We start from the raw sequence: 72,089 nt of genomic DNA, 5'->3' as shown, positions 1-72,089 counted from the left end.
AAAGCAATGAAGAAGTAACGAACTATAAAACCAAAATGACATTTCAGGCAAATGTGGTGGCATATGCTTTTAATCACAGCACTTCAGAACTCTTAAGTTTGCATCAGCCTGAGCTACATACAGAGTTCCAGGCCAGCCAGGGTAGCATTATAAGACACTGTCTCAAACAAAGAAACAGAAAAACAAACAACTAAAAAATTTTAAACTTAAAAACCTCTTCTGAGGTCTGTCCCGTTTACCTTTCTGACTGAAGATTGAGCATCTTACCCAGGGTCCTCCTTCTTGATTAGCTTCCTTAGGTGTACAGATTTTAGTATGATTATCCTATATTATATTTCTAAGTGAGTATATACTTACTTATATATATATAATATTATATATATACTATATTATATTTATAAGTGAGTATATACCGTGTGTATCTTTCTGCTTCTGGGATACCTCACTCAGGATGATCTTTTCTAGATCCCACCATTTGCCTAAAAATTTCATGATTTCCTTGTTTTTAATTGCTGAGTAGTATTCCATTGTGTAAATGTACCACAATTTCTGTATCCATTCCTCAACTGAGGGACATCTAGGTTGTTTTCAGATTCTGGCTATTACAAATAAAGCTGTTACAAACATGGTTGAGCAAATGTCCTTGTTGTATACTTGAGCATCTTTTGAATATATGCCTAGGAGTGGTGTAGATGGACATCGGGAGAGGGAGAAAACAGGGAACAGCACAGGAACCTATCATAGAGGGCCTCTGAAAGACTCTACCTAGCAGGGTATCAAAACTTATGCTGAGACTCATAGCCAAATTTTGGGCAGAGTGCAGGGAATCTTATGAAAGAAGGGGGAGATAGAAAGACCTGGAGGGGACAGGAGCTCCACAAGGAGAGCAACAAAACCAAAAAATCTGGGCCCAGAGGTCTTTTCTGAGACATACTCCAAACAAGGACCATACATGGAGATAACCTAGAACCCCTGCCCATATGTAGCCCATGGCAGCTCAGTGTCCAACAGGGTTCCCCAGTAATAGGAACAAGGACTGTCTCTGACATGAAACTCAGGGGCTGGCTCTTTGACCACCTCCACCTGAGGAGGGAGCAGCCTTACCAGTCCACAGAGGAAGACAGTGCAGCCAGTCCTGATGAGACCTGATAGACTAGAGTCAGAGGGAAGGGGAGGAGGACCTTCCCTATCATTGGACTGGGGGAGGGGCACAGGTGAAGAAGAAGGAGGGAGGGTAGTATTGGAAGGGGAGGGAGAAGGGAGCTACAGCTGGGATACAAAGTGAACAAACTTTAATTAATAAAAATAAAAAATAAGGCACAAAAAATAAAAGAAGTTAGTTTAATCAAAAAAAAGAAAAAACTTAAAAAAAACCTAGGCACTTTTGAAGGATACCTAATATCATTAAGAGTCTGGATTGTTGAACCTTGAAGAAAATAGAATTTATGGACAGAAAACTAAAGACACAATGGAAAGTATTAAAAACAAAAAAGTTAGTTGGGCAGCGGTACCGTGTACCTTTAATCCCAGAACTCTGGAGGCAACGGCATGCAGTCCTCTATGAGTTTGAGGCCACCCTGATGTACAGAGGGAGTTCCAGGACAGCTGGGGCTACACAGTGAAACCCTACTAAAAGAAACAACAACAACAAAACTTTTATAGATGAAGTTAGCAACATAAAAAGCAAATTGCTTAACTAAAGAAGGTAACTCTGAAAAAGGACAAATCCCAGTGAAATAAAGAATCAAAGTACAATAGCCATTTTAAGATTTGTAGGATACAATGAGAACATTCAAGAAGAGTCAGATGAGAAATTGAAAAAAGAGAATGGAAGAACTGGAAGAAATACTGCAGAAGAGAAAAATACTTCAGTGTGAAGAAGCATAAAGAAGGTAGGACCAATAAACAATAAAAGTCAAACCAGCCACATATGGGAATCACGCTTTATGACAAAGTTAACACTGTGAGGGTCAATGAAAAGAATATCAATAGATGTTCAGTTTAAATGACTACAAAGTTCTTAGCGGCAGTCTATAAACAATGGCACACTGGAAGAAACAGCTTTGGAATCTTGAGTTTTCCAGTGCTTGTGACTACCATGTAGTAGTTCCAGCAAAAGCCAGAGGGCCCACCTCTGGTTTAGGAACCCACAGGAAGGCAGGCAACAAGCCATGCTGATAGAGCTGTTTGAGAGACAATGCTCTTCTCTGATCCTTAGGGGAATACCGAGAAAGTGGGCTTCCTACATGAAAGCGGAGGATTGGCTAGCGTGCCCCAGAGCAGGCATTTTCTGGAAATACAGTGTGGACGCAACCATATTTCATGAATTTACAACAAAATACTTAAATGCTTTATGCACTCATGCTTGCTTATGTGTATTCACAAGCTTTTTCAACTATCAGTGTGGAATGTTCTTAATCATGCACAATTAACTGCCTTAAGATTCAAATGCTCGAACAGCAGTTAAAGCCAGGCTTATTAGAGCCACACCCATGTTCAGTTGCCACATGTGCTCGAGACCCTCCGTTGAAGAATTTGGGCTCTAGATGGCATCAGGATCAGCTGCTACCATGGACTCCAAGGCTGGGACAGAGAAAAATAAGGGGTGGCTAAAAGAAGAAAGGTGGCTTGGAGAAGCCAACTTTCCCCTCCACAAAGGGAAAATAAATCTCATTTTATGAGCTCAGCTTCAAGGCAGCCCCTGGATATTGAGCAAGCTTACATAACAAAATGATGACTATGAAGAAAAGTGCATTTTAAGAGCTAAAACTGAAGCTGGGCTGAAGGAGTGCAGTGGGGGAGGGAGGCCAGCAATCTAAGTTATTTTTGGAAACATTGCTAATTCCAAAGAGGGTGAAATAACTCATATCTAATACTACATTTTTGGATAGACAGTGCAGCTTTCTTTAACAATTTTTTGAAAGTCAAATATTATATGTTAGCATATTTTTCCATATCCAAATCTTTCATTTAGGAAGATTCTTGATATGATTATCTGGTAAGTCAATGTTAGCATAAGCAACACACTGATGGTAAGAAAAAAAAAAAACAAAAAAACCCTTACCTGTGAACTTGACTTCATCCAGATACTATGCAGCAAATGCCTCCTCTACGCTACAGATAGGCTGAGAAAATGAAAGTCTGTCCTCAAGCAAGTAACAGTGTTCTTTGAAGTCACTTGACATCAGATGAGGCTGTATTAGAAGTTTCCCTCGGAACAGACCCAATGTGTGCAAAAAGATAAATGGGTCTCTTTTAGATTTTTTCTTTTTTTATTATTTTGGTTTATTTACTTTATTTCCCAAGGGTAGCCCCTCCCTCCTCTCCTCCCTGTTTCTCCACCTTCCTTCTCTTCCCCCTTCTTCTCTCCCTTTCCCCCAGAAAAGAGAGGCCCCTTCCACCCCTTCCATATCAACCCTCCCCAGTACATCAAGTTACATCAGGGCTGAGCATATCTTCATTCCCTGAGGCCAAGCAAGGCAGCTTTGCTAGGGGAAGTGATCCAGAAGCAGGCAATACAGTTCATGTTAGAAATAAACCTCTCTCCATGTGCCAGGCTCCCCATATGAAGAGCAAGTACCCATCGGCCACAAATGTGCAGGGGGCCTAGAACCAGACCATGCATGTTCCTTAGTTGATGTTTCAGTCTCTGTAAGCCCCGTGGGACTGGGTTAGTTGTCTCTTTTTGTTTTCTTTTGAGGTTCCTGTCCCCTCCAGGTCCTCCATCTTTGCCCCAACACTTCCAAAGGACCCCCAGAGCTCAGTCCCATGCTTGGCTGCAAGTCCTAGCATCTGTCTTAATGCCCTGGTAGGTGGAGCCTCCCAGAGGATAGTCAAATTATACTCCTGTCTGCAAGTATAGCATCACTGATAGTGTCATGGGCTGGCTCTCTACCGTGGGGTGGGTCTCAGGTTGGGCCAGTTACTGTTTGGACTTTCCCTGAATCATTGTTCCCTCTTTATTCTTGCACTATCCGTAGGCAGGGTAATTTTTAGATCAAAGGTTTTGTCGGTTGGTTGTTGTTCCCTCCTTCTACTAGTCCTGCCTGGCTAGGAGGTGGTCACTTCAGTCTTCATGTCCCCCTCCCTCATTAGAAGTCACAGCTCGAGCCACACCCATATATTTCCAGGAGCTCACCCTGTTGCAGGCCTCAAGCTTGACAAAGAGATGCTGCTCCTCAGTTTCCCTTCTTGTTCCCGACCCTCTCGCCTCCTACCGCCTTTCTTTCCACATCTGATTCTCACACTTGTTTCTCTCTCCATTCCATCACATACACAGTTCCACCTCTGCCGTCTCTTCTGTTTCCCCTTCTGAGTGACATTCTGGCATCCTGGGCTCTCCGTGTTGCTTAGCTTCTTTGGTCTGTGGATTGAATAATTGTCCTGTACTGTAAGTCTAATATCCGCTTATAAGTGAGTACATACCATGTGCGTATTTTGGGGTCTGGGTTGCCTCACTTAGGATAATCTTTTCTAGTTCCATCTATTTGCCTGTAAATTTCATAACTTCTTTGTTTTTAATGGCTGAGTAGTATCTCATTGTGTAAATGCACCACAATTTCTGTATCCATTCTTCAGTTACAGATAGGTTGTTTCCAGTTTCTGGCTATTAGGAATAAAGCCTCTATGAACATACAACAATTGTCTTTGATGTAATGCAGAGATCTTTTGGGTATATGCCCAGGAGTGGTATAGATGGGTCTTGAGGTAGAACTATAACCAGTTTTCTGAGAAAGCAACAGATTGATTTCCAGAGAGGTTGTACAAGTTTGTACTCCCACCAACAATGGAAAAGTGTTCCCCTTTCTTCACATTCTTACCAGCAAGTATTTTTAATCTTAGCCATTCTAACTGGTGTAAGATGGAATCTTAGAGTCATTTTCATTTGCATTTCTCTGATGGCTAAGCACATTGAGCATTTCTATTAACTTATTACAATTTATTCACTTCATATCCTTGCTGTAGCCCCCTCCATCTCCTCCCAGTCCCAACCACCCTCTCTCTTCTCCCCCTGTGCCCCTTCCCTAGTCTACTGGTATGAGAGACCTCCTCCCCTTCTATCTAACCCTAGCCTATCAAGTCTCATCAGGGCTGGCTGCATCATCTTCCTCTGTGGCCTGGTGCCGGAGTCCGCCAGCAGAGTTGAATAGTACCTGAGTTGGGAGTGAGGACAAATCACACTTCACACAGGATCGGCTTGAGAGGCTGTCAGTCTGACTGAAGCAGTAGCAGCAGGTTTATTCCAGGGCTCATTATTTATAAGCAAAGCAAAAACAAGTCACATCAATACAAAAAGAAAAAGGTGTGGAAACACCTAACTTCTTTTCAGAAACTTCTTCCCCAGGTGAAAACCTAACAAAGCAGCTTAACAAGCAGCTCTCCACCCCACAGTGTGAGTCCTGGTGATCCAGCTCAGCTGTCAAGCTTGGCCACAGGTGTGTTGCTTTAGGAAGAGGCCATTTGCGTCCAGGTGCAGGAGGCTTCTGGGTTACCTGGGGCATCCGGACTGTCTCTCAGGCTGGCTTTGCCTGAGCTGCGTCCCACGGTTCTGCACAGCCTGGTAAGGCTGCATACCCTGTGGGGAACTGATCAAAGAGGCAGCCACTGAGTTCATGTCAGAGACAGCCCCTGTACTCCTTACTAGGCAACCCACTTGGATACTGAGCAGGGGGTATGGATCCTCTCCATACATGGGTCTTGTTTGTTTTTTGCTTTGTTGGTCTCTTTGTGGAGTTCCTGTCCCCTCCATGTCTTTCTATCTCCTTCTTCTTGCATAAGTTCTGCCCAAAGTTTGGTTATGAGTCTCATTATCTCCTTCCATACCCTGATGGGTAGTCTTTCAGAGGCCCCCTGTGGAAGGCTTCTGTCTGTTCCTTGTCTTCTCCTATTTCCGATGTCTTATCCTGTTGGCCTTTCTGAGTGAGGTTTCAGCCTCTTCCTAGGGTCCTCCTTGTTGTTTAGCTTCTTTAGGACTATAGATTTTAGATTTTAGTATGCTTATCCTATATTATATGGCTAATATCCACTTATAAGTGAGTATATACCATATGTGTCTTTCTGCTTCTGGGTTACCTCACTCAGGATTATCTTTTCTAGTTCATTAAGCTTCTCAGCCATTTGAGATTCAGCTGTTATGAATTTGTGGTTTAACTCTGTACCTTATTTTTAATTAGATTGTTTTGTAGATGTTTAATTTCTTAAATTCTTTGTATATTTTGGATATCAGCACTCTTTCTGATGTAGGGTTAATGAAGATCTTTTCCCAATCGGTAGACTGCCATTTTGTTCTGTTGTCAGTGTCCTTTGAATTATAGTAGCCTCTCAGTTCATCCGATCCCATTTATTAATTGTTGATCTCAGAGTCTGTGTTGTTGATGTTCTGTTGTCTCCTATGCCAATGAATTCCATGCTTTTCCCCACTTGGTCTTCTAATAGGTTTAGAGGCTCTGGTTTTATGTCAAGGTCTTTGATCCACTTGGACTTGAGTTTTGTGTGGGGTGATAAATACAGGTCTATTTACATTTTCCTATATACAGACATCCAGTTAAAGCAGTACCATTTGTTAAAGATGCTTTCTTTTTCCATTGTATGCTTTTAGCTTTTTTGTTGAAAATCAAGTACCCAGAGAGAGGAGTGTGAGTTTATTTCTGGGTCTTCAATTCGGTTTCATTGACCAACCTGTCTCTTTCTATGCCAACACCATGCAATTTTTATTACTATTGCTCTGTAGTATGGCTTGAAATCAGGGATGTTGATACTGCTAGTTCTTTTATTATACAGAATTGTTTTGACTATCCTGAGTCTTTAATTTTTCCATTTAAAGTTAACTGTTTCTCTTTCCAGGTCTGTAAAGAATTATGTTGGGATTTTGATGGGAATTGCATTGAATCTGTAAATAGCTTTTTGGAAGGATGGCCACTTTTACTATATTAATATATTTACTATATTATATTATATTATATTATATTATATTATATTATATTATATTATATTAATGATTTTAGAAGATGGAAAGATCTCCTATGCTAGTATGAGAGATCTTTCCATCTTCTAAAATCTTCTTCAATTTCTTTTTTCAGAGACTTGAAGTTCTTGTCATACAGGTCTTTCACTTGCTTGGTTAGTGTTATACCAAGATATTTTATATTATTTGTGTCTATTGTGAAGGTTGTTGATTTTTTTCCCCTCAGGCTCTTTGTACAAAGGAAGGATACTGACTTTTTTGAGTTAATTTTGTATCCAGACACTTTGCTGAAGGTGTTTATCAACTCTAGGAGTTCCCTGGTAGAATCTTGGAGTCACTTATGTATAGTACTGTGTCAACTGCAAATAGCATCTAATGAAATGATTTTTTTTCTTTCAGTTTGTTAATATGGTGGATTACATTGATAGATTTTCATATGTTGAACCATCCCTCCATTCCTGGGATAAAGCCTACTTCATCATGGTAGATGATATTTCTTATGAGTTTCTGGATTTCATTTGCAAGTATTTATTGAGTATTTTTGCATCAATATTCATAAGGGAAATTGGTCTAAAATTCTCTTTTTTGTTGGGTCTTTATGTTGTTTAGTATCAGGGTGACTGTGGCCTCATAGAATGAGTTTGGCAATGCTCCTTCTGTGTCTATTTTGTGGAATAGAACTGGTATTAGTTCCTCTTTGAAAATCTTGTGCTAAATTTTGTGCTAAAACTATATCTGGCCCAGGGCTCTTTTTGGTTGATAGGCCTCTATTTCCCTGGGAGTTATAGGTTTATTTAAATTGTTAACCTGATCTTTATTTAACTTTGGTAAGAAGTATCTATCAAGAAAACTATCCATTTCATTTAGATTTTTCAATTTTGTGGTGTACAAGTTTTTGAAATATGATCTAATGATTCTTTGGATTTCCTTGGTGTCTGTTGTTATATCCCCCTTTTCATTTCTGATTTTATTAATTTTGATACTCTCCCTCTGTCTTTTAGTTAGTTTAGCTAAGGGTTTGTCTATCTTGTTGATTTTCTCAAAAAACTGGCTCTTTGTTTTGCTGATTCTCTGTATCATTCTCTTTGTTTCTATGGTATTGATTACAGCCCTGAGTTCGATTATTTCCTGCCATTGACTCCTCTTAGTTGTGTTTGCTTCCTTTCTTTGAAGAGCTTTCAGGTGAGCTGTTAAGTTGCTGGTATGAGCCCTCTCCACTTTGTTTATGAAGGCACTTGATGCTGTGAACTTTCCTCTTGGCACTGCTTTCCTGTGTCCCATAAGTTTGGGTATGTTGTACTTTCATTTTCATTGAGTTCTCGAAAGTCTTCATTTTATTTCTTTATTTCCTCCATGACCCAGTGGTCATTAAGTAGAGAGTTGTTCAGTTTCCATGAGTTTGTAGTCATTTTATTGTTTCTGTTGTTGTTGAAGTCTGTCTTTAATCCATGGTGGTCTGATAGAATACAAGGTATTATTTCAATTTGCTTGTATTTGTTGAGGATTACTTTGTGTCAGATTATGTGGTCAATTTTGGAGAAGGTTTCATGAAGTGCTGAGATGAAGGTATATTCTTTTATGTTTGGATGAAATGTTCTGTAGATTCCTGCTAGGTCCAAATGACTAATAGTGACAGTTAATTTCATTATTTCTCTGTTTAGTTTCTGTCTCAATGGTCTGTCTGTTGGTGAGAGGTGTGTTGAAATCTCCTACTATGAACATGTAGGGATTGATGTGTGATTTAAGTTTTAGTAATGTCCTTACATTTAGGGCATATATATTCAAAAATGAGATGTCATCTTGGTCTGTTTTTTCTTCTCTCTTTTGATTAATTTTGGTTGAAAGTCTATTTTATTAGATGTTAGAATATCTACTCTAACTTGTTTCTTGTGTCTGATTACTTGGAAAAGCTTTTTCTAGACCTTTATTCTGAGGTAATATCGTTATTACTGAAATGTGTTTCTTGTGTGCAACAGAATGATGAGGCCTGTTTATGCATTCATTCTGTTAGCCTGTGTCTTTTTATTGGGGAGCTGAGGCCATTGATGTTGAGAAATATTAATGACTAGCACTTGTTAATTTCTGTTATTTTGATGTTGGTGGTGGTAGAGCGTGTGTGTGTGGGTGTGTGTGTGTGTGTGCTTCCTTTCTGTTCGTGTTGAGGCTGTGGGTTATTTGTTTTTGTCCTTTCCTAGATCTAATTAGCCTCCTTGGGTTGGAGTTTTCTTTCTAGTTTCTTCTGTAGGTCTGGGTTTGTGACTACATACTGTTTAAACTTGGTTTTGTCATGGAATATCTTGTTTTCTCCATCTGAGTATAGTAGTCTGGTTTGACATCATACTCCCTTAGTGTCTGTATGACATCTGTCCAGGCCCTTCTAGCTTTCAGTCTCTGTTGAGAAGTCAGGTGTAATTCTGATAGGTTTGCCTATATGGACTTGGCCTTTTTCCTGTGATGCTTTTAATATTCTTTTTCTTCTGTACATTTAGTATTTTGATAATTATGTGGTGGGAGGAATGGCAGATTTTTTTTTCTGGTCCAATCTATTTGTTCTGTAGGCTTCTAGTATGTTTACAGGCATTTCTTTCTTTATGTTGGGGACATTTTATTTTATTATTTTGTTAAAAATATTTTATGAGCCTTGCAGTTTGGAGTCTTATTTTTCTATTCCTATATTATTGTTAGGTTTGGACTTTTCATATTGTCCCAGATTTCTTAGATGTTTTATGTGAGGAACTTTTTAGATTTAACATTTTCTTTGACTGATGTATCGATTTATTCAATTGTATCTTCTACCCCTGAGATACTCTCTTCCATCTCTTGTATTGTTATTAATGTTTGTGTCTGAAGTTCCTGTTCTCTTCCCTAGGTTTTCCATCTCTAAGATTGCCTCGGATTGTTTTCTTTATTGCTTCTATTTCCATTTTTAGGTCCTGGACAGTTTTATTCATTTCCTTTTCCCGTTTGCTTGTATTTTCTTGTATATCTTTAAAGGATTCACTCAGCTTCTCACCTGTTTGTATTTTCCTGTGTTTCTTTAAGGGATTTATTCAATTCCTTCACCTGTTTGTATTTTCCTACAGTTCTTTAAGGGATTTATTTTCTTCTTTTAAGGTCTCTATCATTCTTATAACCTCAGATATAAGATTGTTTTCTTGTGCTTCTGGTGTGATAGACTGCGCAGGACTTGCTGAGGTATGATTTCTAGGTTTTGATGGTGTCACACAGCCCTGGGTTTTGTTGCTGGTGTTCTTTCTCTGCCCTCTAGCTATTTGGTTGACTCCGTCATTAGCACACCTGGTGATCTCTGATGGTAACAGGTCTCTGATGTTGTAGGTAGACTATGCTCATAGTCCCAGGTGGTCTCAGTCCTTCGGTTTCATGTTGCTTCCTGATCTGTGCTTGTCTTGGGGCTGCAGCTCCGGGTGGGTCCTGGGAAATGAGACAGGCCTGGGAACAGCTGCTATCTGATCCTTATTGGTCCGGGGCCTGCAGATTGGTGTGAGTCCTGGAAGATGGCCTTAAACATTCCGGGGGTGTGGAAAATTTTTAATATAGTGTTTTACCCTCCCCCAAGCTTTTCCACTCTCCATATCTGCCCCATCCATGCATTGTGTCTATGAGTCGGGTACTACTTCCCAAGCTGTGTTCCAACTGTCTCCAGAAATTCCTTCCGGACATATATGGAAATAGGACTCAATTGCTCAATGTGTCTCAAAACACAGTGAAAACAAAGTTTTATGGTCACAGGAGATATTATGGGAAAGAAGGTCCTATTGTAATTAACAGATTTGGGTACTTGAGGTTTAAGCAAATGACAGGATTTCTTTATGTTTAGAAAAAAGAAAATTAGATTAAAATTAGCAAGGAAACATGGGGAGGTATTTTCTCCACATTCTACATGGTTATGCCTCTGTATGACCAACCTAAATTCCATCCTAATGTAAACCACTGCACTAAGCCAGTCTTATTATCAGATATGAATAGCTTTTTGATAAAAATGTAAGTTATGTACACAGTATGGTTATACTATCACAACACAATGGCTTTAGGAGAAGCTTGGCTTGCCAAAGCACAGTTTTCATGGAGGAACTTATTTATAGACACTCATGGATTCACACTACTGTGCTCCTTTGGAAAACAACCAAAAAAAAAAAAAAAAAAAACACCTCTCCAGCTTCAGTCTTTCAACCTTTGGCAGAGCCATAATTCAATTTCCACATGTACAGAGGCTTAACAAGTAGTTTATTTGAACAGCTCTGGTGAGCTACAATGAATAAATTAATTTGCTTTTCTGATGATCATAAGATTTTCTTTCTCCTTTAGCAGTTGATTCAGAGAATATTAGTTTTCCAGATGTACTAGCTATTGGATCACTTCAGGGAAGAGTTTGAACAAAACAGACTTTGTGAAACTTGCTCTTTATTGCTAAAAAATGGAACATCCAAAGATTGGATATTTTACCTGCTATTGGCCTCAAATGGAAGCAAATGTAATCAGAGCACTGTCCTCATCTGCATGTCCCAGAGCTGTTGTGAAATGAGGAACACAACCTCCAGGTCAGAATACCAAGCCAAGAAAATGCCTTGGTCCTCTTCTTACCAATGCTCTTTGTTCCTTTTAATGCTGACTTTGAGGTTGTTTCCCAAAATACACAAACATGGGCTTCAACATATTGGCAGGTGGGAAAGAGGATGGATTCATGGGGTGTACCGGCCAGTGTCTGGAGCCCATTCTTCCTGACTTGCTGTGTGACACACACCTGCACTTTCTGAGGCTTCGTCTATAGATTTAAAAACTAAACTCCGTGCCCCGGCAGTTCCAGAGTAAAGGCAGGCTGCCAGGAAAGCAGTCTCTACTCCCTGCCACACAAGCAGTTTCTATCTGCAGCAGCATTTGAATGCGCTGGGCTTTCTGTGCATTTTGTGGTTAATATTCTACACCCATAAATGTTATACTCAGCCTCTAGGATCCAGATAATGACGGTCTGTTTCAGCACGTGTGTGTTTGTTTGTTTGTTTGTTTGTTTGTATTGGGGTGGGGTCTCACATAGCAGAGGCTACCCTTGGATTCATTGTACAGCTGATTGACCTTGAACTTCTGATCCTCCTGACTCTACCTCCCAAAGATTTGAACTGCCACATGAAATTTTTACAGTCCTAGAGTTCAAACTTTGTGCTTGTCAGGCAAACACACTATGACTGAGCTATTTTTCTAGCCTCACAAGTTATAGAAAAATGCTAAGAAATGAGGAATGCTGGATTTTATTCTGGAGTGTTGGAGTTGGCAGCACCCATGATCATCCTGTGATAAACTTAAGTATAACATCAGAAGGGATTTCTAAACAGTAAAAAGAGACTTATAGTATCCCCGTATACAAGTGGTAAAAACATCCAGCAGCCTGTCTGTTATGCAAAGTCTGTACCAAAACTTTGACCCACACGTTTAGGGTTGGATGCAGTGGGAGAGACATTAACTAAAAGTTTTAGCAGTCCTTCCATCACCCAACAGGGCCTGCATAACTAATCCAAAAAAAACAAGTGGCTCTCATAAGCCAGCAAACCTGCCAGCTTTCTCCTTCTACCCAAGGCTGCCATTTGCTCTAATTAGTGGGCAGATGTGATGAGGTAAATGGCAAGAAATGCACTAGGCCTTGCACTTGGAAACATTTGGAAAATCATGTGCTCAATGTAATGTTAACTTTCCTTTATTCTGTTAAGATAAATAAGCCAAATAGCCCTGAGAGGAATAAACCTTTCCTTTAAAAAGTATAGTTCGATGATCTACTGCAGGGTAGAACTGCAGTTTTCTTGCTTGACCCACTTGAGGACTTTGGGAAAGGGCCTGAGCATCCGCTGGAGCCTAGCCTTAGAAGACAGGCTCCTTTCATGATGCTGAGATATTAGCCTAGAATTGCTCTGATTCTCAGGCAGAGTGTACACTCTGCACAGTCATCTCACCTGGAGGACCTTTCAGTAGCATCACTCTGAGACAGTGGCTTAATGTTCTTTGGAAAGAAGAGCACAAGGAACTCAGAAGCATCTACTGTTACAGGGGTTTTGGGGCACAGGGTGGTTGGCTAGATGCATGCAGAGTTTGTGAGTGTGACAAAGAATTGTACATTGTGGAAAGAAGACCAATGTGGAGAAAAGGAGAGCCACAGACTGTTCTGTCCAATTCACGAACCCCAAAAGACCAGGAATAAACAGACTTCGCTGTAAATACATGAGGTTTTTTTTTATTATTATAAATTACACGTGGCAGCTTGGGCCCACACCCCTCTCTGCCAAAGCATTGAGAGCGGAGCTCCGTGCTCAGGTTGGTTGGGTGATTTAAAGATTCTGGTCCCTCCCAGCATGCCCAAGGCAGGGGCGATTCCTGCCTGGCAAGCATCTATTGGTCAAAATGCTGCATTTTGAATTGACCGGCTATAGGAAGGTCCCCAGACCATTAATGACCTGGTGTCCCTCCCTAAGGAGATGGGCCAGTTTCCTAGCAACTGTAGCTCTAGTGGCTGGGGCAAGAATGCAGTAAGGCGGGTTCTTCCCCTCAGGGCATTCCTGGACCTCTCCACCCAGCTAGTTCAGGCTTTAAATATTAATAATAGCTGAGTTTTAATCTTTTGGTCTCTCAAGACTCAGAAGTGCAAAGGGAACTCAACACTGGGATAACGAGCAGGAGACACAAAGCCACAGCTGCAAGAGAAAGCAGCAGCTTCAGACTGGGAGAGTTCGGAAAGTGAAACAGCCTGATCTGGAGCACACAGTGGAGCTCCGGCTGGGTGGGAGTGGCTTTGCCCCTCCTTTCTCGGTTTTCCCTCCCTTCCCCTACAGAGGTCTCACCAAATACCACCAAACTCCCACAGAGCCGTTTCTACCAGCAGCCCTTAACGCTCTTTGTAACAGTTGCAAAAGTTCCAAGAAAGGATTTTGAGAATGGGAAGACAGAAGAGCTATAAGTGAGCAGGAAGCAATCCGGGAGAAATTGCCTCTCTTCCAGAGTACTGCTCTCCTAATCTACCTGTGGAGAGCCGCTGGTTTGTCAGGCTGCTTTGTTAACTAGCTCTCCTTGGAAAACCATGTTTTCACCCTGGCCTTCACCTGGAGTCAGGGATAAGCAGGATGTTTTGCTTCCTTTTGTTTGTGTGAGGATCACACAGACAGGTGGTTAAGGTAAACAAGTTTGACTTCTCCATGAACCCATTCTTTGTACTGAGGGACTTTGCTCTGACTATGAAAAGGGATTATTGGAGTAAACCCGTGTGACAGTTTCTACTGGAACCCTCTAGAACAGATTCCATGTGTAGTGCATTAGTTTATTAGTTTTCTTTCAATCCTCACTCCCCACTCAAGAACTGTTCGACTCTGCTGGTGGACCCTGACATCTACCTAAGTTCCAGGGCCCACCTCCACTTAGACAACTACTACTGCAACAATTCAGTTCTTGTAGGGCCAGCATTTCCCGTCCCGCAGCTTTCACCTCAGCAATGATGGATCTGCTCCAGAGTGCTCTACAACTTCCCTGACTTGGCTGTCCTTCCCAGGGGTTCAGTGGCTTGCTTCCTCCCAGAGTAAAGCTTGAGACTTTCATCCTGTCTTTCCCTCTACAACAGACATATTGCAAGCATGTTCCAGATCCTGCCTTGACCAACTGTGGTCCTGGGGCAAATAACACCCATAGGAGATGCCCTTTGTCTCAAGTATTGGCTCTCATGCTCTCCACAGCTCACAGGCTCCTAACAACTTGGCAACCCAAGGATCAAAGGTTTCAGGCTGCACCTGAACTTGAAACATTCCAAAGTTGAGTTTCATGTGTTGTTGCTTCCAATGATAGTGGCAAAAGAGGGACCAGAATTAATTGGGCTAGGGCTAGAGGCTACCTATCAGGGGCTTCCACCTATAGTGGCAAGTAGGGGCTAGAGCTGATGGCTCTTAGCAGGTGCTTCCACTGGTGGTGATGTTTAAAATGGAAGGGAAAGGAGGAGAGAAAAAGAGCACACACACACACACACACACACACACACACACACACACTTAAACTTACTGATGAAGACAGACTCCAGCAGGTAGGTTCCTACAAGCTTCTTCTGTGTCACACATACATACACACATACATACATACATACATACATACATACATCTTAATTCTGGTTCATTCTCCACGTAGTTCCAAGATCTCCTCCCATCTCGGCTCTCCTTTCTCTCCTCGGGCCCTTTTTCCTCCCACTCATTTCCTGCCCTCTGGCTCCTCCCCTATTTCCTGTCCTCTGGCTCCTGCCCTTGCTCAACATTGTGGCTAGTTGCTTTATTTTGTCCTGTTTACACAAAGTTGAGACAGGATGCTTAGAATAAGTATCACAATGCAATATCTGGAGTGAAACCAGAGAGTGGGGTGGGGGAGAAATCAGCATTTGAATGAACAAGGGTAAGGTGTAAACATTTCAAAAGAACATTGTACCAACACCCAAGTTTACAAGTTAGTGGCTTCCATAAAGCTAGGATTTACAGTTTTATCCCTATTAAGTTTGAGCTTTAAAACTTTGAGTTGAAGATTTAACTTTGAGTTGAAGATCTTAGCACATCAAATAAAGCTTTAAAACATAAATAAAGTCCATAGATAAACTGGGAACTTTATACAATATTTACTCTAAACTGTATTTAGACCATAAATACAGTCCATATCAAGACTGAAAACCTAACATTTTTGATCATTTTATAGTGTAGTACTACAGAACATCCCAGGTTTTTTTTTTATGACACAGTTTATCCAAACAGCTGAAACTTAACAAAGTAAAGACAAAGAGGCTAGAAAAATATCTTCAAGTCAGTCACTGTTAACCTGAATAGACCTTAGGAATTTATAAACTTTATTTATCAAATAATTATTATTTATCATACACATATAGCTTTTTCTTTGATTTTTTAATAGCCCTGGTATTGAGCAGTTAGCAAAGACATAAGTAGTTAGACATACATCTAAGTTAGTTTTTTTTAACCTGAGTATATTTTTATAACCTTAGGAATTTATCATCATACGAAAATCCATTACAGTTCAAAATATTTTGGAGACCTCTTGTTGTCTCCTTCATCTACAAGTAGATACAATGATAAACCAAAAGCTCAGTAGGACTAAGAAATTTTATAGATGCTGCCTTAGTTGGTTTATAGGATGGGATAATCTTTAAAGATCACTGGTTCCCAACCTGTGGGTCACAATCCCTTTGGGGGTTGAATGACCCTTTCCCAGAGGTTACCTAAGACCATCAGAAATTTCATATGTTTGCATTATGGCTCATAACAGTAGCAAAATTATGCTTATGAAGTAGTAACCAAAATAATTTTATGGTTGGGGAGTCACCACAACATGAGCAACTGTGTGAAAGGGTCACAGCACTAGGACGGTTGAAATGCACCATGAAGACGGTGGTGAAGGTCATCAGCCAAGATGGATATGAGTCACGTGATTGCTATTTCAAACACCTATTTCTTTGGTAGATCAATTTTTTAAACAGTAGTTGAAACCAAGTTACATATACAGAATATTTTAAACAAAAGTCAATCACATGTATAGAATGTTGTAGCACATTAAGAGAGCAATGTATAGATTTTTTTAGCTATAAGACTTTTGTTATCAGTTTTAAGTTAAATTTCATTACAGATTTTTTTTTAACCATACACAATGAACTTTCAAACCTTGAAATGGTTCACAGCATATTTTTAAAAGATTTTTTGAGGGTATAGAAATTGTAGATATAAAAAAAATTAAGAGAAGAAAGGAAAGGCTTAGCAAGAAGGGACTTCAGGAAGTGCAGAACAGAGAACATTTAGATGTAAAAGATTTGGGGACTGTTTGAGCGGTACCAGAGGTTGTTACCGTAGGGGATAATTGCCATGGAGCTGTACTGAGGCCCAGCCACTTACAGTAAGACCGAGGCCTTAATAAAAGTTGACTCTGGGGAGCAACAAAACAGCACAAACAGAAAGGGTTGTGATGGGGAGCAGACTGGCTCAGAGAAGCTGCAGGACTGCAGGCAGCCCCTAGGGGGAGACAAGAGACAGTTCTAGGGAGGAGCTGAGCACGAGGAAAGTTTTAAAGGATTTTTAAAAACTTGACACAAATTTCATCCCAGATGTCCCCAAGCGGACTGAAAGACTTGTTTGAGAAAAATGTCCTAAATTGCAGAGAAGTGGCATCCCTTTCCACACGGTTGGGAACCCCAGAAGAGCCAGAGGAGCTCCCTGGCACAGAACGCGGCTTTTGTAGTAATGGCAGACAAAGCAGGCAGTTCCGGTGGGACGTTTAAGCAGTGGAGGGGTTGGAAAGAAAAAGAGAGATGACCAAGTGGAGGCAGATGCCCAGGTGGACACAGTAGCTCCTGCAGCAAGAGTCACTTACCAAGTAGCTGAGGAGAGTTGGAGAGCTGGAGCAGGTGGAGAGAAAGCAGCTGAAGAATCAGACTCTAGAGCTAAATATGGTAGGTGACAGCAGTCAGAAGAAACAAATGATCCATACCCTGGGAGAGTTAAGTAAGCAGCTTAATTTGGAGAGGCCCGGTCCTTTGAAAAGGAACTCATTTATGCCACTCCCATGGTTTTGGTAGCAGATGAATGGAAAGTAAAAAAGAAATAGAAAAAAAAAAGAAAAAGTAAGGACACGACTGCTCCAAAGTCTGTTTATCGTAGATAAGAGGGTGAGAACGACCAGAGGTATCTCTGTAAGACCTGGGGTCTCACAGCTCAGGAGTTCAAGATCGCGCCCTTCCCAGAACTCCCCCAGACCAAGACTCATTGTAAAAGCAAGAGGTTTATTAACCATTGCACAATGGGGTCACCCCTGCTGGTCAGCAAAGAGTGGCACCCGGAGACAAAGGCCTTTAGGTTTTTAAAAGAAAAATTGCGGGAGATTTGAAGTTGCAGTCTTGGCAATTTAGGATTGGATGAGGAAGCTATAAAGTAAGATAATTGGTTAGTCTTCGGTGCTCAAGCTTGGCCAGTCCTGCCAAGTGTGGATGCAGCTGCAATTGAAGGTGGGGGTGGTTAGCTCATCCTTGAAGATTAGGGGCTGCGGACTTTTGGCTGCAGGTCAAAAGCTACTCAGAAGAAGTCTGGGTTCGTTGCTAAGAAACACTATCTCAAAGGTCTTTCTTTTTGCTGAGTGAAGGTCATTGCTTGTTCGCCCTTTTTTTTCCTGTCCTCACAGATAGGGTCACATTTTTTCATTCTCTGGAAAGGTACTAAGAGGCTTTAGCTTAACCGGAACCTAAAGCTCACAGCTATAGGCTTTAGAAGACATACAGGTTACACAGTTAGTCTGACCCTTTCATCTGGAAGAGTTTAGACCGAACACGGCCCGCTGACTGAGCCTCGCCTTTGCAGGGGGGGGGGGGGGGGGGGGGGAGGTAAGAGAGAAGAGAGGGGAGCAAGTTGACCAGGAGAGCTCCAGCAGGGGAGCCAGCCCAGAGGGAGGCCGAGAGCCAGGGTCCAAACACCTGCAAACGCAGGAATCAGAAAGGAGGGACCGGGAAGTGAAGACCGAAGGAATCAGAAAGGAGGACCGGGAAGTGAAGACCCGTCCCTGGGAGGTTTCGGGCAGGTAGTGTGCAGTGCTGGGAGGAACAGCAGGTACTGAGACGCCGGAAGAGCTGGCCAAGATCTGCTTTCGTATTTTAGTAAGCACTTCAGTCAGTCATTCGTCCCTAAGTCTTTGAGACTTAGCAATGTGGAGTTGGGTTAAAAAAAAAAAAATACAATTTGAAAGAGTACTGTTGCTGTTTTTTGTCAGGAGTCAATCTCATACTAGGGACATTTTTTTTTTTTTCTGTTTGACTAATTTTTCTGCCATTTAAACTTTATTTTGAAATGTCTTTCCTAAAACAGATCCAGTTTCTTCTGTTTTTGAGTTTCTACTATTTTATGTTTTATATTATAAAATCTAATTATAATTACGTGATTTACCTATCCAAAGCCCGTGCATTTTGATTGGTTGTGATCTTCTGTAATGGTCCCCATCTTTGACAAAGGTAAGTTCCCCTAACAAAGGGTGCGGACTACACTTACCTGTGCGTATTAGGTGAACTGTTAGCATGTATTAGGGAATGTGCTGGCTTAGTCATACAGCAGTGGTCGGTGCTACTCCAACGATTGCTATTCACACACATAAAACAGACCAATTTCCTGTTCCACGTAACAGTGCAGACACTTGGCCGAGAAAGGGTCAACAGAGAAGGAGGCGCCAGAGAGGGTTGTGGTAGCCCCGTGGGCTCATGGGAAATGTAGTGCAGTCGCCTGCAATATGGCGGCGCCCAGGTGAGGGGTCGTGAGAGCACTTGTAGGCTGCGGAGGGGCAGGCTGGCGAGAGACAAAGCAGGCGGGTGGCGAAAGTCGCTGGCGAGGAGAAAGACAGCATCCCTGGCGAGACAGAAGGGTATGGCGCCTTTTATTGGCGGGGTGGAGGATCGCGGCCCGCGGCTCGCGCCTGCCGTCGCTCTGCTCTGTCCGACTGGCGCGCCCACCTAGGCCGCGCGGGGTGCGCTGTGGGCCGGGAAGTCGGGGTGTTGGGGGCCCAGAGAGGGCCCAGGGTTGGTCTGTTTGGCGTGAGATGGGTGCCCAGGGGTGTCTGTGTTAGCTGCCTTTCGGGCTGGAGAACGGCCCTTGCTTCCCGTCGGCGTCAGAGCCGTGAGCTCTTCGCCCACGCATCTGCGCCTTCAAGCGCTGTCTTCGATCAGTGCTGCTTCGCGCGTGGGTGGCGTCAGCCTGGGGTTTGATGGATTTCGCCGAACGTCTGTACCCGGCTCTGTGCCAGCTACCCAGCACTGCAGACGAGTCTTTCTGACCCGACCACATGCAGGTTATTGGGGTGCACCTCTGGTGTTCTGGAAATCGTTGAAGATGGCTGCCAAAATTAGAATTCCGGAGAAGCGGAGTTTAGTAGCTAAGACGGCAAATTTTACTTGGCTTTATTTAAAAATAAATATATTTAATGAGTCGCTACTGGGTATCACATCCTGTTTAAGTACTGAGTGCTACCCGGTGAATATACAATCAAAACCACCACTTCATGTATTCACTTATGGAAGATAATAAACAACGAGTGTAAGAAAAATTACAATGTGTAATTCAGAAAGTTAGAAAAGGGTATGATAAATAGCGGGATAATGTGGGGTTTTTTTGTAATTGCTTAAAGGTTTTTTTCTTTTTTTTTTAAACTTATTTTTAATTTATGTATTTACATCCCGATCGTAGCCCCCTGCCTCCCCTCCTCCCAGTCACACCTTCTCACTCTCTTCCCCCTACCCTTCTCAGAAAAAGGGAGCCCCCACCCCAGCACATCGGGTAGCATAGGCAGTCCCTATGCTATTAGTGGGAAGTCATCAAAAAGCAGGCAGCAGAGTCATAGACAGCACCTGCTCAACCTTCTAGGGAACCCACACGGAGATCCATCAAACTGCCCATCATGTGTAGGGGCCTTGGTCCAGTCCATGTGTGTTCTTTGGTTGGTTCTTTTGTCTCTGTAAGCCTCCAGGGGCCTAGGTTAGTTGACTGCGTTGGTTATCTTGTGGCCCTCTGGTCTCCTCTGGCTCCTTCTGTTGCCCCCCAAACCCCCTCGTCCATAGGATTCTCTGAGCTCTGCCTAGTGCTTGGCCGTGAGTCTCAGCTCTGATTCTATAAGATCAGCTGCTATGTGGGGCCTTTCGGAGGACAGTAATGCAAGGTTCCTGTCTGTAAACATAGCAGAGTATCTTTAATGGTGTCAGAGGTTGGCTCTCCCATGAGGTGGGTCTCAGGTTGGGCCAGGCATTGGTTGGACATTCCCTCTGTCTCTGCCCTATCTTTATCTCTACATATTTTGTAGGCAGGGTAAATTTTGGATCAAAGGTTTTGTAGGTGGATTGGTGTTCCCCTCCCACCACTGTAAGTCCTGCCTGGCTAAAAGGTGTCCTCCTCAGTTTCCGTATCACCTACTGCTAGGAGGCTCAGCTAGAGTTATCCCCATAGCCTTCCTGGTGTCTACTTTGGCCCAGGTCTCCAGCTTGTCTCATAGATGCCCCTTTCCTCTGTTTCTCTTTACTCTTTTCTCTCCAAGCCCTCTTCCCTTCCCCTCCCCACAGTCCCCACATCTGACCCTTGCCCACTTGTTTCCCTCCTCACATCCTGTCCTACATTGTTCCATCTCTTCATCCTCTTCCTCTGTCTATTCCATTTTCCCATCTGAGTGAGATTCAAGGAGGGCCCCCCTTGGGCCGTCCGTGTTGCTTAGCTTCTTTGGGTCTGTGGATTGCAGTATGGTTATCTTTTGATATATGGCTAATTTCAGCTTATAAGTGAGCACATACCATGTGTGTCTTTCTGGGTCTGCATTACCTCGCTCAGGATGATCCTGTCTAACTCCATCCATTTGCCTGCAAATTTCATGGTTTTCTTGTTTTTAGTAACTGAGTAGTATTCCGTAGTGTAAATGTACCACAATTTCTGTATCCATTCTTCAGTTGAGGAACATCTAGGTTGTTTCCAGATTCTGGCTATTATGAATAAAGCTACCATGAACATAGCTGAGCAAATGCCCTTGTTGTATTCTAGAGTGTCTTTTGGGTGTATGCCCAGAAGTGATATATCTGGGTCTTGAGATAGTTTTATTTCCAGTTATCTGAGAAAGTGCCGGATTGATTTCCTAAGTGGTTGTACAAGTTTCCACTCCCACCACCAGCAGTGGAGGAGGGTTCTGCTTTCTTCACATCCTCAACAGCATGTGCTGTCACTTGAATTTTTCATCTAAGTCATTCTGACAGCTGTAAGATGGAATTTCAGAATAATTTTGAGTTGCGTTTCCCTGGTGACTAAGGATGTTGGGCATTTTTCTAAGTGCTTCTCAGCCATTAGCAATTCCTAGGTTGAGAATTCTCTGTTTAGCTCTGTATCCCATTTTTAATTGGATTTTTTGGTTTGTTTGTATTTAATTTCTCTATAGCCCTCTGCTGGATGTAGGATTGGTGAAGATATTTTTCCAATCTGTAGACTGCTGAAGGTTTTCAGTTTCATAAGGTCCCATTTATTAATTGTTGATCTTAGAGCCTATGTTGTTGGTGTTCTGTTTAGGAAGTTGCCACCTGTGCCAATGAGTTCAAGGCTGATACCCACTTACTCTTCTAATAGCCTAGTGTATATAGTTTTGTGTTGAGGTCTTTGATCGACTTAGATTTAAGTTTTGTGCAGGGTGATAAATATGGATCTATTTGCACTTTTCTACTTATAGACCGGCCATTGTATGATTTTGGATTTTTGTCAAAAACCAAGTGTCTGCAGGTATGTGGGTTTATTTCTGGGTCTTTGATAATTCCATTGATCCACCATTCTGTTTCTATGCCAGCACCATGCAATCTTACTCATGTGCTGTTACTGTACATGAGTAAGTGTAGTACAGCTTCAAATGAGGGATGGAGATGCCTCCAGAAGTTCTTTATTATACAGGGTTTATTTATTCTGGGTTTTTGTTTTTCCATATGAAGTTGATATTTGTTCTTTCAAGGTCTGTAAAGAATTGTGTTGATAGTTTGATGGGAATTGCAATGAATCTGTAGATTTCTTTTGGTAAGATGGCCATTTTACTATGTTAATTTTAAATAAATAAGGTAATTTGAATAGTTTATAAATTCAAAAAACATGAATGACGATATTTTCTCACCTATCTCTCTATTTTTCTTTCCTGCCAATTTCTGTCACTGATTTCTCAAATTTTAATAACATTTATATAATCTCAAGTCTTTTTTGATAGGAATTTAGGTTCTTTCTATTGTTTGCTGATAAGTTATACAGAAACATAAGAAAATTCACTTTATCTGTTTTACTTGATAATCTCTTTCTTTTTCTAATATTGTTTTTATTTTATGTGTATATGTATTGTCTGCATGTGTGTCTGTGAACCACCTGCATGCTTGGTGCCCAAGGAAGTCAGAAGGAGTCAGATCTCCTGGAACTGGGGTTATGGATTGTTTGAGCTACCGTGGATGCTAGGACTTGAACCCAGGATTTCTGGCAAAGCAGCCAGTGCTTGTAACCATTGAGCCATCTCTCCAGACATAGCTTTCTGTTTTCTAACTCAGAGATGCACACAGTACAATTGCCACTTTAAGTAGTATCCAACAAGATATATTGAGAATTACCTAGTATAGAATCTTTATATCTTCATACTCTCTTTACTAACAGAGAACATGCTCAGGCTGGAGGTAACTGGACTACTGTCATAGCTAGTATCCTAGAAAATAGTGACCTTACTCCTATCACAAGTAAGGAGCATCCAAGCAATTGTGCAGTGATCTTGATTCCTCTTTTCACATCTGAGTAATCTCTAAGGCCTATTGATCCTGTGTGAACTTTTCTTACATCCTTCTCCTCTCCTTGTTTCCTTTCCTTCTGTGCCTCCAGTGGAAATTAGGTTCACATTTCTGCTTGCCACAGGTGGATTACAGGTCTTCTCATTACTCACTATCCTACATGGTGTTCAACTAACCTGCCTTACCAACTGTACCTCCTAACATGTGCTATGTGTGCTGGGAAATTGAACTGAAGCCATTTTTTTTCTATACATAAATTAAAACTTGTAATTAGACTTTTGACTCTGCCCTATTTGAAATGTAATTTTATCTTACCCAGGCTCCTCCCTCAGAACCAGGCCCCTCCCAGGGAAGACCTGGGTAGGATGATCAATCCTCACTCAGAAAGGCAAATGGGATGGACATCAGAAAAGGGAGAAAACAGGCAACAGGACAGGAGCCTACCACAGAGGGCCTCTGAAAGACTCTATCCAGCATATGCTGAGACTCATAGCCAAACTTTGGGTAGAGTTCAGGAAATCTTATGAAAGAAGGGAGAGATAGAAAGAACTGGAGGGGACAGGAGCTCTACAAGGAGAGCAACAGAACCAAAACATTTGGTCACAGGGGTCTTTTCTGAGACTAATACTCCAACCAAGGACCATACATGGAGATAACCTAGAACCTCTGCACAGATGTAGCCCATGGCAGTTCAGTATCCAAGTGAGTTTCCTTGTAAGGGGAACAGGAACAGTCTCTGACATGAACTCAGGGGCTGGCTCTTTAATCATCTATCCCTGATGTGGGAGCAGCTATACCAGGCCACAGAGGAAGACAGTGCAGCCAGTCCTGATGAGACCTGATAGGCTAGGGTCACAGGGAAGGAAAGAGGACCTCCACTATCAGTGGACTTGGAGAGGAGCATGGGAGGAGATGGGGTAGGGAGGATGGAATTGGGAGGGAATGAAGGAAGGGGCTACTGTAACTTATAAGAAAAATAAATTAAAAAAGAAATATACTTTTATTTAAGTTTATTTTATTTGTTAACTTTGAAGTGTGCAGCATTGGACTAGAGGGTCAGTAAACAGTTGCTCTAAAACATTTATGCCAGCAGGGCATCATAGTGCACATTTGTAATCCCAGCACACAAGGCTGAGGCAGGACAGACATTGTGAGTCTGTGGTCAGCTAGGGCTACATAGTGATAAACTGTCTTAATAAACAAACAAAAAAAAAATGAGTATAAACTAGGCATGTGGGTATACACCCAGATTGGAGGGAAAGGGTAGGAATATCAGAAATTCAAGGTTATCCCCAGCCCTGTCAGAAGTTGGAGGCCAGCCTGAGATACTTGGGACCCTGTTTCAAAACAACAACAATCACAACAATAAAAAACAGGGAAAAAAGAAACCCTCAAATTATGCCTATATTTCATTATTGTTGCTGCTGGACATTTCTGTTTTCCATTTGTTTGTGATTATTTCACTGAATACCTCCTTTTTAAATGACTTCTAATTTGGAATCTTTCTAACCTTTGCAATTAATATTGGTTTTGTATTTTGGTCTCTAGTTATGCCACAAGCAACAGAAATAGCAGTTAATTATATGGAATATGCTATATTTTTTCATTGTTGCACATGTGTTTGTTTTGCTCAACTAACCGTTCTAAGTTCACACAAAGCCATACAGTGTATTACAGTTGTATGGCCAGTTCACGGAGGCCATCATAGGCATATGTACTCACTCTCTTGACATTTATCTATTCTTTTCACATGTTTCTTGGGCATGTAGTGTGTTCTGGCACTCCCACTCTCCCAGAATTTGCAGGTTATAAGCTAACAGATGCATAATCATGGATTGTGTTAAGTTCTGAAGTATTTTACTATTTTTTCATTTGTCTTCACTTTCCTAGGCTTTTGAAAAGGAAAGTAAGTTGTTCTTGTTTTTGTTTTTGTTTTTTTTTTTTTTTTTCACAACACGGAAATATTTGTAAACTATAGAATATATGAATAATTGTTCCTTCAGGGCTTTTAAGATTTATACTTTTTCTTCACAGTGTTACTATGAACATCAATCATAAAGGTGTTTTGAAACTCAATAAAATGGAGAAGAAGTTCTTGCGGAAACAGAGTAAAGCCAGGCATGTGTTGCTGAAGCATGAAGGCATCCAGGCTGTATCACATCCCACCCAGGTGACCTTAAAGTGCTGTTGTCCTTTGAATGTAGCTGCATCAATATGTTAAAGTATCGTGATAATACTGTCAAATATGGCTTAAAGCTGTAGTTGTTCAGTGGTGTGTTTCGCCCATAATCAATATACATGTAGTAGCATGTGCTGCCTTTGTGTGGTAGCCTAGTCTATAGCTTGGTTTCCTTCCTTCCTTCCTTCCTCCCTCCCTCCCTCCCTCCCTCCCTCCCTTCCTTCCTTCCTTCCTTTGTTAGTGTGGGTTAAACTAGAGCAGTGGTTTTCAACCTGTGGGTCACAGCCATCGGAAAACATATTTCTGACGGCCTTAGGAACCCCCAACCCTGAATTTATTTTTGCTGCTACTGCATAATTGTAAATCTACTCCTGAATGGTGTTTCAGTTCCTAAGACCATCAGAAGTGTGTGTTTTCCAGTGGTCATGACAAACAGTTTGAGAACTGCTGAACTAGAGCGTGCTGCAGGTATACATTAATAATAATGTTGTACAAGTCTTTTTAGTTGATAAAGCAAATTTAACATTCATTATTATCTTTAATTCTTTAAAAGTTCCTATGAGTTGGATGGGAAAACTATTATCTTGAGAGATTAATTTCCTCTAGTGTAAACTAGTAAGTGGTTGAATAGAAACCTAAAGGTCGATCTTCTATACCCTGATATCATCTTTCTTCTTTTCTTACCTTCCTTATGTTACAAAGTATTTTGATTATATGATATAAAATATTTTCATTAGTTCTTTTTTACAAAAACTTTTCACTTCCTGTTGACAGTAATTAAGTGAGATGATATGAGCTACTGTGAGGTTTCCTGAACTTTAAATTACAGCTCATTTTAATCCCTCACTGCATTCCATATTTAGATATGAGCATTAGTTTTAACCTCGGCTTTTATTTCTAAGCTGGGCATAATAAGGCATACCTAGAGCTTTTGGACTCTCAAGGCTAAGTCTGCTGTCTTTTACTAACTAATGAAGCGACTAATAGCTCTAAGTAGCCTCTGATCACTGGGAACAGCAAGGTATGCGTGGACAGGTGGAATTCAGCCATGGCTTTTGTTTTTCCTGAGAAAGGAAGTTGAGTTGATTACTATATTAGTTACTTCTATTATCACTACAGTAGAATATCTGACAGAGCAAGGAGGAAGGATTTATTTATTTATTTTTGCTTACAATTTTGAAACTACAGTTTATAATAACAGAAAATGGCATGATTGCAATACTGGCTCTGTCCTTCCACCGTCCTCCCCAAAGGATGTTCTATCACAACCATACCCACTTCTGATAGCAACTTGTCTTATTTAGGGCTGCTGTTGCTGCAACAAAACACTATGACCAAAAAGCAAGCTGGGAAGGAAAGGGTTTGTTTATTCAGCTTATATTTTCATAGCACTGTTCATCACTGAAGTCAAGACAGGAACTCAAACAGGGAAGGATCCTGGAGACAGGAGCTGATGCAGAGGCCATGGAGGGGTGCTGCTTACTGGATTGCTTCACCTTACTCGCTCAACCTCCTTTCTTATAGGACCGAGGACCACCAGCCAGGAATGGCACCACCCACAATGGGCTGGGCCCTCCCCCGTTGATCACCAATTGCAAAAATGCCTTACAGCTAGAGGCATTGCCTCAACTGAGGTTCCTTCCTCTCTGATGACTTTAGCTTGTGTCAAGTTGACACAAACCAGCCAGTACCATGGTATTCTTAATCATGTTGTATGAGAATGTGCATGAGAATAGGAAAAGGTACTTTGTTTCCTTTGTGTCTCTTACTCAGATTTAGGGAAAAATGGAAATGTTTTTGTAATGGTGGTCAAATATAATCAAATTGTTATGGCATTTTATTAAAAATACGGTATTGAATGAGGTCCATGGTGAAGCCATCTGAGAATAAATTTTATGCTGTTCAATGAAGTATTGAATTTATTATGATATAACTATATCCTTATACTTGTGTGTAAAATGGAGTTGGCTGCTCTCTATGGAAGACTTTTCTTTCTTGTTATCCAATTTAATAATAATTCTATTGTACCTTCCTAAAGGAAGGTTATAGATATCTTCATTTTGTGTAATAAAGTGAACAGTGATTTACTAATCTTAAACTTAATATAACTCAAGGAGCCAGTAAACTATTATACTGAGAACAAATGTGTCTTGTGAGCTGAGAATGGTTTTCAGATTTTAAATAAATAAATTAAACTGTTAAATAAATTAAACTGAGGTTGTGTTACAGAAACTAATATGACCTATATAACCTTGGAGTACTGTTTTAAGAACATTTTCAACTTGGTATAAATGATGACGTTGATAAGAGGACACCATCCCAGTGGGCAGTGGTGGCACATACCTTTAATCCAAGCACTTGAGGGGCAGAGGCAGACAAATGTCTGTCTGTGAGTTTGAGATTAGCCTGGTCTACAGAGCCAGTTCCAGGACAGCCAAGGCTACACAAAGAAACCCTGTCTTGAAACACCTCCCCACCCCATTGTACAGCATTCCATCTGCGGCTTCTTCTTTTTTTTTGTAATGATTTTACATGTAATAGGTTAGGTCAGTGAGATGGCTCAGTAGATAAAAGTCTGAGATCTATCCTTGGACTTTACATCGTGAAAGGAAAGAAATATTTCCAGAAATTTTTTCTTTAACCTTCACATGGGTACTGTGGTACACGCACTTCTGCACAGACACAAGATTTAGAAATAATTGGTGATAAATTGCATTAGCATTCTTTAACACCATGTAGGGGTTTTTTAAGTATTGGTAACTATTATAGTACTAACCATAATTATCAAAGTAAGATAGGACTCTCTCTTTCACCGCAGTCTATAAAGTAATAGGAAGTAAGCTTGCAACTTATAAAGGAAAAAGTTTGCTTGCAATATGGCTAAATTATTTTGACCGAATTAATTTCCTTAATAAGGAAGCTTTATGTTTTGTAAACCTGCAATTAATTTTTTTGATCCAGTTCCTTGATTGTAACTTTGGTAAACATGGCAAATGGTTATAGACAAAGTACGGTTCCAGAAGACTAACAGCAAAGGAATTTACACGTCGCTCCCTAGTCCCTCTGGTGAATAGCTCCCTGCTCTGTAAAGTGGGGTTCACATTACCAAAATAAGCTTACTTTGTTTTGAAGATTATGCTAATTGATTAAATAGGTAAAAGAACGTACAGCATTCAAAGTATCAAGGTGATTGCTGACCTCATGCTTCTCTCTATTCTTCATTCCTTTTTCTTTATGTTAAGTTAGGTTTCTGAACAGTAGGACATTATCTTTTAACTTAAAGTTTTAGTTATGAAGAAATGAATATATCACCCATACAACTATTTATATATAAATGTTTACAGCATAGGAATACTTCCCCCCAAAAATATTTAGTAATTTAGCAAATTAGTTTATATACTTTGTTTGAAGCTAGCAAACCAAATAACCAAAGAAAAGGAATCTATTTTAAATTGCATTATTCTAAAATAATAATATGCTTTCATTTTATTTTCAAATAAATAGGTTATTTATTCTTTTTTTTTTTTCTTTGCTTCTTTTAAGAGCCTGGTTGTTGCTAATGGTGGTCTAGGTAATGGTGTGAGTAGGAAGCAACTGCTTCTGGCTTTAGAGAAGTATGGACCTGTGGAAGCTCTCCTAATGCCACCTAATAAGCCCTATGCATTCGTGACATACGGAAGTATTGAAGAATCCAAGGAAGCCTATGCTGCCCTAAATGGAAAAGAAATCATTGATGACTTAGGGCAGAAGATCTTTCTGTACTTGAATTTTGTTGAAAAAGGTACCTCGATGTTAGCTTCCTTCAATTTACTTTATGTGTGAGTTTTCTTCTTACTGAGTCTGTATCAATTGTTCTTTGTGTGTAGGAGGGTGGTGGTGTGTGTGTGCGTGCACATACATGTGCTGATGTGCTTGCGTGTGCTGTGCCTGGGGAGGTCAAAAGTTTATGTGGGAATAGAGGAGCCTCTTCACTGCTGGTAGGAATATGGACAACAACTTGAAGTAGAATTCGGTGATGATAAGGTTTCTGTTCTCATTATGTACTGTCTTACTTTTTTTTTCTTTACGGCAGTTTCTACAGTAAATATTATGAAGCCTTATCTTGTAGTAAGCTTTAGAAAGCAACTCAGTTATGTACAGGGAAGACTCTGCTGAGGAGAACTGTAGAGCCTAAAGTGCTGTACAGCTCTGATCTTCATCTTTGTTTTTACATTTGTGGGGCCTTTTGGCATCCTTACTTCTGAAAATGACAATTAACAGCCTTTCAAACTGGAGCAGAATCTTTGTACTACAGGAGTTCAGGTTTTGTTCATGACTATCTTAATTTGTTTTCCTATAGCACAATGGAAAAAGCTGGGGCTTCAAGCCTTACCTCCAGGCCTGTTGGTGGTGGAAGAAATTATTTCTTCTGAGGATGAGAAAATGCTTTTGGAAAGTGTTAAATGGACAGGTGACACAAGCAATCAGAATTGTAAGTAAAATGTCCAAGGTCTGTAAATTAGATTGTTAGAAAATATCCTGTTCCTGCTCTTGATTCTGTTGTACACTGTAGCTTTACTGGCATTCCCCTATTTCTGCAAGATCACTGAAAGTAGTTTGGACCTAGTTGTAGGCAAGTTATACTGACAGTTTTTAGAAACAGTATTATTTATTACATTTGTATAGCGACCAGTTCTAAACTTCAGAGGAATAGCTTTTATTAGCCCTTCCACAGTTTGAAATATCTCAGCAGGTTATTCTTCAGTGACAAGTTCCTGAGGGGTTTGACCAGAGCATCAGAAATAATAAAGACAGGAAAGTTTGGGTCAGGAGGTCTTGCACAGGTTATGACTTATGCCAGGCAAGCTTATTAAGAAGTACAGCATCTTACATAGAGTTTACATGGGGAGATGGAACAGAGGAATCACAAAGTTAATCAAGCAGTATTGCACAAAAGAACACAGGGTATCCCACTGTGGTCAAGTGCTCAGAAACCCTGGGACTGATAACTACATCTCTTCAAGGGAGAAACGTCAGATTCCCAAGAACTGAAACCTTGTCTCCTTCACGGCCCTGGCCCAGGCCCCAGACTGGACCTTGTCACGTCTCCTTCTAGGCAAGGACACAGAGCTAATGTTCCTTTAATCCTTCAATCAAATCGGGCCTCTGAGAAAGCTGTAGATCACCCTAGTTCCCAACATCCAAGTTCTCAGTAGCACAGGATATCCCATAAGGATGAAGCTGCTCTGCCTCTTTTCAGATCATTAGCAGCTCTGGGAGTGGCAGTATATATACACATTTCTCTACTATTAATAGGTGAAACTAAGTGTTTTAAATACAACAATATTTATGATATAAACAAAATGGCTTGTTATTAAAACACTCATTTAGCAGTTAACAGAAGTTGCCATTACCTAATGTCTCCTCATAACGTTAAGTGAAATATGAAAGGTAGTCATTCTTTCAAAAAGTTTATTTTCTTTATACAGTTCAAAAGTCCTTAAAATACAGAAGAGTGAAGCATTTTGGTTATGAGTTTCATTATGAGAACAACACTGTGGATAAGGATAAGCCCTTACCTGGGGGTAAGTCCATATTAATGCACAGTCAATGCTGGCTTGGAAGGAAAGATGTGATACATTAAAGTCTGTTTCAGTTGAGGTTCCTGGCATATGTAGGTGAACTTTCAAGATGACTTGCTAAATTTGGAGCATTTTCATTTAGTAAGTGGCCCTATTTTATTGTAAAAGTTCAAACATACAGATGAAGTTGAAGTTCCTGTTTACTTTCACCCTCCATCTCTACTTCTTCCTGTTATAATTATGTGCTTTTATCAGTTTAGCACACATTCCTGCTCTTCATTTTTTTAAGAAGCGAGTTCATATCCAGCTGTGTAAGAGCGCTGTTCCATTATCCATTATACAGCAAGTGCCACTTCTACATGCAGTTTTTCTCTACGTTGTACCGTGGAGATCTTAAGTCATTATTCCTTTTACAGGTGCCCGGGTAGTTACCTACCTTAGACATTAGGGTTATTTCTAGTTTTTAGCGCTCACAAATAGCAATTTAGTGAATGTCTTGTGCGTGCCTCTTCATATGCTATGCAAGAGCTTGCTCAGCAGGCCTGCAAAGACGTGGAATTATTTCTTTTAGAGTGTAGGTTCGTCTAGCAGACAGACAGTGCTTCAAGTAGCTGGGCCAGGGCCTTCTGACACACGCCCTTCCAACATGCTGTACAGCTTTTCAGTGCACACTTTTCTATTCAGTAATTCAGTTGGCCACTTGTGTCCCTTTTCTATCTTTTTGTAACTTTTACTGGTTGTTGTTTTTTTATTGGGTTATAAAACTGATTAAATTATACTGGCAGTAATCATCTATTAGATTATATTTTATTTATTTATTTCTCTGTGTGTGTGTGTGTCTAAGAGAAGGAAAGGAGAGCCTTCAGCATTGTTCTTCCAGAGCTGCCATCTTATTTTGAGACAGGATGTCACTGGCCTTGAGCTCACCAAACAAACCAGTTTGGTTGTCCAGTTAACCTCAGTGATCTGTCTGCTTTTGCCTACATATATTTTACAACTGTGTGTTCTCATGCCCAGCTCTTTTCTGGGGTGTCTAATAGGTTCTTCGTGGATTGAACCATCTCCCAAATCTTAAGAGTTATTTTTTATGACCTTGATCATATTTAAGGCTTTCATTCATGGTGAAATAGCATTTATGACTCTATAATAGTTTTGCTTTAAAAGATATTTTTTTAAATGGTAATAATTTAAAATCTTTGAGGTAAATAAAATACTTTAAAAATTTTACAAAGTATTCAATTTAATTTAACATACAATCTACAGGTTGAGCCTCCCTAATGTGAAAATCCAAAATTCAGATTTCTCCAAAATCTAAAGGTGTTTGAGAGCTGACATGATGCTACCAGTGGAAAATGTCCACATTTAAACTCATGTGAGGGGCATAGTCAAAACACAAGTATACCAAAAATAAGATGTAAAACTGCCCTCAGCCTGTGGTATAGGGTATAAGTGAAACATTGGCATAAGGGCAATTCAATTTATATTGTTTTATTATCATTTTATAAATTGTAAAAGTTATTATTAGTAAGATTATTATTTTGTGCCTTTTTGGTAGAATCAATGGTATAATAACTTTAAAGGATTTTTACAAGTCTATTTTTTAATTTGGTTTTCCTGTGGATTTATTATCTTTGTTTTTGATTGCAGCACTATAAAAACTCTGATCACTATCATAGTGTTACTCTTTTTTTATTCTTGGTTAAACATGCAGATATTTGAGTGTGTTTTGCTTTTCTGATTGCCAACTTTAGGTCTTCCTGATATTTGCAATAGCATTTTGGAGAAATGGTTGAAAGAAGGTTACATTAAGCATAAACCAGATCAGTTGACCATAAATCAGTATGAGCCTGGACATGGTAGGTGTTTCTTTTATAAAAACATTTCTTTGGCTTTAGATCATTTATTTTCTTTTATGTATGTGAGTGTTTTGGCCACATGCACATTTGTGAATCACATGTGTCTGTAATGCCCTTGGAGGTCAGAAGAGAGCATCCTGTTCTGTGGAGCTGGAGTTTTGTGTGGCTGTGAGCGGCTGTGTAGGTCCTCTGAAAGAAGAGCAGCTGTTCTTCACCACACAGCCCTGTCTCCAGCCACAGCTGTTTCTTCTTTAAAATCCCAGTTGTGTATTTCTGAATTCAGAAGTGTGTGGGCTGGCTGTGGTGGCTCACACCTGTGATCCCAGCACTCCGGGAGGCAGAGGCAGGCAGATCTCTGTGAGTTTGAGACCAGGCTGGTCTACAAAGTGAATCCAGGACAGCCAGTGCTGCACAGAGAAACCCTGTCTTGAAAAACAAACAAAGGAGCAAACAAAAAAACCAAAAATTTTTTAGATCAAAAGTTAAAATTCAGTGGTTTTTGTTTTATTTTAGCTGAAACTCATTTTAGGCTGCCTTGCCTGTATTCAGTATCTGTATTGCTTCTTATCACTTGCAGGCTGTACCTCCATTCCTTTGAGGAACTTCCGTTATAAAACATAATTAAATGTTTAAATTGCTGCTTGTGGTTTTTGCTTGTTTTTGTTCCTCTCTCAACATGTTAGAGATGGAGTTAGTAGCTTGGAAAACAAACAAACAAAAAATGTATGATGGAACAAGCATTAATTCACAGACAGGAAGAAGTCTAACTGCTGGGAGGATTTCTCTCTTCTGTTTTAGAATGTGGAAGATAATTCTGGGAGTATGTGCCAGTGAAAACATTTCATATAGATTTGCTGCCTTTATTAATATCGTCTTCATCTAATGTTTGTAGTACTTAAGTACTTATTTTTAGGGTTTTAGTTTTGGCAGTAGCAGGAACTTTCCCCCTGCTTTTCTCATGCTTTGCTTTATTTTATTTTTTGTTGTTTTATTGTGGTGCTGAGTATTAACCTAGGGGCCTAGTACCTGCTAATCACAAGCCCCGTCCCTGAGCTACATTCCCAGATCCCAAGGCTAAGTCTTAGTCTGTAGCCAGACTGACTCAAACTGGACCTCCGCCTGCCCCAGTTCCCAGTGCTAGAGGGTTGCAGGTGTCTGCTGCCAGGCTCATAGTGTAAGTACTTGAACAGCATGGTTTCCTGTCTAGCTTTTCATTGGTCTGGACATCCCTGAGGAGGATGTATCTTTCTTCTTTGTATCTTTTCTCTGTGTTGCAGTTTCTTTACCGAGGGCAGCTCATATACTAGACTGATGAACGAAAGAAGCTGTGTCTTAATTACCGATACTGTCTTAATTACCGATACACTTAGTCTTTATACATGCCCTCTGCTCTCCAAGTCCTTGAGAGTCCTAGTGCTTGGTGGGGAGGGCAGGATAGTGTTTGTCTTCCACATTTGTCCTCTTGTGCTGTGATGGAAAGTGTCCTATTAAGCAGTGACTGCTGAGTCTTGATTTTATAGTCAAGTCTTACTGTCATTTTATCTTGAAGCTGAGATATTCTGTTTCAGATTTAGTTTAAATTTGCTGAGTCATATTTATTGTTTGCCTTTAACTAAGATTGTAGAACCTTTTTAAGAACCAAACAACCTTTTCATTGTACTTATGGGAAAGCTACATGTGTGTATAGTCTAAATCTACAATGGGCAATTAAGTGATGTTGTCGTGTTTTCTGTCTCAGGAATTCCTGCCCATATTGACACACATTCTGCATTTGAGGATGAAATTATTTCTCTCAGTTTGGGGTCAGCGGTAAGTGCAGCCCTGAAGCATTTTTTAAATCAGCTTTTATAATTTTTTTTTTAAACCTTGTACATTGCCCCTCCCACTTCATGGAACTAAATATTCTAATTAAAAGAAATTAAGATGTTTAAATGGAGAGGGCATTATTAACTCTTTAAGTTCTTCTAGAGTGAGTTTTTATAGGCTCTCTTTTCAGATGTGTGAAGTTTTACTTTATAGCTTATCAGATGCCAGGAAAAAAAGTATACTTCTATTTTTCACATTAGTGGTTAGGTAAAATACAGATTTTTCTCTGGTACATTTTAGCCAACTTTTGACCTACCTTTGCAACATTGACTCCTGGTGGCAAAATATAATAGTGGCAAAAGAAAATAGAGTAATGACAGACCTGAAATACACATGCCTGGAAATTCTAGTCATTCATTCTATTCATTCATTCATTCATTCATTCATTCGTTTGTTGCTGCTGTTTAGACATAGTCTCTTTGACCTTGAGCTTCCTAGGTAGAATAGGCTGCTCTGGAACTCACAAAGATCCATCTGTCTCTGCTACCTGAGTGCTAGGAGTGGAGGTATGTGCCACCACACTTAGCCACATGGGAGTGCTTTTTATTTAGGTAACTTGAGTCAGACCTTTCAGAAACTTAGCAAAGGATCATTTCTGCTCTTCCGGGTGAAGAAGAAGCCCATGTTCAGTCAGTGTTTAGTTTCTGTAGTTGCACTTTGCTTGAGCAGCTAAATATGCAGAACCATTATTTAAAATGGTGAATGTAAGCCCCTCAAGGTACGAGTGCCCAAGCCCCATTGCAGACTACTCTGACAGCCAGCTCCAGCTCCTTGAGACATATGAGTGGCCAGGCCCAAATCCCAGACTGTTCTAATGCTTTTCATGGCCATTTCTAGCCCTTGGAGATGAAGATGGCCAGGCTCTGCCCTATAGAAAAAAAATACAAGGTCAGGCCACCAAATCCCATCAATCCCTGAGATTGCCCCAGTATAAGGGCATAGAATACCACCAATCCATGCATTTGCTCCAGATCAGGCCACAGAATCCCAGCAGTCCTTGAGCCTGCCCAAGGTCATTCCACAAAATCCCAACAATCCCAGACCATCCTGGAAAGCTCTGTCCTCACCAAGAAGCTGTCTTTAAAGCCTGCTTCCTGCTCTGTTCTTTGCTCCTTCCTTTCTGAGCAGAGGCAGCCATCCTCTTGTGTCTTTCCCAATAAATATCTTGTATGAGGTTTGTTGTGGGGTATGACTTTGTGATAGTCCTTGGCTCCCAACTGCCTGGGTACCTTTTCCCTCATAGCTGTAACATTTACTGTATTAACAGAAAATTACAAATGGATGTTCAGACAGAAAAAAAAAAAAAAAAAAACCCTAAATCCAGGATAATTCTTGAAATATTGAGATCATCTGATCTAAATAGAGGTTTCTTGAAAATCTGATGTCATTCCTAGAAGCAAATACTATTTGTCTCTCCCCTTCCTCTCCCGCTCCTTTGCTCCTCCTCCTTTTGTCTCTCTTCCCCTATATATAGTTCCCATCTCTATAGTCTAAGTGCTTTGGCTTCTTAACCTTTGCTGTATTCTAGTGATCATTTTGATGCTGTGTTTAAAGAACTAGTAATGTTTATTTGATACAGTAAAACCATCAGTTACATATGTGGATTCTTGGTATGGAAGGCTTCAGAAATAATGAGCATGGGAGAAAAACAAGAGTTGTTCCATGTTGCTGATCCTTGCTTGTAGTTTTAGAAGTCCAGTGAGTAACATCCTTGAATTTTCTTTCCAAAGTTGAGAAATTTGAAAGCAGACAAGTGGAGATCAGTCTGTTTTCAACTTTATACTGAGAAAAATGGTGGTAGACCTCACTATACATCTATGGCCAAGTGGACATTTCACTTTTTACCTTTGAGTTACAGAAACACTGTCCTTGTTCCCAGCCCAGACTCTGCTTAGAGGAAGAGGCGAACTGTAACATTGGACCAAAAGTATCATATTAGATCCTACAAACTGGCTGGTTCTGAAAAAGATTGAAGAAAACCACAGGGACAAGTGAGCCAAGCTAATAGTTGAGCCAGCATTGCTGCTGTCCTGGGACGCTATAAGCAAGTGGGTAGGTAAAAGTTAGGAGTGTGTATTACCCTAAGGACTTTCTATGTCCACCCAGCTCTGAATAATGACATGGAGACTTATATTTATTTATTTATCATAGCTTTTGAGTTTAGCTTACTCTTGTTCCCAATTAGCTCTTTTATCTTAAATAAATTTATATTAATATATGTTCTGCCTCGTGATTCATTACCTTTCATTACCTTAGTCTCCTAGTCTCTGCTTCTTCTTCCAAGTCCGGCTGGCGATTCTCTCGCCTTTGGTTCCCTCCTGTGACCCTCTCTTTTCACCTGGAAGTCCTGCCTATTCCCTCCTGCCTTTGCTATAGGCCATTCAGCTCTTTAACCAATCAGAAGGTGATAGGATGTTTACAAAATACGATGCAGCCATAGGGATAACAGTACAAAGTCAGGCCTGTACTCAGCTCACTGCTGGTACAAAATCCCAACAAGTGTGTTTCCTGTTTCTCCTTGAAAAATTTGCTTTGCCCCCCACCCCAAGGAAATATGAAAGCTGGGGGGGGGGGTTTCCGTGTTTTTCTAACACCTCAAAAATCACTGGGAGTGTTTAATTAAACCTTGTAGGCAGGCAAATCTTTTGCTTTCTTTGAACTGAAATCTCTTTGATTATTATTTCTATTTGTTTTCTCTGGAGATGTGGTTCTTCAGCTGGTGGTGGAATGGTATATTAAGTTTTTAGTTAAAACTTTCTTTGTAATAGCTAGAAAGCAGACAGGTTATAGTTATGACAGGAAAAGCTTTTACCTTAAAAGATAGTTTGTGGGGAAGTAAATCATTGAAATTTCGAAAAATTCAAAACTAACATTTCAGATTATCATGCTAGTAAAAATAGAATTCTAAATCTGAGCCTGTATTTCATCCATCAGGTGGGATTAATGTATTACTTTCCTTACAAAAGGATTATGGTGAGAAGAAAATAAGTTAATCTTGTGAAAGTGCTGTTCAAATTGGAGCCATACATCTAGGTAAAGACTCAAGAGGGCTTGTCCACTAGGAGTCCTTGCTTTAAGCCTTTATTTTGGTGGAAAGGGAAGGCCCTTGTCCCCATGACCTGAAAGCAAGTTTTCCCATCCTTGGCATCGTCAGTTGTTTCAAGAAATTTTCTCCGTGTAGTGTACCTTTGGGACCTGTCTACTGTGTCAGCTTCCTTTTCTAGCCACTGAAGAGCAGATTCTTGTTTATTGGCACAGTCGTCACCATTTAATTGGTATCATATTCTAATTTGCACAGTAACCTTCTTCACTGTGAAGAAATTATGGAATGCCAGGTGATTGGGTGTACTTAAGCAAACTAACATGAAAACATTTCAGTGCCTAATGAGTAGTGTACGGGTCCATACCATGCCTACGGCTGCCTGTATACAGTAGGCCGTATAGCTGCCTGTTGCCTAGTGGTCAGGGCGCCTTTCAGTTTCCTGTCTTACTGGAATAAGATTTTTGTGTCATTGCTTTGTTTTGTTTTGCTCCCCCCCCCCCAAATCTAAGAGGATACATTTATATTACTTTTTTTTTCCTTTCTTGGGAAATTTCTAAGATTCCTTCTAATTCTTAAATGTTCTAACTCAAGGTGTTCCTGTGAGGTTCTTCTTCATTTTAATCTAAGTCTTACTTCAATAACTTAATTACTATCCTAACTGTATTTTACTGGTCTTATATTTCTAAAAAGGTAAAGTTAGGAAAATGTTGCATGTGCTAGCTCCTACATTAATCCCAGCACTCAAGAGGCTAAAGCAGGAAGATTACCATGAATCTGGGACCAGCCTGGCCTATAGACTGAGACTCTGTTATAAAACCAAACCCAACTGAAAGCAAAACAAAACTGGAAACAGTAGTGTACCTCCTATAGAGAGCCAAAAATAGCCTTTACTTTTTTTCAGAGATATTTGTATTGCTTCTACAGTTAAATTATGGTCATCTTCAAGGCTTTTGTACCTCTGAAAGTGCTTCACATATATAAACATATATTTCTTGATGTGTATTCATGTGGGGATATTTTTAGCTGCTTGTAAGAATAAAAATAATTACATAATAAATTAAGTTGGTATCTCCAGTAACAAGATGCTTTTTGAAGACTAGGTCGAGTTCTGTTGCCTAAGGTCTTGCTTAGTGAGATACAAGCCAGGGGTAGGATACCTCAGGACATGTGAAAATAATAGACACCCTGTATAGTTTCATTTAAGTGATCCTTCATGATAGGTTTGTTCTGTTAGAAACTGAAGCCTGTTTTGTCTGGTCAAGTGTGTTTTGAATCATGCTCTTTCAATAAATTTCCTTGTGATAATGAGCTAGGAGTGTTGGACAGATAATCCGTTCAGCAAATGCCATAGGGACTCAGTCAGCTGAAGATGCCATGATCATTTAATGTGCAAAACATGGATCAAGTTTTTATTATAAATTAAAATTTGATGAGGGCATAACTTGAAAAATGAAGCTAAGTATTGATAGTTGATTTTTTTTCCTTTTAACAATAGTTAGTTTGTATCATAACTACTACTTTTTAAACAAAGTTATATGGACTTTGACTTGCTATTGGTTTTTTGATAAAATATGGAAACATAGTAAAAAAATTCTTCACATGACTTTTACAGCCTTAGTTATTATAAAGAGGTCATCCTGCCCATAAAAATGGAGTTTTGTTTTTTTTTCAATCAGTTTTTTTGTTTGTCATTTGTTTGTTGGGACAAGGTCTTACACTGTAGTGCAGGCTGTCATGGACCTCAGTAGCCCAGGCTGGCTTTGAATTAGTGGTAACCTACCTCCCTCAGCATCTGAGTGCTTAGATAACGGGTGAGAGCCAGCATATTGGATTTCTAGGACTCTCTCTTAGCTTTTTGATATTCCTAGAAACACTAATTATGTCCTGAGTGCTTGATTTTCAGATATGAAGTATTGTAGCCAGTGATTTAAATAATCCTTAGAAATCCTTTTGTCAACTTTAGAAAATCTTGTGATATTCTTGAGAGAATTTGTAATGTTAATTTGCTTATATTTGCATTTCATTAGCTAGTATTTTTGATGTCGATATTCACAAAAAGACTGACAAAGTTGGCAGGGTAATAGCTGATGCTGGACATTCAGAAAATCTTACATTACTAATTTTATAAAAGTGGTTCATCAATAAATATTTCTTCTTTTCCCCGGTGCTGGGGACTGAGCTCAGTAATTCTCGCATTCCCGTTACCATGACACTAAATTACATTACATTGCCATGGAGCTACATCCCCAGACCCATCAGTACATACTTCTCATTGCATGGCCTTTACAGTCCAGTGGGACGGAATCATCAGATATATGGACAGTAAAGGTCCCATCTAATGAATGTCCTCTATGGGGTCGCATCCATTGTTGTACTGTGTTTCATCACATTCTGGTCTTCAGCACATACTAACAACAACAACAACAACAAACCCAAGATATATTCTTGACATAATTTAAAACAATACATATAATCTGGGTATTGATTTCAGCTGCAGCCTCAAATACGACCTTCAGTATTTGCATGTATAAGAAGTGTTAACAGGTTGGGATGCCAAACCATCTCATTTTTATGATTCTCAGGTTCAACTTGCCTAAATCATTCTCACTGCCAGCCTCTTGCCGCCCACTTCATTCCTCTCTGCATAGTAAAAGAGGTCCCTGGTCCCTCTGGTTTTGAATTCTAGGTCATGATTGCTTTAGAATTGGCAAACATTTTTGACATGTATTTTAAGGAATCTAATTCTTTTCAGTGCTGGGATTTGAACCCAGGGCCTCATTCATGCTAAGCTATGCTACTGAGCTATGCCTGGGTCCCTATAACTGCTCTGAATCACGGCTTACTGCATCTCATGCTTTCTTTTGAACCAAGTTTAAATGAAGGAGGTTAATACAAATGAGCTCATAATTATCTCGCACACTCAGCTGAGTACATGCAGCCATCATCACCTCCGTTTCCATAGGACTGTTTTCCTCAGTAATGTGAGAAAAAAAAGTTTCTAGCCTAAGTTTTCTACAATACGATATTAAATAGGAATACCTAATGCCCTAAAAGTATCTTAGCTTGTTTTGTGATTCTTTAATAAAGTTTCTCATGTTGTGGTGACTCCAACCATAAAATTATTTTCTTTGCTACTTTATAATGTTAACTTTGCTACCATTATGAATTGTAATATAAATATCTGATGTTTCTGCTGGTCTCAGGGGTTGTTTGACGTCACAGATTAAAAACCAATCTGCTAAAGCTTCTTTTACCTTTGAAGCTAAGTAAGCTTAGCATTTTTCAAGACTTTTTCCTTTTATATTTTGTTTCTTACAGTTACATTTTGATGTGTTTATTTATTCCCTCAATACTAATGGGTTTGTTTATTCTATGTTTGGGCTTATTGAGTTTATGGAATCTTTAGGTTACTTTTATCCATCAGTTTTATACAGTTGTTAGGCCCTGTCTCTTCACCATTCCTCTATAGTCTTTATTTTTACTTTTCTTGTTTTCTATATTTTATCTCTTTACACTTTACACAAGCCACTAAGCGGTTGCTTCTGTTAACTTTTTTGTTTTGTTTTATTGAGACGGAGTTTCTCTGTGTGGCCTTGGCTGTCCTGGACTCCCTGGACCAGGCTGGCACAGCAGTCTGCCTACCTCTGCTTCCCAGGATGCTGGGGTTGCAGGCATGCACCATATACCCAATTATTTACAGATCATTTTTATGTATATTACCTAGTTAGGTCCAGTATTTTATTTTTGAAATAGGTTGATTTGTTCACTCAAAAATCATTTTTTGTTCAATTCTGTACTATGCTCTTTAAATTTCCATTCATCAGCTGCTACTGTCTATCGTCTGAAACCCCTGGTATTTGATGGGTTCCTAAGATTGAACATCTTCTTAGGTATTGTGTTTTTGCAGGTCCATTTAGAATATTTGAGTGTAACTCAATATTTTTCTTATTTTTTTCTTATTTTTCTTATTTTTTCTCATCTGTTTGTATCTAATTCCAGTGTGTTATATGGCTTTCAGAGTACCACGTAGATTAAATGAGACTCCAAATCTAATATTATTTTCCCTTAGATTATTGCTTATTAACATTCTATTGATAATAAAATATGATACTTTTCTGCATTTGCTATGTACCAAACACTGTGGTTTATATCCATTATATATTGTTTAATTCATGCATCCATCCTATGAGTATTAAGGAAACCAGGGTGCAGAAAAGCTCCCTGACTATGACACATGGCCCCTAAACTGAAGAAGCAGACTAGGAGTGTGTCAGATTAGTGTTCCCATGAGATCCTCACACTACCTGCCTTATAATTTCCTAGGTGTGAGTCCCAGAAATGGGGATTTCTGAGCTTCACTCCATGTTTGCCCAGTCTCGATCTTAATACACAAATATGTTACCCCAGTAGGTCACCTGTCCTTATTGTATTCTATTAGAGGAAGTTGTCAGTTTCTTTCTATTAACATAGCAATAAAGTCAGCATAAATGAGTTATCCTAACTCCTGTAGTGTATGAAATTAGACTCCGTATTAAGCTTACTTGGTGATAACCTTTCCACTCTTGATTTTCTCCAAGATTGTTATGGATTTTAAGCATCCAGAGGGAGCCACAGTACAAGTTATGTTACCTCGTCGGAGTCTGCTGGTGATGACAGGGGAATCTAGATACCTCTGGACTCACGGGTATGTACTGAGATAACCGTGGTGAGCGATGAGACGTTTTCTGCTTAGTGGAACTTCTCGTTCTTCTTTGTCTGGTTGTCTGAGCTGCTGAAGCCATGTCCTGTGCTTGACACCAAATCCTTTGGGAACAGACCTCCTAGGATGTATGCAGAGTTTGTTTTCCATACACTGCCTTTGTATTTTGAAAAGATTTCAAATTTGAAGAAAAATCATAAGTGTAATATAGCAAACTCACTTCACCTTTTACCTATAGATCTCGGTTGAAACATTTTGCTATGACTTTTACTTTTTCTCATGGTATCATCATTGTTTTTACTTAATCCTTTGAGAACAACTTATAACATCATAATTCTTCTTCATTTTGGTGGAAATGCATTTTAATTTTTTTCTTTTCTTTTAAGATTCATTTATTTATTTTGTATACAGTAGTCTGCCTTCATGTGAGCCTGCGCACCAGAAGAGGGCAGGAGATGTTATTACAGATGGTTGTGAGCCACCATGTGGTTGCTGGGAATTGAACTCAGGACCTTGGGAAGAACAGCCAGTGCTCTTAACCTCTGAGCCATCTCTCCAGCCTGTATCTTATTAATTTTTTTTGAGGACAGAACATTATACTGCTAGAATCTATGTGTATGTGAGAAAGTGTGTATACATGCAAAAATAATTAAGATATTGCTCAAATTTGTAGCCTACATATTTAAAATATTCAAGAAAATGATCATGTTATTGTATCAGTAACTTGTCTTTCATTTTATTTTCTTATTTGTTATTTGTTTATTTTGTTTGTTTATTGAAGATTGAGTCTTCTCTCATACAGTATGCCCTGATCATAGTTTTCCCTCCTCCACTCCTCCCTGCTCCTTCTCACCTCCACTGTCCTTCCCACTTCGATACATTCCCCTTCTCTTTCTTCTTAGAATAGAGCAGACCTCCAAGAGAGTACAGCCAAATAGGACAAAACAAGATACAATAAGACAAGGCAAATGCCCTCATTTTGAGGTTGTATAAGGCAACCCAATGGGAGGAAAAGAGTCTCAAGAGCAGGCCAAAGAGTCTGGGGTACACCTGCCCCTGCTGTTAGAAGTCCCACAGAGACACCAAGCCAGCACCCATGACCTATGCGCAGAGGACCTGGTGCAGACCCATTCAGCCCTGGGCTTGCTATCTCAGTGCTTGGAGGCCCATGTGGACCCTGCTTAGCTCTTCACTGGGCCATGTTCTCCTGCTTTCCTCCATTTCCTTTGGCTCCTAAAAATCTTTCCTCCCCTACTCTGCTTCCTCAGGGTTCTGGGAACTCCAAGGGGAAGGACCTGATGGAGACCTCCAATTTAGACTTTAATGTGGGTCTCTGCTCCTGCTTCCATCTGCTACCAGAGGAAGCCTCTCTGATGACAAATATAAAAGAGACCTGTCTATGGGTATAGTATAGAATAATAATAATAATAATAATTATTATTATTATTATTATTATTATTATTATTATTATTATTATTATTATTGCCAGTTGTGTCTTATTCTACCCCGATCTCTAGGCTATCCAGTCTCTGGTTCCTGGCCATCCAGGCAATGTAAGACATGGGCTCACTCTTGGGTTGGCCTCAAGTTAAACCAAACATTGGTTGGCCACTCCCACAAATTCTGTGCCACCATTGCTCCAGCACATCTTGTAAACAAGACAGACTGTAGGTCAAGGGTTGATGTCCAAGTTTCTCTTTCCATAGCCTATAGAGTACTTCCTCACGCCAGAGGGATTAGAACACAGGATGAAGGCTCCTCAACCTCTCTACATTAGTGAGCTATGTGGATGTTGTCCTTGGCAAGGGGCCCCACTGTCAGTTTTTCCAAGAGTGACCTTCCGTCCTAATATCAGCCTGGGTTGTTATGGAATCTGCACAGGACCCCCTCAGCCAACAGCACTACCAAATGCAACCCAGTCCCACTACTGTAAGCCTTGCCTGCTACAAAAGATTGCCAGTTCAGACTCTGGATTCGCTATTACTAGGACTCCTCACAAGGGTCACCTTTATAGGTTCCAGGAAGTTTCCACTGGACACGGTTTTCACTTCATATCAATGCCTCCCAATTCGAGCTGTCTCTCCCTGCCTTCTCTCCCTTCTTCCCCTCCCACCTCCCCCACCTGGTCACTCCTGCTCTTGCCCTTCCTCTGTTGTTGTGTGCCGTGCCCTCTGGACTCCCCAGGTCTATTCTATTTCCTGTTCTCAGGGGTATAGGTCCATGCCCACCCTGTGGAGCCCTCTTTACCTGTCCTCTCTGGGTCTGTGGATTGTAGTTTATTATTTACTGAACAGCTAATATCCTCTTATAAGTAAAGACATACATATTTGTCTTTCTTGCTCTCAGTTACCTCAGTCTGGATGACTTTTTCTAGTTCCACCCATTTGCCTGGTATCCATTCTTTGGTAGAGGGATCTCCAGGTTGTCAGTTTCTGGCTATTGTGAATAAAGCCACAGTGAACATAACTGAGCAAGGATCCTGGTGGTAGGATGAAGTGCTTTTTGTGTCTATGCCAAAAAGTGAAGTAGAGGTAGTTTTTGAGGTAGATCGAATCCTAATTCTCTGAGGACACAATATTGTTTTCCATACTGGCTGTAAACGTTTGAAAGTTCACCAGCAATAGACCTTGCTGCACATCTCCCCTGCATGAGCTGTCACTTATTGGTCTGAGTCATACTGACAGGTGTGAGCTAGAATGTCAAAAGTCATTTTGATTTGCATTTTTCTAATGGCTGGGGATGTTGAACATTTCTTTGTTTTTCAGCCATTTGAGATTCCTCTGTTGGGAATTCTCTGTTTAGATCTTTACCCCATTTCCTAATTGGATTATTTGGGTTTTTTTATATCTAATTTCTTGAATTCTTTACATATTTTGGATATTAGACCGCTGTCTGATGTGGAGGTGGTAAATATCTTTTTCCTTTCTGAAGACTACCTCTTTGTCTAAGTGACAGTGTCCTTAGCCCTACAGAAGCTTTTTGGTTTCGTGAGGGCCCATTCATTCATTGTTGATTTTTACTGCCTACACGATTGGTGGTGTTAAGAAAGCTGTCTCCTATACTAACATGTTTTCAAATGCTACTTTATTGGGGGTTCCTTAAAGCTTATTACCTCCCTTCCAATCTCCCAACCCCAGTTAGGGGAAAAAGAAGATTGTGAGGGGAAGGGGATGTAGCCCTCTTTATTTCTTCCTGCTGGGTATGGTCAGAGGATTCTTTTGGGGGCAATATTAATATCCATCGCCAGGAAATCCAGAAGTTGAGGTAACCAACAAACTAGCAAGCCAGCAAGTACAGCAAGTAGTCCTCCTGCACCTTCTCCAGGCCACCACACTTCTTTCCTCTGGGCTGTCAGAGCTACACCCCACAAAGCCCTCAGGATTAAACTAAACCATGCTCTGCACGAGACAATTAACAGGTGTGAACAAACTAAAATTCTCCCACTTGGAATCATAACAAAAACATGTTTACATATCATAAACCAAAACATCCACAATGCTAGGGACAACCTTGAGAATTGGGTTTAAGAGTTTGAGTCTTAAACAAAACAAAACGACAGATGACCTGATTTTGTTTATTTTGATGGCCACTAAAATATTTGCACTTTAAATAAATACAATCTAATCCATTTTTTAAAACACTTTTAGAATTTTGAGAATAAGCACTTTTTCTTTTTTGTTTCAGGCTCTTTGGGTTGTCGCTTCTTCCTTAACCTTTTTAGAATAATGGCCTCGTAGTAAATGAGAAACACAGTTACTTTGCATATATGTTGTGAAAACATTTCAGTCTCTTCTTGGAAATGCATAGCTTCTCCCCTGATTTTTATAAAACCCATTACTCCTTGGGTTTTATAGGGGAGTACCTTTGCAAGTCAGGGCCAAGGTCTGTTGTCCACATCACACCAAGGAACGGATGTCACACTGGAGATTCATTTGCTGGGGTTGGGGGAGAACAAGTGGAATGAAAGGCCGTCTCAGGGTTAGGACCTGAGAGACGAGCAGGCCGTGATGTCAGGGACCTTTGAAAGGGTCACATGTCACACTGGCAGCCGCACTGGCAGCTGGTGATCATGTCGATGCTGGTGCTGAGTAATGGAAGGTGGGCGGGGGCTGACAGTTTTGAAAATACATGTTACTAAATGTTAATAGTAGTTATTTATCAAAGTTTGGATTATAAGTAATACTAATGTTTAAAGCTGGTGTAAGGATTGTAAATTCTTTGTAATATTTTTAAGAGAAAGAAAAATAAATATCAACATTGTTTTTGAAGGTTGCCATTGACATTCATAACCTCCAAAGTGACTGATTGTGTCTGTCTGTGTGTGTGTGTGTGTGTGTGTGTGTGTGCGCGTGCGCGCACTGCAGAAAGAGATAGAAGAAAAGGTAAGAGATAGAGATGGAGAAGAGAGTGATAGAGAAAGGAAAATAAGTAGTATACCAGTTACTGGGATGAGTATTAAGATCTTTGATGAAAGGGAGAATAAATTGAAATAAGCATGCCGGCATAGGAAATGAACTTGTTAAAACAAAATCCCAACCTGCTATATGTACATTCTTTCCCAAGTACATTGTAATTTGCAGAGTGTCATAGATTTGAAAAGGTATGTTAATTCCAACATTTGTTGTGTTTCTTAAATATTGTTCTCACTAAAATGTTTATTGTGTTCAGAATTACACCTAGAAAATTTGATACCGTTCAAGCATCTGAGCAGTTCAAAGGTGGAATAATCACCAGTGACATCGGAGACTTGACTTTAAACAAGAGGGGAATGCGAACATCATTCACATTTAGGAAAGTGCGGCGAATGCCCTGTAATTGTAGTAAGTCTCTACTTCTGTATATGCTGGTATGAAAATCCCTTAAGGCCATCAGTACTTAGAGAGGTTTTTCTTGTCTTCTCCGGTCTTCTGAATTCGTTCTTGTGTTCGGCTTTCACAGCACTTCTCTGACTTCCATCAGTGGTGTTTATGTTCTTCAAAGGCCGAGGCTATATTTTATCATTAACTTATCTGAAATTTGAGTGCCAAGAAAATGCTTTAGTTTTTAAAATAACAGTTAAGAGTGATTGTAGGGTGATAAAACATTATTCATGCAGAAATGGCTTTTGTTGGAAATGCTTGTCAGCCTTTTGCAATTTTTTTTAATTTTAATTTTTTATATTAGTTACAATTTATTTACTTTGTATCCCAGCTGTAGCAACCTCCCTCACTCCCTCCCAATCTCACCCTCCCTCCCTCATCTCCTCCCATGCCCCTCTCCAAGTCTACTGATAGGGGAGATCCTCCCCTTTTCTCTGACCCTGGCCTATCAGGTTTCATCAGGACTGGCTGCCTTGTCTTCCTCTGTGGCCTGGCAAGGCTGCTTCCCGCTCAGGGGAAGGTGATCAAAGAGCCAGCCACTGAGTTCATGTCAGAGACAGTCCCTGTTCCCCTTACTAGGAAACTCACTTGGATACTGAGATGCCATGGGCTACATCTGAGCAGGGGTTCAAGGTTATCTCCATGCATGGTCCCTGTTTGGAGTATCAGTCTCAGAAAAGACCCCTGTGTCCAGATTTTTTGGTTCTGTTGCTCTCCTTGTGGAGCTCCTATCCCCTCCAGGTCTTACTGTCTCCCCCTTCTTTCATAAGATTCCCTGCATTATGCCCAAAGTTTGGCTATGCGTCTCAGCATCTGCTTTGATACACTGCTGAGTAGAGTCTTTCAGAGGCCCTCTGTGGTAGGCTCCTGTCCTGTTCCCTGTTTTCTCCCTCTTCCACTGTCCACCCCATTTGTCTTTCTGAGTGAGGATTGATCGTCTATGCATTATTTTTAATCCCAGCAGGGAAGATGGAGATGAATGATTGCTTGTGTAGGTGATTATGGGAGTAAGTGGTGGCTTATAATTTAGTTATTTTGAAAATGTGGAAGGATCAAAAAGGAACTGCTCAGGATGCTATTCTGACTTGTTTATATAAGTATGTTGTTCCCTGGATTTATTTCTTGCACTTAACAAAAATTTCTTTTACTTCATAAATGATAATTTGTAATTAACAGGAATCAGAGAATGCTTTTCATATCACAGGTATTTCAATTTGGGGTAGCCTACAACAGTAGCTGTTATATTTAGCTGTAATCATAAAGAACATTTTAAGTTATAAATCTTTTCTCTCAGGGCTAGAGAGATGGGTTAGCTGTAGCTCTTCCAGAGGACCTCAGTTTGCTTCTTCCCAGTACCCACACTGTTGGACTGTCAGGTCAGTTGCAAGGGATCTGATAGTTTCTGGCCTCCACAGGCACCGTTTTCCCACATGGTATATATAAACAGATATATACACATAAATTAAAAATACAAATAAATCTTAAAGAGCAAAACCTCTTATATCTTAAGATGATAATCCTGTTTAGAAAAACTTAAAATTGCTTATTTGTAAAGCTAAAAACGAGTCTTTACTTTTTTTGCTAACAGTGTCAATGAGTTCATAACGCGTGTTACTTTAAAGATGTTTAGGCGCGTGAAGCATTTCACACTACTGGCAGCTTTATAAGCTTTATAGAGCAGAGCTCCTCTTCTATAGCTACTTAAAAATTTGGTTGAGAAAAACTAGGTTTCTTATGCAAATTTTTCTTTGTTGTGGATGGTTATTAATTGTAAGTGAAATGCTAAAAGCATTGGGCTTTCTATTTAGTTTGCAGGGTTTTTTCCCCCCTTTTTCTTTCTTCTGCTTCTTTCTTCTTTGGCAATTTCATACATGTGTAATGAAGTTTGTTCCTTGACACTCTCCTTTACCCCTCTCCCACTGTCTGTCTTCTTCCCAACAAACTCCTACTCCTTATGTTTTTTGTTTTGTTTTGTTTTGTTTGTTTTATGACTTACTGAGTTTAGTTAGAATTACTTGTTTGAGCATGGATGTAGAATTATTTTCTGCAGTATGGACAATGTATCAGTGGTTACATTACTGAAGAAAATGATAAGCCTCCCCCCTTCAACTACTCCCAGACCTTTTCCCATATATAGATTTTACTTGATACCATAGTCTTTTGAATAGAAATTAAACGTTTACATTGCTTTATGACTTATTACTTAATAAGTCATTTTGTTATTATGATTGATTGATTGATTGAGGTGCCGTCGCCCTCTGTAAGCCTAGGAAGCATGGAACTCACTATGTAGTACAGAGTGTCCTCAAGGTCATTTTAGTTCTGGTGCTCAAACTCTCAGTGTTGGGGTTGTGGGTATGCACCGCCACACCTGGACGCAGACCTTTCTCTCCTCACAGATTACACCTCAGTTTGCGACAGACAGAGGACGGCCACACCTCCTTCCCTCCCAGAGAGCAGTAAAGCAGCGTTGCAGCTGGAGCAAGAGCATGTCCATCATGTGTATGAGGAGATTGCCAGGCACTTCAGCAGCACGAGGCACAGCCCTTGGCCACGGGTAGTGGAGTTCCTGAAAGCTCTGCCGAGGGGTTCCGTAGTGGCAGATGTTGGATGTGGAAATGGAAAGTACCTTGGCATCAACAAGGAGTTATATATGGCAAGTAATTATACTGCACCTCTCTTTTTTTTAATGTAAAAAATTGGGGAGGGGTGTTTATACATAAGTACTTTCTTTAACATCATTTTCAATCCTCCCTCTCTCAGTTCTAATTCCTCCCATGTTTCCCTCACTCTCTCAAGTTCATGGCCTCCTCTTTAACTGCTACTATTAAATACATATTCATATATATACATAAACATTCATACATTTACATATATGTATACATGTAGTCTGCTGAGTTCATGTAGTGGTGTGTGTGTGTGTGTGTGTGTGTGTGTGTGTGTTTGCAGCTGACAACTTGAGATTGGATAACCTATTGGGGGTGTTTTTCCCTGAAAAAGACCGATTCTCTCTCAACAGTCGCTAACTGCCCCATATTTCTTCATGCAGGGATGGACTTTGTGAAATTTCCCCCATCCACATCAGCATACCACCTAGTGTTGTCATTATTCACATCTTGTTTAAGCAGCCATATTGTTGAGATTCCATGTGTAGAGCTACTATCTTATGTATTATATGGATCCATTGGCTGTCAACTAAAAAAACCTATGGCCCATGGGAAAGAGTAGCATAGAAGGTGGGACATTCCGCAGGCAGAAAGGATTCTGGGATAGAACCAGGAATGGGAGATTCATCCAGGAAGATATGAGTAGGACGGTGGAATGGTACCTGAGCAGAGGTAACCAGCAACATGGCAAAATGTAGATTAGTATAAATGGGTTAATTTAAGTTATGAGCTAATTAGAGAAAAGCCTAGCTGTATGACCTAGGTATTTCTAAATATATTTTTCAGTCTCATGTGTCATTATTCCAGAAGAAAAAAACAACCACAACATCCATGGTGCAGCTTCCCTGCTATATATAGAAAATGGTTTCTCACAGCAGATGTCCTATTTCCCTAGCTCTTAAAATCTTTTTACTCCTCTTCTACAGTTTTTTGGGGGGTGGGGTTTATGCATCTGCTTTATCTTTCTTCTATTAGGATGTCCCAATAAGGAAAACCTCTCTATAAAATCCTTTCTATAGTTTATAATGATAAAGTAGTTTATTCATGATCATATTATAAAGTAAAATCTAAAAACAGGAAAAGTTGCAAAGAATATAATGCTCATATAGACCAAGGGGAATAAGAAAAAGAATTGGAGGAGTGTTAGACTAATAACTCAGTCGATAAAATGCTTGTCATAGAAGCACGAGAACCCGTTTGATCCCCCAGCACCCACATAAAAAGCTGGGTATGATAGCACATGATTGCCTTCCCAGTGTTGGGGATGCAGTGCTAGGCGGATCCCTGGGGCTCAGTGACCAAGCAGCCTAGCTGACTCAGCCCCAAGGATCATTGAGATGGACACTTTCTGAAAAAGGACACATGGAGCTGACCTGTGGCCTTCATACTTAAATGCAGACATGTACACCTACCCACATTTGTACATGTATACACATATTTAAAAGAAAAAGAATGGGCATATTTGCTAACTTTCTGCCATTGACTAAATAACAGTAATACGCTGTGACAAAGAACCACTGCAAGAACACAAAACTGGAAGCACTGTAAACTCTGGTTCCAAACGATCACATGTAACTCTTGCACCTCATCAAAGAAGCTTCTTTTGGAACAGATGAAGGCTATTATAGCCACAACTAGTCAACATGCGAAGAACACCTGATGAGGAGTTGCTGGATGCCAGCTGATACCTCTTCAGCACAGTCCCTACACCTGAATAACAGAGACTTGATCTCCAGTGTTCATTCTTTCAGAAAACAAAAGTATTGTCTCAGATTTAAAAATTTACCAACTTCACTGTGCTAGACTCAGGGCTAAAGACATTTCCAATTCTGCAATTGCCTCCTTTCATTTGTTATCATTTCTTTGAGGCTCCTTACTGTGTGAAGAAAGTTCTTTGAGTTCTCAGCATTGATGTAAATATCCCTGTTATCACTTCTCTGTGACGACTGGAGAGTTTGTTTCTCAAGATTTGGGATGAAGAAAGAGAGAAGAAGGAAGAAGGGAAGGAGTGGAAGAGATTGCATGAGTGACTGAAGGAATGAGTCATTCAATATCCAAGTTATTGAAATATTTCTGGTTGCTGAGAACCTTGACTTCTTCTCCACACTTGATACTGTGCACCAACACAAAGGAAAAACTATCCCTGCTATTAAGGGAAGGTAGCGCTGACACAAAGAGGCAGATGAAAGTAGCTTTCCTTCTACATACAATATAATCGTGTATTTAGTTCAGTTTTAGTTTGTGAATAACAGACTAAGTTTTGCTCACATTGAAGTTTTTTTTTTTAATGTGTCATATAAAATTCCATCCTATAGTTCAAAGTAAGATAATCAAATCAGACTTGATGATACCTGCCTATGGTCTCAGTTCTTGAGGAGTGCTTGGGCTTACTAAAAAGCAAACTTAAAAAAAAGAAAGTATTCTGACAAGTCTTACTGTATAACCTTTGCTGCCCTGGAACTTGTGATGTAGATCAGGCTGGCTTTGAATTCATAAACATCTGTCTGCCACTGCCTCCCAAGGGCTAGAGTTACAGGTGTGTGTTACCATGCTTGTCGGGTGTTAACTTCTTCAAAACTTCTTCAAACATGTTTCATAGTAGACTGTGCTTCCTGGAGAAGGAAAGGAGAAGACATATATTTATAAAATTAGAGATTAACACGGTATCATTTACCATCTACTCCAGTGAAATGCAGAATATTATTAAAATACCATGAAAAAACGGTCTTCTAAAAAGCTGGAAAACCTAGAAGAAATAAAATTTCTAAATACATACCATCCTCCAAATTAGAGCCAGAAGATATTGCAGACTCATTATAATCTGTGAGATCAAAGCTATAATTAAAAGGCCTTCTCTCAGAGAAACATCCAAGACTAGATAGATTCACTGCTGAATTCTATCAAAATTTCAAGGAAAATCTCATAGTGATTCTTTGTAATTTGTTCTACAAAACAGAAAATGAAGGAACTCTACCAAATCCTTTAGTAATCCAGTATTATGCTGATGTAAAACAATATAAGGACAATAAAAGGAGAGCACTACAGTCAAGTGTCTGGACGAGCACAGCTGGACACAGCAGTGCCCTTACTGAAGCCAGGGCGTCTCTGGGCTTTACATACTGCAGTTTGACTTCTTCACCGTGGGGTGTTTTCTTTTTAAAAATATTTATTCGTTTATATTATTAATTGTGAGTGTGTGAGAGAGGGAGAAAGAGAACGAGTGAGGGGGGAGGGGAGAATGTGGATTGTGTGTGTGAGGGCACTGTTCATGGAGGCTGGAAGAGGCCACCGGGTTCCCAGGTGCTGGACTTAGAGGGGGTTGTGAGCCGTCTGATGAGGGTGCTGGGAACCAAGCTTGCATCCTCTGTGAGAGCAGTATGTGCTCTTAAGCACTGAGTTATCTCTCCAACCATAAGGTTTCCGTTACAGTTTTTAAGATCTTGTGTGTGGGAATATACTTTTTAAAAGCATTCACTTATTTTATGTGTATGAGTGTTTTGCCTGTGGGTATGTACCTGGATCATATGCAGATCTGTTGTCAGATGCCAGTAACAGGCACTGGATACTCAGGAACTGGGGTATGTAACACCAGCCACCATGTATCTGTGCTGGAAGAGCAAAGTAATATCCTCTAGAAGTGTAGCAAGTCTCTTAACTGTTGAGCCATCTCTCCAGCCTAAATATTAATATATTTTTAAAAATATTAATATACTTTTAAGCCCCTATTCAGAATTTAGTGAAAGAAATTCACCTACCTGTTTTCCTATTACCCTAATAAACCAGTTTATAATAAGTATATTCATGTATTGTTTTCCCCATAAATATTTATACTGTAGTTTATATAATTTGATAGTTCATATCACTTATCTTTATTTTTATATTAACTGTCTCAAAGTTTCTAGATTTTAGATATATTAGTGACATGCCTGTATATATGGCTGTTTTCAGTTTAGTGCTATTATAAATTACCCTGTGGTGCTGCAGACTTTGCTAACTGGCGCAGCGCTTTAGTGTGTGTGAGTTCTGGGTTCTGGGTTCAATCCTATTGTGCACTTAGAATTTCCTTAGGATACATTTCATGTTGAGTATATATGCTATAATTAAAAAACAAAAAGAAATCTTACTCTGTATAAACATGTATATTGAAAGAAAGTGTGACAAGAAAGAAATATATGGATTTGGGGGATGAGGAAGATCAGGATTTTAAATCCATGGTCTATTCTTGGCTAATTACTAACTTTCTTTGACATAAAATTCCATCATCTCCACTATGGAAATAAAACTAAGTCAAAATATTTTAAAAAGAGTTTGCCTGCGTGAATTCCAAACAGGTCAGTGGCTCTTAGCCTCGTTAGCTCTTCTGTAATTTGTGTTACTTAAAAAAAAATAATTTACTTGTTTTTATTTTATATACATTTCTGTTTTGTCAGCGTATATCTGTATGAGGGTGTCAGATCCCCTGGAACAGGAGGTACAGACAGTTGTGAGCTGCCATGTGGGTGCTGGGATTGAACCTGGGTCCTCTGGAAGAGCAGCCAGTGCTCGTAACTCTTGAGCCATCTCTCCAGCCCCATTGTGCTACTTTCTAAAACACATTTTAGAAAAGTGATTATGAAGCTAAAAGTTGTGAACATTTTTATCATGATAGTTACACATAGCTTGACTAGTTGCTTTTTAAATGGTTGTGCCAGTTTGCACTATCAACGGCATTGTGGAAGGAGAGTTCTGTCACACTGCCGTCACTGTGAGATATTTGCACTATCAGCAGCGTTGTGGAAGGAGAGTTCTGTCACACTGCCGTCACTGTGAGATATTTGCACTATCAACAGCGTTGTGGAAGGAGAGTTCTGCCACACTGCTGTCACTGTGAGATAGTTTGCACTAACAGCGTTGTGTAAGGAGAGTTTTGTCACACTGCCGTCACTGTGAGATATTTTGGTAGTTCAGCTCAATGCAGTCCACTGTCCACTGCAAAAGGTATCTTTCCATTCTGTTTTCTTCCTTTCTTACCAGATAAGATAAGCAACAATTACTTTCTTGCTCTAAAAGTTATGTATTTGGTAGTTTAATAGTATAAAATGGGGCTTTAATGATTTTTTTTTAAATGTTTTTGAATATTTCCAAAGTCATGTATTTACGGTTTTGGTTTGTTTTATTTTTCTTTGAGAATTTTAAAAATAATGAAGATACAATTGGGTAGATGGCTCAGTGTGTCATACAAAGAAAAGGTTCTGAGATGAAATCCTCAGGGTCCACATAAAACCCAGCCATGGTAGCAGATGTCTGTAATTCACTGTGCCCTTCATTAAGGTGAGAGATGGAAACAGGAGAATTCTGGGCCATGTGGCTTAAAGTAGGTGGGATGCAAGAACTAACATCGGGGCTATCCTGTGACCTCCACATGTGTGGTGTGGCACCCCCTGCATGCCAGCATGCTCACACACGAACATAAACACGTGCACACATAACACATGCACAAATAGAGAAGAGTGAAGAAATATTTTTAAAGTTAATATGAATTTTTATGTATTTGAACTCGATGCAACACAATGAAATATGTAACCTCGCAAGAGTTTTGGAGTTCATGTTTTTGCTTATATATAAGCCATCTTTCTACTCTGTTGTAGGTATTATGCAGAATTATTGTGAAGAATTTCAAATACTTGTTTATACATAGTGTTATAAAAGGAAAAGGGGAAAAACATGATTTAACTGTGGTTTGTAAAGGACTACAGCAAAGGAGGTGAAAGTCTTGAGCCAGGCTGGTGCCACTTTGCCGTCCCTGGGAGGTGCAGCATTTGCCTGTGCTTTCTGTTAGTGAGGAGGAACGCTGTGTACAAATTGTCAAAAGCGTTAGCAGGAGAAGAGAGTATTTCCTCTTATTTCACTAGGCTACTAGTCTGGTTTTCTTTGTGGTTCCTAGCAACTTTCTTCTAAATAACCACTGAGCCCTGCCTTTAAAGCGGAGTGGATTTCTTTCTGTTGACTTTTAGTAAGATTCAGCTGCCAGTCACAGGTCACAACTGGGCTTACTTTTGGCTTTTGCTTTTTATGAACTGAATTTAAGTGTAAGGAAATATAGCTAACACCACACTATGCATATATCATTTGAGTGGTGTTTCCATTCTGAGTTTGTGCTTACTGGCTGAGTTGTATAGAATATATATGAAAATAAATAAACGTGATCAACTGGGTATGAATCTTAAACAAAAGGGAGATTTTTGAATGGTGATGGTCCCTTAGAACAAACTTTCCTATATTGAATTCTACCAAGGAAAGATTGCTAATTGGGAATCTATCCCATTTCATAAGTTAAATCAGCTCTAAGGACTGAATAGAGACATCATTTAATAATAACAATTGAAACTGAGCACATGTATTAAATATAATTGGGAGAGCATTGTGGATTAACTCAAACAAGAATTGTTTTGAAAAGAAAATTTTTGATATGAAAAATTCATATTCTTTATTTTTAGAAGGGCTGCAAAAGTCTTAAGAACCAACTTTTATTATAATGAAGAAATAAATGAGTAAATATGAGCTCAAACTGGCCCCTACTGTTGAATTAAATCTACCATTTTAATTACAAGTTTTAACAGAGAAAAGCATTGCTCATTATTGGATTGCAGTAAGAAAAAATGTCTCGGAATAATTATTAAATGATGGGTTAGCATTTTTGAATTTTTTAATGTCTTCCATAGTTTACATGTACACATCACAGTTATATGTGTATAGGTGTATGTGCATACACATGGGTAAATACAGTACAGAAATAGTTGGATGTTTGTATATATGTTCCTAAACAGGAAAACTTAAGCAGAAACAGCAAAGCTGCACTGAAAATGGGAAGCCCTTAGACACTTTGCACAGAGATGATCATGGGGCTCATTGGGCTTTGCCTGCTTAGGGAGGTGGAAATGTTTGCTCTGCTTGCTCTCTTCAGTGGTACCATGCATCTGTGCTGGCTTTCTTATACAGAAAGGTTTAAATAGGCAGAAGTTTACAAACTGTGAACTCAGCCACTTTGTTCTTTGTAAGGCTAAGCATTTAACAGAAAAAAAGGTTCAGTAGTTTTAAAAATTATAGTAATCTTTAACAGTAGAAAAACAAAAAAACAACGACAGAAGCAAACAGGGTTTCAGTATGTAATGCTGGCCGGCCTGGCCTGACTTTGCCTCCCACTTGCTAGGATTAATGCCACCATATCTGACCTAAATATTTTTGGTTTGAGAATTGATTTTTCTGAATGACAGTCATGACTTTGTAGCGACCGCTACAACTTGGAATGTTCTTGCTGCCTTGTGACTATGAAGCTGTGTAATTAATGTAAGGTATGAGGTAAACTTCTTGTGACCTGTAAACTAAATGTCGTAAATCTCTTTTCCGTCACAGATCGGCTGTGACCGCAGCCGGAACCTTGTGGACGTTTGTAGAGAGAGGCAGTTTCAGGCCTTAGTCTGCGATGCGTTAGCAGTTCCCATCCGAAGTGGGTCCTGTGACGCTTGTATCGCCATTGCTGTCATCCACCATTTTGCAACTGCAGTGAGTGTTGCTTTTCCCTCTATAAGAGCTTGTAACTAAAGTGAAAGGAAAAGTTTATGTGTGTGTGTGTATATACAAACATGTACACACACACGTATATATTTATTTATAGACTTTTGTGAGTCAAAATAAGCCTTTCCTTCCTTAAATTTCTTTTCTTTCTTTTACTTTTTTAGCTTTTGTCATGGTTTAAACATGAAGTATTCTACAAAAAGTCTTTTCTTGTTTTACTCATAACTGAACACATGTTAATGGTTGCTTTAATATATCCATTTATAATATAAGTCATTGCAAAATAAATGAAATGATAAGATACAAAATTTTTAACTTTACTTGCATTTATTCAATTTGGTGGTTGTGTACTGATGTGTGTACTTGCCACAGGGTGTGTGTAGGTCTAGAGAATAGCTTTGAAGCTGAGTTCTCTCCTTTTACCGCATGCATTCTGAGATTTGAGCTTCGGTCATCAGACCCTGGCAAGAACTTTACCATGAGCCATCTTTCTAGCCCCAAATATACAATGTTTAATTTTTAATTGCATTGGTTATGGAATCACTGTGTTTTTCTATGATATAACAGAGCTAGTATATTTAATTTTGATTAACTAAACTTTGTCTCATATCCAGAAACTAGAGGGCAGTAAGTACAAAGCTTTAAGATGGAAACATTGTATAAACTCAGTTTCATTTTCAAGTAGTAATCAGTTGATTTTTTTAAATTTAAATTAATAGAATCTGTAACAAGTAGTAAATCAACTGAAGGAATATGAGAAACTTACAAAAACTTATGAAAGCAATAATAATAATAATTGTTAAATATGTTTTATTGGTTTTAGTCTATATAAAGACTAAAATACCTGAATGATGGAAAGGTTATGGAGCCTACTCAGAAACTGAATTCAATTCTCAAATGCTGAGCCAGTTGTAGTGTTGAAAAACAGTATGCATTTAGAAAGTTCCAAAATATAATTTTACGTTTTATTTAAAAAAAGATAGATGGATAATAGTGAACAGATTATTTCTACACAGACAGAGGCCATACTCAGTGGTTATTTGGTGGTAGGAAAGTATCTAAATCTAGTGAAAGTAACAGATATCTCCTTTTCTGTCTGTAAAACCTGAGGGTAAAATTTTTGAGAATATGTAAGCAATTGAAAACAGACTGTGACAAGTAGCTTTTCTGGAATGAAATGGTATTTTCCTTACTTCCTTTTTTTTTTTTTTTTAAGCTTCCTACTTTTTTAAAATTTAATTTTATATATTTATTTATTACAATTTGTTCACTTTGTATCCCCACTGCAGCTTCCTCCCTTGTCTCCTCATAGTCCCACCCATCCTCTTTTCTCTCACTATGCCATTTCCTAGTCCCCTGATACGGGAGGACCTCCTCCCCTTCTATCTGACCCTAGCTTACCACGTCTCATCAAGGCTGGCTGCATCATCTTCCTCTGTGGCCTGGCAAGGCTGCACCCCTAGGGGGAGGTGATCAAAGAGCCAGCCACTGAGTTCATGTCAGAGACAAACCCCTGCCCTCCTTACTAGGGAACCTAACAGGCTTCCTTTGAACAGGGGGTCTAGGTCCTGTCCATGCATGGTCCTTAGTTGGAGTATCAGTCTCTGCAGGGCCCCCTAGGCCCAGTTATTTTGGCTCTGTTGTTCTCCTTATGGAGTTCCTGTCCCCTCCAGGTCTTTCTGTCTCCTTCTTCTTCCATAAGGATTCCTGCACTCTGCCCAAAGTTTGGCTGTGAGTCTCAGTATCTCCTTCGATACCCTGATGGGTAGGGTCTTTTAGAGGTCCTCTGTGGAAGGCTCCTGTCCTGTTCCTTATCTTCTCCTACTTCTAATGTCCACCCTGTAGAAGTGATAGTTGTAAAGAATCCATATAACTTTGAAAAACATACTTCAGAGTTAAATAAGTCAAAGTGTTCTTCATTTGCCACTGAAAAAGGACGTCATTAAATCCATTTCTTTGTCTATCTGTCTGTCTGTGTCTGTCTGTCTATCTATCTATCTATCTATGTATCTAGCTATCATCTATCCCTGTCTTTCTCAACAGTAAACACCCTTTCTTTTACATATACTAAAATATTCTTGAACTACAGAGGTGACTCAGTAGTTCAGAGCACTTTCTGTATAAGCATAAGGACAAGAGTTGAGGTCCTGACACCCACATAAAAGTTGGGCATAGTCCTCACACACACCTGTAATCCCAGTGCTAAATATGACAGAGATAGCATTATTGTTGGGGTTCTTGGCTGATAGTCTAGAAGGAAAAAGCTAGTTCTAGGATCAGGAGACCTTTTGTTGAAAGGGAGCAAAATGCAAAGTGATAGAGGTGGACTCCTGGTGCCTGTAGCTTTGAAGCTTTGGTCATGAGTACTTTCAATATACTTCATGGTGGATTTATTATTATTGTTATTGTTCTTACATTCTGGCTATTTTATTAAATGGATTGTTGTCTTCTCCCAAAGAGAAGTAAATTAAGACCATCAAGTACATATAAGCTGATTACTTTAACTCTTTAAGGATTGGCTCTCTGTTTTTTGGGGAGAGATTATAGCTACATAATTTCTGTCCCTCCCTAAGGTCTCAAGTTAAGCTGGGTTTATATCTGGGCCATCGTACCTTGCAGACCTTCAGTCATCTTCTGTCTCTCCAGCATTGTCTGATTGCTGAAACCTCCACTTTGCTTTCTAACTTCCTAGCTACTCCTTTGCTGAGTTTTTTGGAATTTCACCCAGTGCACATGCAGTGTGAGAACTGGAGGATGCCTTGAGGGGAGTTTGCATGTAGCCTTTGGAGGCATTTTTCTCTAGTTCCTCCTTTATCTATGATTCTGACCCCTGTATTTCAGCTGCTTGATTTCTCTGTTTTGAGAGCCTGGTGTCCGTAGGCCAGTGAATCTTGTTTTCTGCGTGTATTTTAATCCCCCTCACTATGAATTAAATTTGCTCAGGTCCAGCCTATGACTTCCTTACCAGTGCCTTAGCCAGCTGCTTTATGTACAGTGTTGAGCATCTGCAAACAGTCCTATATTTAATTATGTTTCCTACTTTCTCTCTCTGGGTTGATAAATTACAGTCATTTCATTTTAAATGTTTTTTTAGGAGCGCAGAGTGGAAGCTCTCCAAGAAATTGCCCGTCTCCTGAGACCTGGTGGGCAGGCCCTCATTTATGTCTGGGCAATGGAACAAGAATATAAAAATCAGAAGTCCAAGTACCTTAGAGGAAACAAAATCAGCCAAGGAGATAAAGAGGAGATAAACAGTGACACACCCGTGGAAGAATTACTAGAAAATCAAATGCCTGATGGGGTCAGCGAAGACCCAGCATTGTCTGTCCCTTCCACTAATAACATCAAGAAAGGAGGTTGTAAGTCAAGGAACGTTCCTAATTCTGAGCTTCCTATTCATAGAAATAGGACTTCTTTTCATTCTCAAGATGTGCTGGTTCCCTGGCACCTCAAGGGAAACCCTGGTAAAGGCAAGGTTGTTGAGCCATTTGGCCCAGCAGGATGTCCTGATCCCAGTCCTGTGTTTCATCGTTACTACCATGTTTTCCGTGATGGAGAATTGGAGGCTTCTTGCAAGGCTCTGGGTGATGTTAGCATTCTGCAGAGCTATTATGATCAGGGGAACTGGTGTGTTATTCTTCAGAAGGTCTGATCATTTATATGAACATATTGTGTATAAAGAAAAATGGTTGTCTGTTTTTTAAAAGGAGGCTAAATTATCCTTTTAATGAGAAAACTTTGGGAACGTTACTGAAGGAGAGCTGAGAGCAGAGATTACTTAGGTAACATTCTATCTGCTTCTGTTGGCTGACTTCATAAACATAGGTTCCTGTTACATGCCTTCTGAGTATGGTGTTTAAAAGTGATTGGCGTTAACTTGTGAAAAGTCTGTGATGTTTGTCTAAGTGTATAGCATTTTCAAGAAGCTTTTGTAAAGTGTTTATAAAGCTCCTAACATATGTAGGATCATAACAGTGCAGTAATGTGAACTTTCAATGAAATGAATAGGAAATTATCTGAAGTTTTATCTGCATCTGTTTGTTCCCCAAATTATAATAACTTTTTCACTGCATCTTTCTATCACATTGTGGATGCCTAGTAAAACTTTAGCCAGATGATTCTCAGAAATTAATTGAAAGTTCATTCAACAGATAGTCATTAAACTAATACCATGTACTTGAGTACTATTAAGTACTAGGAATGAAGCTGTGAACAATAAAGGAGGTTGAGATGTAGCTCAGTTAAAGAAGCAGTGTTTATTATTGAGGCCCTGGACTTAATGCCCATTACCACAAACACACGGACTAGCAAACAACAAGAGCAAAGCCCCTGTTCCTAGGGAGCTACCTACTGGGAGGGAGGCTGACAAAAGCAAGCAAGTAAGTACACGCTGTATCCCTGGTGAAAGCAACGCCATTTAAAGAGTAAATTGGAGGATGGAGGGAATATTAGTCTATGAGCAAAAAATTATTTTTAATGGCTGAAATAACTACTAATCCTGACTGATTTATTACCAGAAATAACTATTCCTGGTACAATGGTCCAAGCTCTAAAGACAACTCTAATAGTTTCCTTTAATAGTTAAATTACAAAAGCTAAAATGTTTTCAGCCACATAAAACTGTGCTCTTGCAGTCACAATTGGCTATTTCTATTTATTCATAGATTGTCCCAATTCAGGATAAGGAAGCATTTTTATCTAGTCAGTGAAACCAAAACCATGCTCTTGGAAAGTACTAGTAAGATTGATCAGTATCTAGCCAGATTGAGTTGACCAGGGGGAAATTTTTGTCATTTTTGTAATTGGTTCAATCAAAAAACATCATTAAGAGTAATATGTATGTTTTAAGACTCTTTATTAAAAAATGTTTATAATTGATGGGTATTCTCACACTGACACAATGAGCCAATTCAAGCCAAATTAAAGTATGAAGGCAGGTTTATTGAGAGCAGCTCTCACATTGGCTCACCAGTCTCAAGAACGGGGCTAGGGAAGTCACCGTGCAGACAGGGAGACAGAGAAGGAGGGTGGGAAGAGAGAGAACCGAAATTTCTAGGTTGTATATTGCAGAAATTCTGGGGGAGAGGAAGCCCAGCCCCTGGGCTGGGACGTTCAGCGTAGAAGTCAGGGAGTGCTAGCCATGGCCTGTAACAGGTAGGGACTGAGGGATGCTGTGTGGATCCATAAGCCAGGTCTGCTTTGATGTGTTAAATAGGCACCCCAGCCACTTGTCCCTAGTCTAAACCCAACAAGAAGTAACAGGTTTTTAAAATTATTATTATTTATTACAATTTATTCAATTTGTGTCCCGGCTGTGGCCCCCTCCTTTTTCTTCTCCCAATCTCATCCTCCTCCCCCCATGACCCTCCCTTAGAGGAGACCAACAGAGCCATAAAAACTGAATCCTGGGGGCCATGAAGAGACTGATACCCCAACCAAGGACACTGCATGGAGAGGACCTAAAACCCTGCTCAGATGTAGCCCATAGAATCAGTCTCCAAGTGGGGTCCCTAGTAAGGAGAATAGGGACTTTCCCTGGCATGACTCAGTGACAGGCTTTCTGATCACCTCCCCGTTTGGGAGGGCAGCCTTGCCAGGTCACAGAGGAAGATAATGCAATCAGTCCTGATGAGACCTGATAGGCTAGGATCAAGTAGAAGGGGAGGAGGACCTCTGTCAATTTTTTTTTTTAATGTAATAGCATTCTTTCAAATGAGACCTCTATTTGATATATAATTTTTTCTTTTGTTTTTTTTTTTTTTTGAGAGGATCTCAGGTAGTCCAGGTTGGCCTCATCTTGCTAAGGATAATCTTGAACACTTGATTTTCCTGTTTTCACCTGGGATTGCTTGTACCTCCACAGCAGGCCTAACTATAGTCTGTTTACACACACACACACACATATATATAAATCAGTGCTGGTTATATATTAAAGCAGCAGTTTTCAAGCTGTGGGTCATGATCCCTTTGGAGGTTTAACTGTCCTTAAGACCATTGGAAATACTAGATATTTACATCATGATTCATAACGGTAACAAAATGACAGTAACGAGGTAGCAACAAAAATAAGTTTATGGTTGGAGGTCACTACAACATTAAAGGATTGCAGCATTAGGAAAGTCGAGAACCTCTGTGTTAAAGAAACATGGAGCAGTGAGATGGCGTAATTGACCCAGGAATTTGCCAACAAGCCCGACACCCTGAATTCAGTCCCCAGAATTAACATGTTAAGAGGGGAAAACTCACTCCCACAAGTTTTCTTCTGACCTCGGTACATACACATGCATTTGCATGCACAGACACACACACACACCCATGCACAAATACGTCCACACATACATACACATAATTGTCAAACACTCACACACACACTTTTTTTTTTTTGAGGCATACATATTTTGGCAAATATGTATCATAGAAAATCATGATAATTGCAATTTCATTAGACGGATTACATGAGATATCATGACTATTTCAATTGTCAATGAAACAACCTGCCAGTGCTGAGCAATGTTGTAGTTCTGGCTATCCTGGAACTAGCTGAAATGCCCAAGCTAGTCTAGAACGCACAGAAGTCTGCCTGCTTCTGCCAAGTGCTGGAATTAAAGACATTTACCACCATGTCCACCTAAATAATTTTTTCTTAAAAAAAAAGAAAAGAAAAAGAAAAAGATACATTTTAGCTAGCCCTAAATCAAAGTTTGAAAATTGTGTTTGTGAATTTAAGTTTCTACATAAACAAGTTAGTCATGTTGACTGATCATAAGAAAAAGACTTTTAAATGTATATTGACTCTTTAAGCTAAGTTGAATATTTCCTTATTTTGGGTTATTTTAGAAATAAACTTAAAGGCAGGGATTGGGTTATACCTATAGTTTCATCTGCTTAGAAGTCTGAGCCTCAGAGTTCAAAACTGTCCGTGGTTACACAGTGAGACCCTGTCTAAAAAAACAGGTAAAACAGAGAAATCTGTTTCTTCTGTCATTTCTATAATTTCTTCTCCTTTGAAATGGCATCCTTGGGTGTCAGTCAAGAGTATAGTAAGAAATAAGTCCAGTGACCCTTCTGGGGCTAAATGCAACTTACTGCATGTTTTCTACCTGTAGAATTAAGAAGCATATATGAAATTTTTGTTAAAACCCATTTCTAGCAGCTCCTGGCTGTCTAGCTATACCTTTGTGATTGGAATTTTCTTGAGACTAAAGAGGAACTGCCAGTGTGAAAATCTAGCTAGCCTTCTGCTAAAGTCTTTAGTAGATAACATTTTAATTTCTTCCTAAAACAATTGTTACAAAGTAAGAGAAAATGTAAACTATAACTGACAATTGGCTTTTTTCAGTTATGATTATAATTATGAAGAATTCTTTAGTTAATGAAGTGTTGGTATAATGTTCCTGTGAAATGTATACAATTTACCCTTGTTCATTCACATGCTGATTTCTCTACTCCACTGTCTGGTTTCAATTGGGACATTGCATTGTGATGCTTATTCTAAGCATCACCTGTCTCAAGGTTGTGTAAACATGCCACCATTTGTTCTATGTAATTGTCAATGAAACAACCTGCCAGTGCTGAGCAATGGAGAGAATAGTGAAGGACATCCTGGTCCAGATGGGAGAAGAAAGAAGATAGTGGGAGGAGAGATCCTAGAGGAGAGGACCAGGAAATATCAGAAGACATAAACTGGACCTAAGATACGACTAAAAAGCAAGTATAATGTGGAAAATCTGAATGGGAGGAAGCTATGAGGGCTTGGAGGTTTAGGATGGAGTAATTATTGCCCAGCATTGTGCTCTAGGTTAATTAAATAAATCCTATTCCTTGTGTGAGTATACAGCTGTTTATCTAAAAGGTAAATCAATATTAAATATTAATAATCATCAACAATGAAGGAAAGGCTCTCAAGTTTTAAGAGAGAGTATCAAGATACTGTATTATCTTGGGTGTCATAATTTACTCTTTTGCTGTTTATCAGCTTTTGAATGAAAGTTCCTGGGCTCATCGATGAGGGGAACAATAATTTGGTTAGAAACATTAGCTGTCTTCATATAATTTTAAAAGTTATAATTTTGGATGTCCTGTGCAGATCAGAATCCTGTGAGATAAAGGCTTAGAAATAATAATAGCAATTTGATTCATGTTTACATACTTGAAGGATTTTAACTGAAATTTTGAAAATGTAAGTTGTCATAATCTGATGGCATCTGTGAGCCTGCTTTGCTCTTTTAGGAACTGACCTCTTACACACTGTTGTAGCTGTGTCTAACCTGAAGTAGATTTGTCTTGTTTTATATTGTGGTCTGAATGAAGAATGTCCCACCATAGGCACATGTATTTAACACCTTGGTCCCAGGCTGATGGTGCTGGTTGGGGAGCCTGGATGCAGGAATTACTGCTGAGGGCTTTAAGGACTTGTGACCTTGTTCCACTTCCCGTTTTCTCCTTCTGCTTCCTGTGTGTGGTTAAGATGTGGTCCCTCTGCTTCCTACTGTATCCACCTGCTGCCACGGTGAACTCTTCATTCCTGTGAAACTACAGAACAAAATAAACTTCTTCTATAAATTGCGTTTTGCCATGGTATTTTATCACTGCAATAAAAAGTGACTAGTACACGTTTTTAAGACAGTATTTTCAGGTGACATGTATTTAAAACTGAACGCCACCACTGAGCTGTTAGAATTTGGCAATATGTATCATAGAAAATCATAATAATTGCAATTTCATTAGACGGATTACATGAGATATCATCACTATTTCAAACATTGTACTCTTTACACAATGGACAATAATTGCCAGCTTTTCTGTCCTCATCTCCTGCCCTAACTTTTTCCTTTCCTCACTTATTTGTGCGTGTAGTCAGTTTGGCATTGGCATTCATTAATGAATTCCTGTGATTCTTTAATTGTTAAGTACTGATTTCCTGGTTGCACCTCTGGCATAATTCTTCTTGGAGAGAGTGGTGTATACTCAGTGGGGTGTTGTGGGATGAGCAGTAAGCAAAAAGCATAATCGATAAACATATATTTTGAGCTGAAGTGGCATTTTTCCCCACAGAGAAAACAAGACTTAGATCAGGAAAGGAAGTTAAGGGTGAGAAGGCTGGTGGATTCCAACTTCTGAAATGTTGTGGATGATTCTCTAAGATGACATTTAAGTGAAGATTTCAATGGTTGGGGAGTTAGTTATCTACTTATGTGGGGAAATAGAATTTCAGACAGAGGAAAAAATCTAGTGTAAAGTTCTAAGGCCAAAGTGAAGAACTGCAAGGAAGAGGTGTGTCTGTAATAGAGAGTGAGAATCTGCCATGTGTTCATGGATTCAACCAACTGTACACTAAAACCATTAGGAAAATAATTTTATCTGTGCTGAGTGTGCACATTCTCTTAGTATTTCTCCCATAGTCATGATGATTGCTCTTGATTGCTACTTTGAAGGAATGAAGAATCACCAGGAGACAGACTTCTGGACACACCTGTGAGCTCTGGGGGATTCATTCTCACAATAGATAACTCCTTCCTATAGGCAGCCCAGATATAAAGAGGTCTGAGGAAAATGCAGTTTCACCTACATGCGTTCGTCTTTCTTTGTGAGTGTCTGTTCCTGCAGTTGCCATCCTCTGCTGACAGTTTCTTTTGCTTTCCAAAGTGAACTGACTGTGATTCTCCAAGGACTGCTATATCAACTTCATGGACTGAGCAACCAGTGGGTTCTCTCTCTTTCCAGTATGCAGATGGCAGTTAAGTTTAACAACCTCTGTCATGTAAACCAATCTAAGAAGGAACCATTCTATAGTGAACATGCATTCTGTTATGTTCCTCGAGAGAAGCCCATTCATTACTGTGGTAACACTAGTGTAACAGTGTAACAACTACATACGTGGCATATTTATATTGTGCTAAGTACTATACGTAAGCTAAAGTTCATTTAAAGTATACAAGAGGATGTGTGACAGGCTTATTCAAGTTTTATTATATGTATGATGGATTTTCACCTCTTCTGGAGGTCCTGGAACTACCCTACCCCTCCAGATACTGAGGGATGGCTCCAGTTGGAGATAAGATCAGAGACAAGGTATGTCAAAACACCTTTGGTTATCATTCTGAAATTGCAAGCTCTTTGAAACAAGTGACATCTGAGCTCTGCTCTGGAGGGGACTTCTGGCTCTGTCTGAAGCTTAAGCTGTAAAGGAAGAAGAGTGGAAGCAGAGGCGCCAGTGGGGAAGCTTCAATATAACCCAAATGAGAGGTGAGTATTGCCTGCGACAGCAAGTATGTTTGCATTGAGCATAGGAGAACAGCATGCTTTGGGTTCTGGATTTGGAAATAGCAAGAGTTTCTGATTAATTGATAGTGTTGTGTAGGAGAGTACAAGGGGCCCATAATGTCCACACATTTAACATGTGGAACTTCTTTCTGGTTTCTCCAGTCTGTTCCCCAGACTTGCCATTCTTCAGTCCAAATTCAATTTAAATTTATCATTTTCTTCTCTCTGATATCAGACAGGGGTCTCTAATTGTGCTACCCCAAGCAAATGTTCCATATAATGGAATGCATTGCAGACAACATTAGCAGTTACTATAAGCTCGGATGGTCTATTCACTGTTACAGGATATTTAATTATTGTACATAGCAAAACATAAGAGCCTAATATAGGTATTGAATTTGTCAGATGCAGGTAGGTGTGTCCTGAAGAGATGCAGTTTGGGTGTGCTTTATAAGAAGCCTCCATAGATATGGATGCTAAAGAATAGAAAGTTCCTGCCTATTTTAAGGCAAGTTGTTTGGGACAAGTCCTGTAGTCTTTGCTCTATGACCCAAGGCAAAGTGAGCTGGGTGGCCTGGAGCCTACCCCACCATAAAGATGAAATGGTTAGGCCCCTGCTGACTTGGCTTGGAGCCCTCCCCAACACATACACCATCAGGGTGGCTGGTTCAGTCTGTCAAGGATGTAGGGGAAGAGCTAGATACTTCTTTTTATAAACAATTGGATCTTTAATAGGTCTTTCCTCCCTCCCTCCCTCCCTCCCTTTCTCTCTTGGCTTGGAAGGGTATTTATGGAGGAGCTCTGGGTAAGAAATAGGGATCCTCTCTTTGGGGTTGCTGAAACAACAGAGAAACAGCTGGCAGGACACAGGTAAAACAGAATTCTAGGAAAGAGAGCTAAGGAGCCTTCTTGGGTTTGGAGGAGCTCAACAAAAAGATAGACTAGCTAAGAACAATGACACAGATAGAAAAACTGTATAATCAGTCTTATCAATGGGTGTTTTCTTTATGGTTCAGAAAAATAGTTACCTAACTGAGTTCGCAGGTTTTTACCTCAGTTTACACCTCCCATGTCTTTTTTGGTATAAATATTAGATAACTTAAACAGTTTAAGTTAAATATTGTTTAACTTAAACAATTTACTGCTGAGTAGTAGGATATGTGTGAAAATAGGAGTAAAAAGAACACAGTGCAACAATTGTGATCATAAATTCATTTAGGGACCATTAGACTGAGAGAAACACACATTCAGGGACTCTACATCATGTAGGCAGCAGGATAACAAGCAACTGATACTGCTTTATTTTCAGTAAACCAGAAAAAAACATGCTTACCTAAGAAGAGCAAGGCATGCTGAGCATAACTTTCAAATGCCCTCTGTAAGAAAAAAGAGGAAATAAATAGTGACAAGGAAAGGTTGCTCCAAGCTTTTTTGCTCCCTCACCTGATGTGGCTCTATTTATAGGTTCCAAAACCTTTACAACAACAACAAAAATCTGTGGATGAAAAAAAATATATATATATATATGTCATTTCAGACCACAAAATCTCATCTTCACTTTTTCAGAAAAGCAAGTAAAGCTTTTTATTGATCATTAAAACATGAAAAACAAGCAATGAGTGAATTTAAAAAAAAAAAAAAAAGTCTTCTGTGCCTTTCAGTCCCCAGAAGGGAAATTGGGGCTTTTTAGAAAATAAAATTTATGTTGGACTCAGCAGCACATATCCTAAAATTGAAACAGTACAGTGAAGAGTAGCATAGGCCCTGAGCAAGGGTGATGCTCGTTTATGAAGCATTCCATAAAAGAAAAGAAAGTACATAAAGTTATCTAAAATGATAATGTAAGGAAAGAATTCTGTTGTGTCAAGAAAGGCCCTCCACTTGTCCATGAACGAGCTTTAGAGGGCCTGTGAATATTCAACAGTCTTGAGGCAGGCTTATATGTAAAATGTTTATCAGCTTCCACAAAACTAACAAAGCTGGCCTTCTTATGCTTGTGTTCACAAGAGTGCAGGTAGCAACAGAGAACCAGGAGCACCCGTAGCTCGGGATATAAAGATGTTTGCATGGATTGTCTAGTTCACACTTTCTAGTTCATGATGGTGTCCCTAGAAAATACTTAGATGAGAATATACAATATTTTTACTTGATTTTAATGAAGTGGGAGGGTTCTCATCAAGAGTGACTTGAACCACCAAAGCAGGTGCAGCTCCAAGAGTTGATCAGTCTACAAACCCAAGACTCTGAAGGAAGCCCAGGCTGGGCTTCTGTGAGGAAGGGGCCTCCTACACTGCTTGAAACGTACACAGTTAATCTCTGTCTCGTAATTCTGAAAAGAGACTGACTTTCAAGCAGGGTCACTGGATTAGAGACAAACAACCAAACATTTGGGCATGACTAGACACTTGACTCTGAACTGGGATTCATAGTAAGAGACTCAAAATGTTACCATCAGTAATTATAGGCTTGAGCAGTATAGATCATCAGTGGAGTTTAGCTCAAGTCCATCTTACAGTAGTCTATTGGGTTCTTCAGTCCATGCTGTGGTTATCTCTCCAGTCCTAGGACACACAACTGGGATAGAAATATTCAACAACTGTCATGGGTTCTCCGAACTATGAAGTATCCTAGGAAACTATTTAAGAAAGGACATCTGGAAGCGACTAATGGAAGGAGCAAGGTGAAACCAAGATCACGTACCTGAAAAGGTTGCAAAGATTAGCATGCCTTTAGTGCTGAAGGGTGTGTTTTCTTACACACTGGGATGTTGATTTTTACCATAGCACATTTCAGCTAAACTTTTTGTACAATATGAAAAAAAACAGATGGATCTTGAAGAGTTATCAAGTAATCCAGCTATGTCATGAGTAGCTACTATTTTAGATGTGGACTAATTTTTGAATTAATACCTTTTACCTAGGATGCAGCTAAATTAAGTAACAAAATATATTTTAACTAATTTTCTCTTCAGTTATTTTAAGTAAACATTTCAGTACATTAAAATATTTTAATTGATTCTTTTTATTGACAAGGAACAAGACTGATTTTAGATTCTTGATTTGTACTTTAATCCACAGTGTAGATCTGTATGTTATGTCTTACTGAACAATAATAATTCATTAAAGCTTCCTGGAGGGCCTGATTGCAAAAGGAGGTATTCACAGGTCTTCTCCCAGACCCTTTTAGGCTTTATTGATTACTCCCTTCCCTAAATGCTGTACCACACACAGTCTGCCCCCAGAATTTCAGACTATGAATTGATTATCTCTTCTACTGTTCATTATTACTCCATGTCTCTTGCTTCACCAAGTTCTTTTGATGGCTACTATCAAACATTTTGTGTCATTTCCTCCTGGTTCAAGCCTCACCCCTCTCTGATTTTCCATAATGCTGCCAAAGTGAGTTGTATAAAAACTAAAGATCTTTATTCTTAACTGAACTCTGAGTAACTTTTCCTTTTTTTTTTTTACCTCTATGAAATGAATATAATCTTTTACAGTGATAATTAATCTTTACATGTTTTTCCTAAGTTATTACCATATTAGATCCTTTTGTCTTTTATATGAAAAAGAAAATTTGAACACATGCATACTTATTCTGTAGATAAATCAGTTTTAATATGAATGAAGATAGCAACCTAGTTATTTATATACTGAATTAAGCACATGTGACTTCTAATTCTTAACAATGAATCTTGTAAATAACAATTTGTTATCCATTTACTGCTGTTGTTGGAACTATGATTGTTGACTTCGTTAGAGAGAGAATAAAAGGATGTGGATTTAAAACACAAAAATAAATTTAGCAATAGAAAAGATAATTGATCCTATGCTCTATTTTAAAATTCAGTTTAAATTAGACATAGAGCCTTGGATGGGGTAGTGTTTGAATCACTCTGCAAAATGTTACATATATGAGTGCAGATTTCCTTAAGAAATGAAAAATCAGCCAGGTGTGTTGGCACGCGCCTGTGATCCCAGCACTTCAGGGAGACAGAGGCAGGCAGATTTCTGTGAGTTCGAGGCCAGCCTGGTTTGCGAGGTTGTACAGATAAACCCTGTCTCAAAAAACCAAAAAGAAAAAGAAAAATCTGTGTGCTCCAGTTACTCAACAACCATCTTTATGCATACTTCTTTAGTTACTGTTATAGTGCTATAAAGAGATGCCATGACTAAGGCCATTCTTGTAAAAGGGACGCTTAACTGGAGGGTTAGCCCATTACCATCATGACAGGGAGTGTGGATTAATGTGT

At 39.6% G+C, this 72,089-nt stretch overlaps 1 protein-coding gene and 2 non-coding genes across 3 annotated transcripts; all 3 read left to right on the top strand.

Moving 5' to 3' along the window:
- Positions 1–19,264: 19,264 nt before the first annotated feature.
- Positions 19,265–66,130, top strand: Alkbh8 (alkB homolog 8, tRNA methyltransferase). The gene is made up of 12 exons (XM_055595858.1): positions 19,265–19,387; positions 25,326–25,461; positions 29,014–29,251; positions 29,810–29,941; positions 30,939–31,034; positions 32,783–32,887; positions 34,626–34,696; positions 42,374–42,480; positions 47,164–47,315; positions 49,754–50,010; positions 57,413–57,562; positions 60,669–66,130. Exons 2-12 carry the CDS (start codon positions 25,333–25,335, stop codon positions 61,224–61,226), a joined length of 1,995 nt encoding a protein of 664 aa, XP_055451833.1. The 5' UTR covers positions 19,265–19,387; positions 25,326–25,332; the 3' UTR covers positions 61,227–66,130.
- LOC129668101 (small nucleolar RNA SNORA24) lies at positions 37,930–38,059 on the top strand. Its single transcript, XR_008718869.1, has one exon. It is a non-coding gene; the product is annotated as a small nucleolar RNA SNORA24 (small nucleolar RNA).
- A 3,409-nt stretch (positions 66,131–69,539) lies between the features above and the next one.
- LOC129668100 (U6 spliceosomal RNA) lies at positions 69,540–69,644 on the top strand. The gene has a single exon (XR_008718868.1). It is a non-coding gene; the product is annotated as a U6 spliceosomal RNA (small nuclear RNA).
- Positions 69,645–72,089: the final 2,445 nt, after the last annotated feature.

Source organism: Psammomys obesus, unplaced genomic scaffold (assembly GCF_907164565.1).
Source record: "Psammomys obesus unplaced genomic scaffold, mPsaObe1.curated_primary_1811, whole genome shotgun sequence".
Lineage (NCBI taxonomy): Eukaryota > Metazoa > Chordata > Mammalia > Rodentia > Muridae > Psammomys > Psammomys obesus.
This window is presented reverse-complemented; position numbering and strand designations above follow the sequence as displayed.

Excerpts from the sequence above, each read along its gene's own strand:
- Alkbh8 (XM_055595858.1), top strand. The coding sequence starts at position 25,333 with ATGAACATCAATCATAAAGGTGTTTTGAAACTCAATAAAATGGAGAAG. Across the intron at positions 29,942-30,938 it reads TGACACAAGCAATCAGAATT|TTCAAAAGTCCTTAAAATAC; the intron begins GTAAGTAAAATG and ends TTCTTTATACAG. Across the intron at positions 34,697-42,373 it reads CTCTCAGTTTGGGGTCAGCG|ATTGTTATGGATTTTAAGCA; the intron begins GTAAGTGCAGCC and ends ATTTTCTCCAAG.